Source organism: Callospermophilus lateralis, chromosome 7 (genome assembly GCF_048772815.1).
Source record: "Callospermophilus lateralis isolate mCalLat2 chromosome 7, mCalLat2.hap1, whole genome shotgun sequence".
Lineage (NCBI taxonomy): Eukaryota > Metazoa > Chordata > Mammalia > Rodentia > Sciuridae > Callospermophilus > Callospermophilus lateralis.
Genome location: NC_135311.1, coordinates 114,822,218 through 114,894,306, shown reverse-complemented (window position 1 = coordinate 114,894,306; position 72,089 = coordinate 114,822,218). Strand labels below are relative to the sequence as shown.

Below are 72,089 nucleotides of genomic sequence, written 5' to 3'. Positions count from 1 at the left end.
AGGGCCTAACATGCCCTGCTTCTGGGCAGCCTCTCGCTGCTGACTTAGCTCCTCTCCACATCTTTGCTTCCATCTCAAACTACTGATCTCTTCCAAAACCAACTCTTGTCCCTGTTCCCAGCCTGAGTCACCGGGGACTAGACTCCCTGTGAGCGGATTGGCCATGGCCTTTCTAGTATGCTAAGTCACAAACCTGACACTCTGCTTTCTCAGGGACACCTCTTTGGGTCCTCCAAATCCCTTCTCTCCACAAAGCCGTATTTATACTTGGATTTCAAGCTGAAAAACTGAACATAACTTTTTTGTTGTTGTTTTTGTATTCTTGCTATAAAAACGTCAGTTTTAAATTTTTCTTTTATCCTTTGTGTGTGTGTGTATGTGCGCACACACATGCTGGGGTAGGCAAGTGCTCTGCCACTGAGCCATGTCCCCAGCCTCATGAACACACTAGTCCGTCTGGCTGACTAGGGAGTAGATGACATACAAGGAAGTGTTGAAAATAAAAGGCACAAATATTAGTTTTTCAAGCTATTTTCTTCCTACCCATAATCAAATAATTATAAATACAAAGTGCTAGGGCTTCTAGTTGGGTTGGACACAGAATTCGCAGAGTTCAAGAGCTACAGAGAGGAAAACCACCAACTTAGAGGCAGGGACAACAGGGAGACCTTGCAGAGGAGGTGACATATAAGCTGGGTATGGAAAGGATAGGCAAAACTTTCCAGAGAAACAGGGATGTAGGGAGAGCATTCAAAGCAGCGTCCATGGCTGAAAGAACATGGATCAAAATAGGAAGTTAATTATGTACCAAGAACGGCGTTAATAAGTGCTTTTAAAATATTAATTTAATCATAAAAACCACTTTGACAGCCACATTTTTAACACAATGAAAAGGAGGTACAGAGGCCAGGCATGATTGTGTACACTTACAACCCCAGAGACTCAGGAGACTGAGGAAGGAGAACAGCAAGTTTGAGGCCAGCCTGGGCAATTTAGTGAGATCCTATCTCAAAATAAAATAAAGGGCTGGGGATGTAGCTTAGTGACAGAGTGTCCCTGGGTTCAATCCCCAGTACTTCTAAATACATACATATAGGGCTGGGTTCAATCCTTAGCACCACATAAAAATAAAACAAATGAAATAAAGACATAAAGACATGTTGTCCATTTACAACTAAAAATTTAAATATATATATATATATATATATATATATATATATATATATATACACACACACACACACACACACACACACATACATACATACATACACATACAGACATACATACACATACAGACAGACATAAATCCCATGCAGCCCTGTCTTGAGGTCCTGAGAGTAGCTTTGTATGGCTGGTGGGAGATTCTGCTGAAGAAAAGAGCAGGAGAAACACCTCAGAGGTGTGTATGACATCTAGAGAGGACAGGCAGGCTCCTGATAGCAGAAGAGAATTAGGAAAAACTCTTAATAGATAGAAGATGCAATTAAGAAGATTAGGGATGGGAGAGGCAGGGTCAGAGGCAGAAACCAATCATCAGGAGGCTGTTGAAACAGCCTAAATGAGAAGTGACCGGGCCTGAAGCATAATGGCAGTTGGAACAGATGGGTTCCAGGAGGTTATGTGGGTAGGATGTTATGAAAGATGTCCTCAAAGATGTCCACACTGTAATCCCCAGAACCTGTGCATGCCACTTTACATGATAAAAGGAACCTTGCAAATGTGACTAAGAATCCTGAGATGAGGAGATTCTTTTAGGTTTTCTGAGTGAGCCCAATGTAATCCCAAGGGTCCTTAATAGAGAGGCAAGAAACCAGACCGAGTAGGAGAAGGAAGGGGCCAACAGAAGCGAAGACTGTAGAGAAGTGAAGAGATGTCGCTTCAAGCAGGGAGCGTAGGCAGCCTCCAGCAGTTGGAAGGGACAAGCTGTAGATTTTGCTCCGGACCTCCAGAAGGAACCAGCCCTCCTGACACCTTGATTTGAGCCCCATAAAATTCATTTCAGGTTTCTAGCCATCACAACTGTAAAATAATAAATAAATTCATGTTGTCCTAAGCCACAAAATAGTTGTTACATCATCAATAGGAAACTAATACAGGGCTGAGGTTGTGGCTCAGCAGTAGAGCACTCGCCTAGCACATGTAAGGCCTTGGGTTCGATCCTCAGCTCCACATAAAAATAAATAAATAAATATTGTGTTCAACTACAACTAAAAAATAAATATTAAAAGAGAGAGAAACTAATACAGGGGACTGGGGCTGTGGCTCAGTGGCAGAGTGTTTGCCTAGCGCATGTGAGGCACTGGGTTCAATCCTCAGCACCACATGAAAATAAGTAAATAAAAGGCATTGTGTCCATCTACAACCAAAATTAAAAAAAAAAAAAAAAAACTAATATAGATGATTAAAATTTTATGACCAGGTAGTTATAAAAGAAGGAAAAGAAGGGGTCACAAAAAGAATGGAGGATGATGGCCAGGATTTTGGCTTGGGTAATGGGGCCAGAGTGAGACTATTATCATCAGGACTGGGAATAGTGAGAAAGGGGAAGTCAATGTTGGACTTACCAAGTTTGAAATGTCCATGGAGCATCCAAGAGAAGAGTTGGGAACCCAGGATGGAGCCCAGATGCCACAGGAGTACACAGGCTCCAGTCTGAAAACTGTTGAGATGCCCTTATGGCCAGGGACACAGGTGGCCTTTGTGGGGCCCAAAGTCTCTCCTAAATGCAGTAGTAGAGCACTTAAGCCCCAGTACCAGCCCCTTCCTCACACATTTCCTTCTTTAGCCGTGGGTAGAAAACCAATTCCATATAGTAGAAGCCAAACTGACCCTTCCAAGGAGGAACCTCGTGTTTTACCAGCAGCCTCACGCCTGCCAGGGCCGACAGGGCAGCCTATACAGCTCTCTCAATTGCTCCTGAAGAGCCACCCTGGCCCACTGGTCCCTTTAAAGACACCTGTTAGTGTACAAGCCAATTTAACTCAATCCATACTGTGGACAGCACCAGGGTGCTTCTGACACAACAGATGCCTCAGCAGCATCTCTCATGGGTCAAACTAAGCATCCAAACACAGAATACAAAGTGCATGGGGTAAAAGCTACACATCATTTTTTTTAAAAAAAGAAGGGTCGGGGTGGGGGGAAGCCTGCTCATCATGCAGAATAGGTGGAAGCTAAGGCCTGAGAGGAGATGAGATCGTTCAGGAAGGGCCTGTGGCCTACAAGGAGAGGTGACCAGAGAAACTGATTTTGACAGGGTAGGCAAAGTAAGGGGAGGGGCACCCCTGACTTTCTCATCATTATATTTCAAGGGCTGACACACAGTAGAAACTCGTGGGATATTTGATGAGTGAATTAACATGTCATCTGTAAAATATTAAAAAGGAATGAGAATGTGGGAAATGTGTCAATTGCACATGTCAAAAACAAAAATTAAAAAAACAGATACATGTTTATTATCCAAATAATTCAGCATATGTGTGAAACTGGATTCTACTCAGGGCTCAAAATGTAAACAATGTGAGTGTAAGGCAGTCCCAGGAAAATGATGGTCAGACCAGTAAATGAAATAAATGCAAATTTAATTATCTTTAAGATACCTTTATTCTGGGCTGGGGATATAGCTCAGTTGGTACAGTGCTTGCCTCGCATGCACAAGACCCTGGGTTCAATCCCCAGCACCACAAAAAAAAAAAAAAAAAAAAAAAAAGAGATACCCTTATAGATCCATAAAACTAGAAACAAAAAAAATAACCAGCCCAAGTAGGCCAGGCTATGGAACGCGGGGGCAACACCAGTCCCAGGGGACAGCAACATGACGGTTGAGGACAGGAGTTGTACATGCAGCCCTGACTTTCTCATCATGTGTGTATACCTAAAATAAGGGTCCTGAGGTTGCCCATAAAAGAAATCTACTTAGGCAAATTTTTTTTTTTTTTTTTAAGGAAACAGAGGTATCCCAGAAGGCCAGGGAAGCACACTAGGCCTCAGGAGTGTCAGAAATGAGGAACTGGACGGTCAACAGGAAGCTCTTTATCTAGTTCTCTTTCTTTGTCTGGCCTTCACTCCTGCATCTGCTTTGTTTCTCCTTCCTTGCAGATCACTCTTCTCTGTTCTGCAGGGCACCCATTTATCCGACAAATATTCATTTGGTGTATGCCCAAACTTGGTTGTTATATTTCTGTATTCAAGTGTGCCCAGTTAAGGCTGAGTTGCACTTTGCAACTAGAAGTCTGTTGGTCCTCTGCTACTTTAAGATGCCAGGACCTGGGGGTCTGGGGCAGTTGATTCCTCTAAGGAGGGTTACACTAATTCTGATCCCTTTTTCCACAGGAAGACCCTTCATTTCTATGTAAATGCATGAAAGCAATAAGCAAAACTGGGGAGAGGGCACCCTAAGGTAGAGAAACAACATTCATCCCTCCGAAACTTCTAAGCCCCAGGCCCTGATTCCAGCCAGAACATCCTGTTAAGCTTTTTCTTGCTTCCAAGTTCCATCCACATCTTTATTACACCTTTTTAAATTTTTTCATTTGCATATTTGTTTTGGAGTGCTGAGGCCTTGTGCATGCTCTGCAAGTGTCCTACCATTGAGCTACACCCCCAGACCTCCTTATTACAGTTCATTTTTTTTCATTTTCCAAATAGAAGCCAGACTCATCTTTTAACATGTAAATCCCATCATATTCTCCTGCTAGGCAAACACACAAACCAAAAAATTCTTCAATTCCTTCCGTTGCAACTAGAATAAAATCCAAAATCCATCAAGGGCTACAGGATCTGTCCACTAGCTACTTCTTTGACTTTGGCTTTTACAAATGGCCCCTGCTCAGTCAAACTGGTGGAGCCACACGGGCCTCCCCTCTAGTCCTTGACTATGCCAAGGTCATTCCCACCTCAGTGCTGTCACACTTGCTGTTCCCTCTTTTCCTTACCATGGTATGGCTGATGCCACAATGCTTCAGGTGATGCCATCTCCTTAGAGGGTCTTCCCTGACCCTCCCATCTGAATTAGCAACACTGTCCCCTCCCAACAAATCTATCCTGTGCTGTTTTTTCCTTCGTTTGTTTATTTGCATGTTCTTCCTCTCTTCCTATCAGCACATCAGCTTCATTTAAGCATGGACCTGGCCTGTCTTCACTCTTTAATACTTTCCCAGCAACAGAACAGAGTCTGGTACTTAGGAGAGAGAGAGAGAGAGAGAGAGAGAGAGAGAGAGAGAACGAATGAACGAACGAACTAGAATGACTGCCTGAACAATTATGCTTCCATGTAACACAAGTTAGTACAGCTCAGCACTTCAGAGCAGGCTTCTAACTCCACCCGTGTGAACTTGCACACAGTGTTCAGCTTATCTCTCTCATTCTCGCCATATGCAAAACTGGGAGGATACGAGTACTCATCCATGGTATTGTTATGATCGAATGAGTTCACCCACAGAAAGAGCTTGGAAATGATTTGCCATAGAATAAGCACTTGACAGATGTCTTCACTTCTATTATTCATTATTAATCAAGAGTCCATTCATTTTTGAATTCTTAAAATTTTAATTGTCCTGCTCTCCACAACTCCTATCTTATTTTCACCTGTTTACCAGTTTCCTGTGTTCTGGGAGACCATCTGAAGTTCATTTTCTTTACTAAATTGATCTACTATGTCCAACCTGGCATTCATTGCTTCTATGCAGGTTTTAGTTCAGCAACCACATCTTTAATCTCCTCCTAATCCTTCATTATCTCAGATTATTCTGTTCACATGATTGGTGGTTCTAAATTTATTATGAGCCATTTTGGAACTCCATTGAAACATCAGTCATGTATCACCTACATTTTGATCTGTTCCTGTAGCAGGTCTTTTTTGGAGGTAGGCAGCCCCTCCAAATCTAGAGGTAAAGTATTCTCTTTGGATTTCTTACTTATCTAGGTTACACCTACAATGGTCAATCCTCTTGGTTTATCCCTTCTGAGGGTTTTGCCAGAACATGGACTTTCTGTGCTCAAACCAGAAAAGTCTCAGGCAAAATGTGACGAGTTGGTCTCCCAACCTTCACCTGTAGATAGCATCAAGAAAAGCTTGGTTACCAGGCATTGTGGTGCACACCTATAATCTCAGCTACTCAGGAGACTGAAGCAGAAGGATCAAAAGTTTAAAGCTAGCTTCAGCAGTTCAGCAAGGCCCCAAGCAACTTTATGAGACCCTGTCAAAATTAAACAAAAACAAAATGGCTGGGGATGTGGCCCAATGGTTAAGTCCCCCTGGGTTTAATCCCTGGTACCAAACATAGATAGATAGATAGATAGATAGATAGACAGACAGATAGATTAGATAGATAGATGATAGATAGATAGATAGATAGATAGATAGATAGATAGATAGATAGATAGATTAGATAGATAGATTGATAGATAGATTGATAGATAGATAGATAGATAGATAGATAGATAGATAGATAGATAGATAGATGGATAGGTAGATAAAAAGGGCTGAGGATGTAGCTCAGTAGTAGACCCCTGGGTTCAATGCCCTATATGGGGCAGGGGGCAGGGAATAGAACTGCTCTGTCATACTGAGACAAATCAAGTCCTCCAAATCTTTCCAAGGAAGAAACTATTTCTGGTAGTTAGAATACTAGCTCCTTCCAAAAAGCATTTAAACATGTGAAGAAGTTCTCTCAGAAGTAAAGGAAAAAAATCTTCCTTCAACCCTAAGCCTCCCTCTAGCAAACCACCCTCTGCTTCCTTCAAATAGACACTGTCACCACTTTCCTCCCTTTCACTCCTCAAACCATTTCCATTTTGTAACCCTCAACTGAATCTTCTCTAACCAAGACTACCCTTGTCCTCCCCACCAAAATCCAATGGATATTTCTCATTCCTTATCATAACATGGCCTCTCTCCAATTTCTTCCCTGTTGTCTACTCCCTTTTCAAAGCTTTTTGAGATGTTGTGTCTATGTTCCTCAAGGTTCTGCTCTGAACTATTTCTCTTCTCACTACACCCCCTGCTCAAGTGACCTCATCTTCCACAGATTCAAATACCTTCAATGCTGATGACTTAGAGATCCTATCTCCAACCCAGAATGCAATCTGGGCTCAACCCGAATATCCAGTTCCTTACTATATTTTCCATTAGGATTCTCTGAAGACACCTCAATCTCAGCAAGTTCCCAAATGAACTCATCTTTAGCTTAAACCCACTCTTCCTCCAGAGTTCTCATTTTTACCAAATGATGTGGCTCTGTCCCCTCAACTGCTCAAGTTAGAAACCTGAGCCTCATTTTTGACCCCTTCCTTTCTTTTACTACCATTTCATCAAATCCTGTAAATTTACCTGCTAAATATATTAACTATTCTTCTGTCTCTAGCCAATCCATTCTCCCCATTGCACAGAATGGTCATACCAGTAAACACATCTGATACTGTTATTTCATTAATAGTTTGCAGGGTGTTCTATGGCCTGGTCCCTGCACACCTTTCCAGTCTTTGTTTCCTAATGCTCTCCTACCTGGCTCACTCCCATTATTCCTGCTCATATTTTCTTAGATACATTTCCTTGAGAAAGCCTTCCCAGGCTCCTCTGGACACTCAGGTAAAAATCAAGTATGTTCCCTGAACACCTTGATGATAGCATTTATCATCACTACCAAAAGCATGGAAAGCTTGAACTCTTTAAGGACAGGACTTGTTCATTGATCTTCAGCACTTCAAATGGTGAAAAGCAAGCATTTATTAAGTCTGCAGAGTACATTAACAAACAGATGTTCCTAATTATAAAGCTCTTATCTGTTTATTAGATTAGGTTCCCCAAATCCTCTACTTGCCTTCATGTTATTCCAGTTCAAATTACCATGCACCTCAAGAAAAACACTACTTCAGTTGGTTGCTCATTCAAAACAGCTAGAAGCAGCCCAATACAGGAAAAAGAACACTCCTCCTAAACCAGGAGACCAAGTTCCAGTCACAGCTCTGCTACTATTTGTGCTGCTGCAAATCACTTAGCCTCTCTGGGACTCATTTTCTTCATGTGATATTATATAAAGTGGCTAATCTAGTTAGTGATTCTCAAAGTGTGTCCCACAGAGGAGGAGACTCAATCAGAGGGACCCAAGGACTGTGTAGCCCAAAGACCCCAAGCTGCTCTAATTTGATCTGTATTATATAGTAGTTTTATTTGGGGAAAGAAAAAGGGAATCCATACATAAAATAAGTTTGAAAACAGCTGAACCAGATAATCACTGAATTCTCCCTTTACACACTGACATTAAAAACATGGCGAGTCATGAATGTCATTAATAAGGTTGTTTCTGAAATGCACCTGAGGATTCTGATTGCAAGCCAGACCCAATGGCATGCACCCATAGTCCCAGCTACTCTGGAGGCTTAGGCAGGAGGATCACTTGAGCCCAGGAGTCCAAGACCAGCCACGGTATTATGGCAAGACCTCATCTCAATTAAAAAAAAAAAAAGATTCTGACAGCAGAAGTTTGAAGAGGGTGGGCTGGCTCTTTCATTTGCCATCATGAACTGACTGGTTCCCAGGCAACTCCAATCTCATTATGCAGATCTAGCAGGACAGAGACTTTCCCCCCACAGATAATACTTACATAAAACCTAGATCCCACAAACCCCTTAAAATTAACAAGGAAGCTCAAGCAGAAGACACAGGCCTAAAGGTTTTCCTTTAAGTCTTTTGTTAAGGCAGCCCATCACCCCAGATCTGGTAACTTCGTGTGACCCTTGCCTCACACCTGATCATGCACCATCTCAGGGACTTTGTGAAATTGGGTCCTTCCTTCAGAGGGCAAGTACTTAGGAGTTATCATGAGTTACTAAAGACTGTAGTCAGAATACCTGGCTCTCTTGAACTGCAGCTCACTCTGAGTGACTATGTTGGACATCAACATTTGGTTTACTGGGCATCCATCTCATCCCCACCTGTTTCTGTAAAGCTGTTTGTTCCCGACCCCATTCTGGTAATACAGGGAGTTGCCATGTTCTAGAAATTGGGCTTGCCTGCATCATCCAAGGGCAGATAATATAATTCATCTCTACCAGTCTTTCCCTGGGATTGTTTAATCTGGTCCTCAGGTCTGCCTCTTTGCAGTAGGGAAAAGCTGTGAGAAGCCAAGTGTAGAAGTTTCCAATGACCAGCTGAAGAAATCTGGTTTGCACGGAGTGAAAAATGAAGTCAGCATGCAGAGAAGAGAACCAGGGCAGAGACAGTGCTGGCAGTGTCAAGTCTTTGGTGGCAATTGTTCCCAAGGCCCAGCTGCACCCCCTGCCTTTTGGGGGGGCTCAAATGTTTGACTCTTCCTTGGATACCATGAGCCAATAAATCCTCCTTTATACCTAAATTAGTTCAAACTGCCTTCTTTCTGGTCCCTTACAACTGAAATAATATGAACCCTATGGTAAATCACTTAAATACTAGGAGTCTTGTTTCTTCATTTGTACAAATTACTTCAAAGGTTTTTGGCAAGGATTCATGAAATCTGTAACTTTGTAAAAACCCTGCTAAGCTACAAACCTGTGAGGGGTAATTATTGCAGATATCTGACAATGAAGATGATGGCAAGTGCTACCTAAATAGGGTTTGGAATTATCTCTTTTTTAAAACATTTTTTTAGTTGTAGATGGATCCCGACAGCTGGCTGGGCTGACTAGATGAGCTGGGTTTAAAGGAGCTGGCAACAGCAATAACTAAGAAAACAACGAAGAAACCACGCAACACACGAACATGAGTTTCAAGGGTGGGACTGCTCTGCAACCCCAAGGGTCAGCTCCATGCTGGACAGTGCTGGAAAAAAGCAAGAGAGAAAGCGCACCCAGTACTCCCCTATTTATTGGGAAAAAAGACATTCAATAGAATATTCAACCCCAATAAGGCAAGGGATAGGGTTTTGAAAGGTAGAGCCTAGCTTGATGATGTCTTGTGGTCAGCAGATTGATTGACATCTTGGCAAGTCACACCCATCTCAGGTGCTGTGTGGGATCACAGGCAGAGGGAGAGGAAAGGCACACAGAGGAAAGGCCAATCAGTGCACAACACCAGACCATTCCTCTCATATGCTCAATGCGCATAGCTCACACACCCAGCCCATGGATGGCTCGCGACAGATGGACACAATACTTTTATTTAAGAGGATTGATTCCAGGGCCTCACACTTGCTAGGCAAGTGCTCTACCACTGAGCCACCACCCCAGCCCCTGGAATTATCTTAAGCTCAACCCTGCTATAGAAAAACAAGTGACCTGCTACCTCACAGGCAGCAACTTCACAGATCTGCAATTTATCTATCTACTTGCCCACCCCTCTTGCCAATCCATACACCCTTCTTCTGAGAATCACTCCACCTCCACGCCATCCATTTGGTTTCCATGGACACTGTCCTGTCTTTTCAGGAATCCATCTCAGCTTGGTTGATAGGCCTCACAGTAAGCACTAGACCCAGGCTGAGCTAATGGATCCTTTTCCTGAGATTTTTTTTTTTTTTTTTTTTTCATGCGGTAAACCAGGCATGGTAGTACATGCCTGTAATCCCAGAGGTTTGGGAGGCTGAGGCAGAAGGATTATAATTTCAAATAAGCCTCAGAAACTTAGCAAGACCCTGTCTCTAAATAAAATATTAAAAAGGGCTGGGGGCTGGGGATGTAGCTCAAGCGGTAGCGCGCTCGCCTGGCATGCGGCGGCCTGGGTTCGATCCTCAGCACCACATACAAACAAAGATGTTGTGTCCGCCGAAAACTAAAAAGTAAATATTAAAATTCTCTCTCTCTCTAAAAAAAATAAAAAGAAAGAAAATAGAAAATTCAATATCTTAAAAAAGGGGGGGGGGGCTACAGATGTGGCTCAGTGGTTAAGTGCCCCTGGATTCAATTCCCAGGACTGCCCCTTCCCCTACCCTGCAAAGGAAAAATACATGGTAAATACACAAAAGAAAAAAATTACCATTCTTTAAAAACTGGTACTGGAGATTGAACCTAGGGGCACTCTACCACTGAGCTACATTCCCAGCCCTTTTAATTTTTTTTTACCTTCAGAAAGGGTCTCATTAGGTTGCCTAGGCTGGATTTGAACTTGCCATCCTCCTGCCTCAGCCTCTTGAGTTGCCAGGATTGCAGGTGTGCACCACTACACCTGGTCTTGGTAATCATCATACTATTTTCTGTTTCCATGAATTTGAAATTCTAGATACTTTATATAAGTGGAATCATACCATATTTGTCTGTGACTAGCTAATTTCATTTGACAGAATGTCCTCAAAGTGCATCCATGTTGCTGCATATGTCAGAATTTCTTTTCTTCCTAAGGCTGAATATTCCATCATATGTACATACTACATTTTATGTATCTATTCATCCCTTAAGGGCCACTTGGGCCACTTCTATTCCTTGGGTATTATGAATGCTGCTATAAAAACAGGTGTATAAATATCTCTGTGAGATCCTGCTTCCTGTTCTTTCAGCTATGCACCCAGAAAAGGGATTGCTAGATCATATAGCAATTATTATTTTAATTTTTTGAGGAACTGCCATACTGTTTTCCACAGCAGCTGCAGCATTTCACATTCTCATCAACAATGCACAGGGTTGTTCCATTTCTCCACCTCTTTGCCAACACTTGTTATTATTATTTTTTTTATAGTAGCCATTCTAATGGGTATTAAGGTGTACTGGGGCTGTGGGATTTGAACTAGAGAAAGCCTAGCACAACTTCTCTCCATCTGTCAAAGCTGTAAAAACTGAACTTTGGGTGCTACTGGCAACCCTGCATCTGCCTGGAAAGAGAGGCTGTTGGTAGTGAGAGGAAGGTGAGATGATTTGGAGATAAGAGAGAGGATATTTACACAGACAAGTTGTGTTCGGGAACTAGTTGCTTTTCTGTCCTTGAATTTGATGAGACACCTCAGTGACCTGATTATAAATTCCCTTTTTTTACTTAAACTAGTTTAAGTTGGGCTTGTTTAATTGTAATCATGAGTCTTTTTTAAACATAGTAGTAGAGCAGTTAGTTCTTTAGAAATCTTTTTTGATTTTTCTTTCTTTAATTCCTTCTTAGAAATAGATGGGGTGTGACTAATTCGTACATTTTTTAAAACCCTACAGGTATAACCCTTGGGCAAGAGGATCACAAGACTGAAGCCAGTTCTGGCAACTTAGTGAGACCCTGTCTCAAAATAAAAAGGACTAGGAAAGTAGCTCAGTGGCAAAGCACCCCGGGGTTCAATCCCTAGTACCAAAAACACATAAAACCCCTATAGGGATGTCCTTGGAGAAGCAGAGTGTAGTGGATAGAGCACTGGGTTTGAAGTCAGCCTACATTGGCTTCAAATTCTAGTTCAACAAATGTAACCGCATGTGAACTAACTCGATTGTAATAATAATTTCCAATCATCATATTATATGCCTTAAAATATATAAATTATTTGTCAACTATAACTAAATAGACCTGGAAAAAATGTAAAAACTGGCTTAAAGTGAAAAACAAAACACACACATGAAGTTCACTGAGTGCCTTTGAAACAGAAGGCACTGGCGAGTGCCAAGGATAAAGCAATGATCAAGAGACAAAAATCTCAGCCCTCCCTGAGCTGTCTGTCTAGAACAAAGGACTATTTGCATGTCTACTCTGTCCCTGCCAGGTTAAGCTCTCTATGTTTACACCTTTATAAGAGTTGCAATAATAAGTTGCCTGGTCTATTTAAGGAAACATCATAAGGTCTGCATTTGCTTAACATACAATGGTGAACACAAGCAAGCACTCCAGTGAAGAGCAACCATGTTTAGCAGGAGTGTAATGCAGGATGCAGCCTCAAGTAGCTACCTGGGTGTCCACAGTGTTTCACACTAGTCTTAAAGCAGAATTCACATCCTGGCAGAATTTACTATCCAATGGGAGCAAGAGACAGTTAAAGGTGATATGTGGGCAAAACAGAGAGGTGGAACACAAACTTTGGAGCCACCTAGTTTCCCACCCCAGTTTGCCCTTATCTACTCCACTCAATTTCCTCAGCTGTAAAGTAGAGCTATTAATAACAATGACAACACTATCAGAGGGCTGCTGAGAAGACTAAACAAGGCAGTATATATAAAAATACTTATGACAGTGCTTGGCATGAAGTGATATATAAGCACTTGCTAATATTAATATTGCTACAGATCACATAGGAAGGAAAAACTAAGCCTCCTGGGAGGAGCCAAGGAAGCTTTCTCTAAACAGAGGACATAAGACCCAGGACTTGAAGGATGTGGAGTTTACTACTCTTCAAGTAGGGAAAGGGGCATTTCAGGTAAAGAAAACAATTCAAGCTGGTAGGTTGACCCATGGAAGAAATCCTATGTATTCAAAAGAAGAAACAAACATAAGCATACAGTTGAAGACTAGCTGGGTGGCAGATACACACCAAGGCTCCAGTTTTAGCTATTACTAGTCAGTATAAGTCAGAGCTTGCAGATTTTTTTTTCCCCCTGAGGTGCTAGGGATTGAACCCAGGGCCTTGTGCATGCAAGGCAAGCACTCTACCAACTGAGCTATATCCCCAGCCCTGATAGTATGATTTTTAAGAATTGACAACAAACCATAAACCAACACTTCCACAGTATTGACAAATTTTCCCCAATGAAGCAAATAAATCCAATTTATACCAACTGACTACTGGGCACCATAGTGCCAATCCAATATACTATTTACAAAAGGAACTCAGCTGGGCATGGTGGCACACATCCTATAATCTCAGTAAGGTAGGAGGATTACAATTGGAGGCCAGCCTCAGCAATTTAGCAAGACTGTCACAAAATAAAAATTAAAAGGGAGTGGGGATGTAGTTCAGTGGTACAGCACCCCTGGATTTGAAAGAAAAAGGAAGGAAGGAAGGAAGGGAGGGAGGGAGGGAGGGGAACTTAATGATATGATATCCCCTGGAATGCAGATAACTCCATTTTACACATGAGAAAACTGAGGCTGCTTATATAATTTCCCAAAGGTTACACAGATAGTATGTTGAACAGGAAAGTATTCAGCTGCAATTACAAATTGTAGGGTTTTCCCCCTATAAAAAGTCTGGATGGGAGGCTGAAGGAGGAGGGTGGCAAATTCTGAAATAGCTTCAGCAACTTATTGAAACCCTGTATCAAAATGAAGGAGAAAAAAAAAGGCTGGGGATGTAGCTGAGTGGTAGTCTCCCTTGGCTCAATCCCTAGTACCAAAGGAGGAACAAAAATGTCTGGAAGTGGGCAGGTAGTCATTAGTTCAATTATTTCACAAGGTTACCAAAACACTTTCCATCATTCCTCCCCACCATCTTTTCTTTTTTAATTTTTTTGGGGATGGGGGTCTCAGCATATTGCTCAAGCTGCACTTGAACTTTGATTCTCCTGTCTCAGCCTCCCCAGTAGCTGTGATTAGAGGCATGAGTCACTGCACACTGCGTCCAACTCCTCCCCACCATCTTTAGCATATTTGCCACTGACTCTATATAGTCTCACATTCCTGGTAATGCTTCGGCGCCCCCCCGCCCCCATTCTTGCCTTAAAGTACCACCAGCTAGGATTTTGTCAAGCTTTACTTTCTGAAATATTTCAGAGGTCAGCGCATACGACTCACGAATTTCACAGATGGCAAAATAGAGATTTGCCCCTAGCAAATTAACAGAGCTAATTAGTAAAATGAGGTTGAAATTCAGTGTTCTTTCCACAATACCAATTTAGTTGTCCACCAAAATCTGTTCTCCCATTCTTTCTTGGCACATGGCTGGAGTCCATTTCTCAGCCTCCCTGGCATATAGGCGTGGCCATACGACTAAGCTCTTGCCAATAGAAAGTGAGCAGACCTGGGAGTGTTACTGCAGGGTCTGAACCTTCAGGTGAGGGTTGTGCCTCCAGCTCTTGCCCCCTCCCTGCTCCCTTTCCCCTTCCCACTTTCTGGGACAAATGATGCCAGCTTCAAGCACACAGATGAGGACAATGCTCCAGAGGATGGAGAAGCAACATGATACTGTGTCCCTGAATGACCATCTGGAGCAGAGCTGCCCCACTGACCTGGAGTGCTCTCTTCAGAAAGGCTAACTCCCCAGAGCTGTTATATGAGAAAGAATCAAACGCATTGTTCTTTAAGTTACCATATTGTTTGTTACAGCAGCTTAGTCTCTTACCTAACCAATACAACCTTGTACTTTTCTTTGTACACATGGAGAATAGCTTTACAAATGACCAGTTAGCCAACATTTTAGAAAATAGTTCTAACTGCCAAAGTAGGTGATAATCAAATAATGAAATTTCTGCATGTGGCTACTACACTAAGACTTCTTCCTGGGTAAATGGTATTTAATGACTGAATCAGAGCACTTAGAGACCCACTTAGCTTTTATGCTTTCAGGAAATTAATTCAACAAATATTTTAATTATTATCGGTGCTAAGGACATAGTCACTGGATTCATAAGCTTGTTTTCATGTCTCTGTGTTATTGCTGTTGGTTTTTAATGTTGTGTGGTTTGTTTTTGAGTTTTTACTTTGTTTTTGCAGTGCTAGGGATCAAACCCAAGGCATTACATATGCTAGGCAAGCACTCTACCACCGATCCATATCCCCACTGCTTTGGTGATTGTGTATGTGTGTGCATGCGTGCATGCACACGCACATGTTTTAAATAGAAAAATTATTTTTGTTGAATGTGAAACTGAGGTTAAGAGTATAAATAATTTTTTAAGAGTACAAATAATTGCTGAGAGCTACAAAGGATCAAACTATGTATCTAGGCTATCAGCAAACTCTTTTCTTACTCAAGCCTAAAAATTAAGCAAAGTGTTTTAACTAAGACTGCAATTGACTAGGGCTGGGGTTGTAGCTCAATGGTGGAGCACTTGCCTAGCATGTGTGAGGCACTAGGTTTGATCCTCAGCACCACATAAAAATAAATAAAGGTACCGTGTCCATCTACAACTAAAAAGAATATTAAAAAAAAAAAAAAAAAAAAAAAAAAAGAATACAACTGGCCAAGTAAGTAACAAATGCCTGTAATCCCAGCTACTTGGGAGGCTGAGGCAGGCGGATCACAAGTTTGAGGCTAGCTTCAGCTATTTAGCTTTAGCAAGACCCTGTTTCAAAATTGAGAATAAATAAATAAAAAGGGCTGGGGATGTAGCTCAGTGGCAAAGCACCACTATGTTTAATCCCCAGTATCAAAAAAAAAAAAAAAAGAACCCAACTCTTTCAAAGTACTTCTTAACTGCTTAAAACAACACTGCCTAAACTGTACAAAGCCTAAATCAAGATTTTTTTTTTTTACTGGTAGAAGCAGATGAACCTAAAAGCTCATTAAGTGTTGGAATTAATTACCAAAGCCATTTAAATAGCACTCCTGGTGGACTGAAGACTAGGTACCTAAACTTTAGAAATCTGTTCATCTGGGGATTAGCTGAGGCAGATAGCACAAATGGGTGTTCCTCATCCTCACTCCAGCTGAGCAAAGAACCCAACGTGAGATTTAATACTCCTTCCCAGATATCCAATGATATTTGGTAAGAGATTTTGTAGTTGAGTGAAAAGGTGAGTCAAGGTCTGTCCTGGTTTTACCACAACTTGCTTTGTGACTGTGGCACATCCATGTTTGGGGCCTCAATTTCCCCCTCTGTACAAGAAGAGGCTAAGGATTCTTTAACCTCTACATTGGCGATAATCACAAGACAGAAAAATGACTTTCCTTCCTACACTCATCAGCAAAGCTATTTAGAGGGCAGCGGGCAGAGGGGAAACCTATTTAAGGTAATGCCACACACTTGGGCACTAAGCAGATTTCTTGGTGTTCTGCCTACCCCAGGTTCTTTGCTACTGTTGAAGGAATTCCTTTTTGCCAAACTTAATAGTTGCTAAGAATATACACAGTAGGCTTAACCGCGATGCCTTGAACTTAGCAGACCAGAGAATAAACTTGTTCTTTGGGGTTTTTTGTTTGTTTGTTTGTTTTTTACCAGAGATTGAACTCAGGGGCACTCAACCACTGAGCCACATCCCTAGCCCTATTTTGAATTTTATTTAGAGACAGGGTCTCACTGAATTGTTTAGCAGATGCTTCATAAATATTAAGCATTTTGGTTTTTTGTCTTCTTCTTTGGGGGGTGGAGATAAAAACATTCCTGAATTCCAACTGTCAAAGAGACAGTGATGAAATTATTGCTCTAGGTATTTCAGATGGAAGGATTAAAGGCTTTTTGGGGCAAGATTATTAAAACTAGTTTTTCCTGCTTGTCCATCGAGTCTTTTTTTAAGCTTGAAAACATATTTAGCAACTTGAGAAGAGTATTTCAGAAACTAAGCTTCCTCCCTAGAAACAGCTAGATTAACACAAGACTTAACGGCTAGTGTCTTCAGTCTCACCTCAATTCCAGCTCTACGGCTTGCTGGCTGCGCTCCTTTGCTGTCCTTGGTCTCCAACTGGTTCATAGCAATGGACAGCCTCTCTCACCCAGGGCTCTGGTGGGAAGATAATGTATCTCAAGTGCTTGGCTCACAGGAAGCACTCATCTTAGCACCCAGTGAGATGTGGCTTCCTACCCTGCTAGCACCTTAACAAAGGAGAACAGGATGGGTTGGGGTATAAGGACAGTTTCTTCTTTGACCAGAGAATAAACTTGTTCTTTGGGGTTTTTTATTTGTTTGATTTTTTACCAGAGATTGAACTCAGGAGCACTCAACCACTGAGCCACATCCCTAGCCCTATTTTGAATTTTATTTAGAGACAGGGTCTCACTGGGTTGTTTAGCACCTCCAATTGCTGAGGCTGGCTTTGAACTCACAATCCTCCTGCCCCAGTCTGCTGAGCCGCTGGGATTATAGGTTTGTACCAACGCACCCGGAAAATAAATTTATTCTGGAGAATCAAATCAGTGAAAGGTACTGAGGCTCTGAAATTCAGCACTTACTGATAAAAGGTCCAAAAGGTCCATCAAGTTATATAGTTCTTTCACTCTACCTTCTCTTCTATGCACAGATAACACATTTACCAAAAATTTCTTAAGATCCAGCAGAAATGATCCTCCTTCTACAACTTCTTCATTTTCCCTCTAAACTAAAATTCTACTTTTTACAGCTTTTGATTACTCTTTCCTAGACTAGTGGCTTATGTGTATGTACAATATTTACAAGATTTCTGAAAGCAAGAACCACATCTCATCTCTATATTCCCTCGAGGCTAGTCCAGGGCCTCTTACATAGCAGATTCTGAACAAGTTATGAAGGAAAGAGTTATTGCTTATTGAATGCAGAGTTCCTGTCTGAAATGAAAAGGTTTTGGAATAGCAGTGGTGATTGCCAAAATAATGTGATGTATAATGCTGCTGACTTGTATGTCTAAAAATGCTTAATTTTCTGTTACAAATAAGTAAATATTTATATAATACTGTTGGCAGCTCAATAACTCCAGAAAGAGCACTTCAACTTGAAATAACAAATCTTCAATAAAAGACCTTCTCTGGATATCTTCCATGAGTAAGTGCTTAACAGATATCTGCTACATAAGTCTATGAATAATGTCAAATTTGAGAAAAAGTTTATCAAATTGATAACAGCATATTGTGTATGAAATGGATGCAGGCTTACATTTTTTTTTTAATATCAAAGAGGCTTTCGTAAACTTTATTTGGCTTTCAATTAAAACAGAGATTTCTAATTCAACAAGAACACAACAATTATAGCAATTATCACACAGTATTAGCTCAAAGAATTTCAAAGTCTTTAGTCTTCAAGTTGCAGGTAACAACAATTCAGTTTGATTCCCTCCTTCACTGTGGAATTCTAAGAACCTGTCTGGTTCACTTAATCATCTTACTGGGGATGGTCCTTTCCTGCCATCCACTCAAATCCAGAATTCCTGATTTGTGGCACACAATATCTCAGTCACCTACAGAAGCATCTGGAAATTAGAAATTTTATCCAGCATCAGGGATAAAAAAAAACTTCTTTTAAAAGATGTAATGAATCCTGGTGTTCACCACTAAAAAGATACTCAAGTATAAAAATGTGCAATCTGTGCTTCTTTTTAAAATAAAATCTTTTAAGGTTCAAAGAAAAAAATTCCTACCCTGACACAACAGCCACATAAGGAGCTGAAAGACCTGCTGTTTCCATTACAGACAACATGAGACTTTTAAACCACACCACTGAATGAAAGAAAATGGTGAGGCTTTCTAAACAGTACTCCTCAGCCCAGATGTGGAGACAGGCACAGCCCTCCATCCTCAACTGTATTCCCACCACCTTTGCAAAGGCCACTGAACATGTCTCTTAAATGCTGGATTTCAGCTCTTCATCATTCTGCTGTGAGAATCCCTTCTCTTTAAATTCTTTGTCACAGTCTGGGGAAATACTCTGGCCTTCTGTGGTATTGACAGCATCTGAGTCCAATCTTCTTCTTTTCTTCAGTTGGTGCAAATGGGATTTGGATTTTATATGTGCTAATAAGACAAAACCAAACGAACAAAAGCCTCATTAGGACATTTTAGAATTAATCCTAAAAGCAATTCAATTACATAATTTTTATTTTTAATAATAAATAACAGGATTGACAAACTAGTATACCTGCTTAGCATTTTTTAAAGGAAAAATAATTTATATGGCCAGCTAGCTTACCAAGTCAGAAAGAACTTCCATGTATCAAGTGCTAGGTGCATCATATCACTAACCCTCACAACAATATTGCTTTTTAAAATTTTATTTTATTATTTTTGGGGATACTAGAGATTGAACCCAGGAGCACTTTACCACTGAGCTACAACCCTGGTCCTTTTTATTTTGTCTCAATAAGTTGCCAAGAGTGACCTTGAACTTGGGAACCTCCTGCCTTAGCCTCCCAAGTCACCAGGATTACAGCAACCTTGCCCAGCTCTTGTGCTCATTTCACATAGAGGGAAACTGAAGTTCAGAGAGGTCTCACACTGTGTCCAAAGTCACACAGCAGGTAAACTCTTTTGCTAGACCTCATTTTCCAGAATCAGATCTCTATGGTATGGGGCTTCCTGTTACAAATACATTTCAACTCACAAGGCTAGAAATCCAAATCTTTGTCTATGCCTCACGCTGTATCACCAAACATATCAGGTGCCTCTCTCCCACTCCTGCCCAGCTCTCACACATTGTCCCTCTTGGTCTGATATCCCTAGTCCTGGATCAAATAAGCCATTTGAAGGACTAACCCACAAGGCTTCCATTCTGTGAGCATACAATGCTCCAGAGAGATAGTAAGGGGTGCTGTCTCTGACCACCTCTTCTTTGAGTCCAGCAGTGAAGCTGAGCACACACTGTGGTATGATTCTATTGCTGACCTCTCTGACTAAACTCATATAGTCTCATTTTTCCTATCCTGTTTTTCTTCAAGGAAATGTCTCCTGGAAATGCCTAAAGTGAGGGACGACTTGATAAATTTATTTTATGCATAAAACATTATCCTTAAGGGCTTAGAAGCATGCATAAGTAAGAAAGAGGTTAGAAGTCAAAGAACAGTTTTTTGGGGGAGAAAAGTCAGCTTTGTTCTCCAGCTAGAGCCTAAGGCTAAATCTGGGCTCTGGACTGGCTCTCCATGGCAGCAGGAGATGGGAGCAAGGACTTGACAGATGGCACTATAGAAGGGCTTACACAGCTAAGCTCACAAAGGCTCACAAATGTTGCTTCTCTGAGGCTCCCCCTGAATGACATTCGACAAATCGAACCACTAAGTTTCCTTTATGAAACAATCAGACACTCTCTTTCCCTTCCCCTTTCATCATTATAAACCAACGACAATCAAGGCTTCTTCTGCTGGCTAGGCAATCACAGCCATCCCCAGTCTCTGACAATGGAGTTCATTTTGCCAGTTACCAGTTAATAGACCTAATCATTCTATTGGTTGATATGAGGAGAAAAATCTACTTCTCTAAGAATCTAAGCAAAGCAGTATTCTGAACAGAAGGATTCCAGCCACTGGGTAAACTATAAGCCCCACTGTGCCTAAAAGAAGCTAGCCTTACATGTTTCTAGATTCAAAGCTTGGGGATGAACCCCTAAGCTTTGACTAGATGACTACAGAAATTCACAGGAGAGTGATATGGAGGTGGAAGGTGATTATGGTGGGGCAAATCTAAGTTCTAAAGCAGAGATGCAGAGCCTTAGGGCAGGTAGCCTGGGGGTGGTGGTGTGCACTACCTTCTTCCTTCTTTATACACACTGTTAGTTTCTGTTCCATCTTTCATCACAGTTGAGCCATTCCCACTAGCTCAACAAATTACCTTGAAAAGTACTGAAGAGATAACTATTTCTGAGGAATGTGCTCCAGAGAAGTAACTGCACTTCTGCTCCCTCCTAGCTATGCTTCTGCTTCTTCAGGTTCCTGGATGAGGTGACTTGATTCCCTTACAATCATGTCACCCCCACTGAGTTCTAAACATGAAAGGCCAAGAAATTTCTCTCAGGCAGGATTTTGAAGTCAAAGGAGCTCTAGAAAGTGAACTGCAGACCTCTGAGTAGAAATTACCTATTCCAGCTAGAGCTGGAGGGTGTAAAATATTCCTTTACATTTCAGAATGCAGAGACAACTCCCCAGATTGGGAAAGCTTCCAAGGAATTTTAAGCACAGGCTCTTAGAGGAATCTGGCTTTCCCTTTACAAATAAGCAGACTCCAGCATTCAACCTATCAAAGACCTTAAATTTTAAGGAAGGCAAGGTAACCCACCCTTACATATTTCTCCATGCCTTTCCCACACTCTACCTGCCCATTCACGGTCCCCAATGATGATTCGATCACAGAGATCACACATATGGTAACTTCTCTTGTTCTCAGTTTCATTGAATGGCATTTTCATTGGAGCAACTGCAGGCTTGTGACCCTAAAAACAAGGAGGCAGAGAAGGGGAGAACAATCAATTCAGAGATTTGGGTATAGTTCTCTGATATTAAGGGAATGGGATTTTCCCAAGTTTCCTTTTTTCACATCCAGTGGAGCAGATAGGCTGTGAACAAATTTTATCAACAGCCTTTCTATTTTTTGATACAGGGGATTGAACCCAGGGGTGCTTAACCATTGACTCACATCCCCAGCCCTTTTTATTTTTAATTTTGAGTCAGGGTCTTGCTAAATTTCTTAGGGCCTCACTAAGAGGGTGGCTTTGAACTTGCAATCTTCCTGCCTCAGCCTCCTGAGCTGCTGGGATTATGGGTGTGCGCCACCATGCCCACCTAGCAATAACCTTTCTAAATGTGAAAGTAGAAACACAATGACCAGGGATCTAAAAGCAGCCAACCCTATCTGCTTTATTCCCTGAAAAAAGAGGTGTGTTCCCCAACATAGTAACAAAAATATCCGTGAAGGAAAATTATAATAAACTGTTCCATGATTAATAATCACCTGAATAAAACTTTGCACTATATCAAGAGCAGGTTCCAGAACAGATTCCTTCCACTTTGAGATATCAGACACCTCTAGGCCATATACTGGAGGGACACTGGGACCAGGTCCTAAAGATGACAAAGAAAAGTTGTGAGAGGTCATCCTCCAAGACCCAATCCATTCTGTTCTAGGACTCTACAACCCTCAAGAGTAACACACATTCTGTCCATACTACTCATCCTTATAAATATTAACCACAATCCAAGAAAGACCTATAAGGTTGGTGTTTTTATTTTGTTTTATTGTTTTATGTACTGGAGATTGAACCCAGGAGTGCTTTACCACTAAGCTACATCCCCAACACTTTTTATTTTTATTTTTTTAATTTTGAGACAGGGTCTCATTAAGTTTTTGAAACTGGTCTCAAACTTGTAATCCCCTGCCTCAGCCTCCCAAGTCACTAGGATTACAGGTGTGCCATACCTGGCAAGATCTTGAAAGTTAACTAGTCTGCAGCTAGTAAGACTGGTTACACATCCAGAGACTCAGGTGCAGAATCTAGCTAATCAGTAAAGAAATCAAAATGGAGTAACAGCTCTAGTGAACACTGTATGGGCTACAACATAAAGACAGCACACAATAGAAGGAAATAAAGAGCTTTACATGTCTGAGTTCCATGTCATCTTACAATTATGGCACTCTGTGGCAAGGGAGTTCTCAGCTTTCTTTGGGAGCAGACATTAGTCTCAGGGAAGACATATCCCTCTAGTAGCCTAGCATTCATGAAAATCCTTGATAGCATGCTGATGACCATGGACTGGGAACAATAGTATGAGCCAGGAAGCTGCAGAATCTGGGAACTACAAACATGTCCTGGAATTAATCTAGATTACTCCCTTCTTTTAAGAGCCTATTCTAGAGGAGTATTCAAGAAATTCCCACTGGTAAATACTTCTGAATGGAGATGTGGCTGAAGATAGCAAGGAGTACAGATGCAGGCATTTCACCCAAGACCCATCCATGTAGCAGGACTTTAGTCTCTGTTTGCTGGTAGCTTCCTCAGTCTACAGACAAACTAAATTGCTTTCTGCAGGTAGGTGAAGTCAGTTGACTAAAGGCAAAGAGCATCACCCCAAGGACAAAAAACATCAAAGGCATCAGAATGCCAACGTCTGGCAGGTGCTGGCCTTTTGATTGTGCCAACCACAAATAAGATTCTTTACAAACTAGACTGGGCTGCACCTGCCACCACACGGAAAGGTGAGACTGGGAGGGTGCAGGCGGCACCCACAGTACACCTGGCCTTGGCTAAGCTTTGCACCTGTTTCCAGGCCACTCTACATTTTCCTTTCTCCTCTAAGTCCTTTGTTGGGCTTCTGTGCCCTGTCTAAGCACCTTTCAACAAGTTCTCGGCTCCCAGCTGCTATTTCTGGCTTGGGTCCAAGGCCAAGCTGGGGTGGGGAAGTCCCTCTGGCTCCTTGCCAGAACCATATCCCAGCAGACCAACCCTGACCAATCACACGTGGGTCCTGACTTACAGAGCAGCTGTGCCTTTCACTCTAGCACCAGGACTGTGCTGGCACATACACGAATGAGGAACAGGCATATGACACACTGGGCTATCAACCCCTCCCCTCAGGGATAGGGGAGTGACTCTGGCTTTACCACAGGAGGAAGTTCCAAATTATTACAAACAAGCCTTTTGTTACTCTTATTGTCAGACTTGGGAAGAGAAACTGCACTTGAAATTTGCAGTACTAAACTTAAACTTTAAATGACACAAAGACTTCCCCTCTATCATGACATGCAGGTAAAGAAGGATATGTAGAAGACTGCAATCCAGTGGTCTACAACATGGATCAAGGTGTTTTATGTGTTCACAGAATACACACTAAGGAGTAGGGGTGAAGGTTTCAGTGGGCCTTTCCTGTAACTGAAAGCAAAAGTCTACTGGCAAACAGTAAATAAAGGATGAATCAATAGTATATTTAAAAAGTATCCACAGATAAAAATGGAGTTTCACTTAAATTAATCTCCTTTTAGCTCAAAAGTACACAATTTCTTACCAAGGTCCAATACTAATATTGTCTAGCTAACAGTATAACTAAAAGAAACAAGAGTGTAGATTTTAAAGTCAGTCCTGCATTCAATATCTACTACTAGAGGATTTGAGGCAAATTATTTAACTTCTTCAGGACTTCATTTTCTCATCTGTAAAAACCCCTACCTTTGAAAGTTCAATAATACATGTACATCACCAAGTTCAGTGCCAAAGACACAGTATAGAGTCAATGAATGAGAATTTTCTCCCTCTTAATTTAAGAGTTCTGCTCTACTAAAGTTTCAATTGAAACATCTTAAGCACCATGTCTGACTATAAAGAAGAGGCTGGAATAAGTGCTGAAGGTTTTGTCCCCACCCCATACTAGAGATTGAATCCAAGAAGACTTCACCATTGAACTATATCCTCAGCCCTTTTAAAAACAGTTTTTTTGGGTTTGTTTTTTTTTTTTTTTTTTTGAGACAGGTCTTGCTAAGCTGCCAAGGCTGCTTCAAACTTGCAATCCTCTTGCATCAGTCTCCTGAGTAGCTGGATCATTGGTGAGCATCACCACACCCAGCAAGGTTTATCATAATCATCTGGCCCAAGAACCATTTTAATTAGGAAAGCTCTTAACAGAATTCTGATTGCTCTTCAGGTGCAAAACTAAAGCTAAAATCAGCACCAAACACCAACTCTGCCAAAGAAGTTGCTGTCTTATACCTATTTGCAGCCAGTACCATATGGTGAAGGGATAAAGAATACTCCTCAATGGAAACATATTATTTTTTTCCTGAGGTGTCACAAAAAAATATCCCTGAACAGTCATTTATGTAATACATACTCTCCTAGGTCAGGTCCCAAATCTTAGAACAGATCTGACACTAAATTTCACTTTCTGGGTGCTCAAAGTATACATATATTCTATTAAAAATGTGGGCCCAGAGAATAAAGTTAAACATGAGACTTACTGCTCAAAAACCGGTTTTTAACCCATCGGTTTTGCTTCCGGGCATATCTCTTAGTTACTTGTTTCAGAGCCTCAATACCTGAAAGATATGGTAGGTACAGAAACGTTTAGGTAAGTATATCTTTCCCCACCAAAAGGCAGGCCCTCCCAGCCCAGCAGCAGAGAAAATCAGCACAAAGTTAGCTTTGAAGTATGATAATCTCAATTCTGAGCTGAAGGTAATTTGGGACTCTTCTAGCCTCAGCTCTTGCTCAGACCATACCAGCAGGGTATTCTGTCACCCAAGGATGTCCAAGACTAGTTAGATGGAGGAATTCACACCTTTCTTTAGAAGCTGGTTACTAGTCTCTGGTGTGCATTTTCCCTCAGTGATCAGGTACTCGTGAAATTCCTTGAAGCCAATTGATTGGAAGATACCATGTTGATAGTCCTGGCTGGGAACAGGAGAGCATCAGCAGATGAGCCATTGCCTCTGAAAGCTAGCAGGGGCCTTGGAGATGATCTAATTGAGCCATTTCATTTCAGACAGCCATTTCATTTCATTTCATAGGAAATTGAGATCCTGAATAGTTCCTGACACTGAAATTCTCCCTTCCCCTCCCCACTATCTCCCAAATTACTTCCTTGTATAGTAACTCCTTTGAATGTCTGAAAGATGAGAAAATTGCAATTGTAACAAGTACACCAAACCTCCTTTCAAAAAAACTTGCCAATGCCAAGGACAAAGGCTAAGAAACAAGTAGATCCAAAACCAGTATTACATCTATGGTCTTTCAACCATAGACAAGGGATGGAGAGTAAATCAGAGTAATAGCTAAATCCTCACCAATTTTCTGAAATGTTCTTCTGATTATAGCGTCTGTGAAAATCTCTTAGTTCCTCCACGAGCCCAGCAGTAAGCATGTCATCCACTCTCTTATCCAAGCGCTCATCTAGAACTTGAATCAAATTAGCCCATGAACCAGCAACACATTGCAGGTACCTACTGTACGCTTACATGATGAATGAATAGGCTGTTATGAAGAAGAAAATGTGTTCAAATGGAAGAAAGAATTCAGACTTCAAAGATTTTATAATAATTCATGTAATATTTACTCATACTTCAACAACTAAAATAGCCAGAATGAATCACATATCTTCTCATTATATAAACCCAAAGTATAAAATTATAGATATTATGAAGGATAAATATTATTGTATGAAATTTATATTCATTTTTTTAGAGGCAGGCAGCTGAGGGTCCCCTGGTTTATCTTTATTAATTTTGGTCATTGTATTTGCTCATCTAACTTCATATTACTTTCCATTAAGAACCTCCCAGATGACTAGAGAATATCATCCTAAGTAAATAAACCAATCCCAAATAAACAAAGGCTGAATGTTTTCTCTGACATGCAAATGCTAATTTCACAATAAGAGGAGTGAGGGGAGAATAAAAGTACTTTGGATTAGTAAGGGGAGATGAAGGGAAGGGAAGCAGAATGGAAACAGAAAAGACAATAGACTGAATCAGACATTACTATCCTATGTGCATATATGATTACATGATGAATATAATTCTACAACATGTATAAGCAGAAGAATGAGAAGTCAAAATACAAAATATATTCCACTATCATGTATAACTAATTAGAACAAATTTTTAAAATATTTTTTAAAAATTAAAAAAAAATTAAAAAAAGGAATCCCCCAGATAACACTCTGGATAAGAATGCAGAACTTTAATACAAAATCATCCTAGGTATATCTTGAACTGAGACAGATAAAGGAGCAAGGAGTGAGAGGTCATAATCATTCAGATATGGTAGCCAATAACAGGTTTATTATGAATCAAATACTATTATTTTATGATGAATTATAGCATAGGCTTTTATTTACAAAAATGTCATTATTAAAAATTATCTTTTTCTATCAAAACTGAGAATAATTTAACAACAAATTTTCACCATTTCAGTTATGCTCTTCTAAATCTCTATCATTGCTAGATCTTGGCTTGTAATAATAATAACCTTTCTTCTTCCTAAAAAGTTTTCATTTATTGAGGACTTACCATGTGTACCAAGGCACATTCTGGGAACTTTGTATGTACTTTACTTATATACTCACTTATTTTGCAGTGTTGGGGACCAAACAAGCACCCTACCACTGAGCTATGCCCTCCCACAACTTTATATGTATTAATTCATATAATCCTCAATGGTGCTATAAGATATAAATATCTCCATTTTATAAGAGAACTGGGGCTCAGAAAGGTAAACCAACTTGTCTTAAAAACTCACATAGGTAGAAGGTGACAGAGCAAGAATCTGAAATGAGACAGTGTGCCTCACAGCCTGTGCTATTAATTACTATGTAACACTACCTATCCACATAATAATCTCATCTTCTGAGTCCTAGCTCATCAGCTACCTTTACAAATTGATCCCTGACTTCCCCTAGAAGAATGCTCATCATCCCTCCTCTGTGGTTCCACAGCACTCTTGAGTGTCTCTCTTATTCATCTCTGAAACCCAAGTACTATACAGAATATTTGGGTACACGGCACTTCACTGATGCTTACTGAATGTTTGCTGGATGAATAAGCTACTACAATCACAGGGCATTATTATACTTTAGCAAGAAAAACACATCAGGCAAGCTAACTATCATATTATCCATTTTTTTAGGCCTACTACTTCTAGAATAATTAGAATTCCAGTCTCCAGTCAACCCTGAGGTCAGACCTTCTTCCAGAGGAAGCCTTCCTTCTCTTTCTCCTTTGGACCTTCCCTGGTTGGCAGTTTATTTCCTCCTCCACCCATCCCCTCCTTTCTCACACTGGCATCTTATCCTAGTACCAATGCTGCCCTTTCCTGCCTTTGTAAACAAACAATTAAAAGAAGGGCATTGCATCTAAGTCAATGAGTTCAATCCCAGCACACATTAATAATGATAATAAACTTAATGGCTAACACTAGTTTAGTGCTTATTATGAGCCATTCGTAGTTCCAAGCATTTTACATACAATACAGTAACTTAGTTCTACTTCAGATAGTCTCTAGGACAAAGGGTTTTACCTGTTTGGTCAGCATAAAGCCAAAGGATGCAAGGGTTAGGAAACTTCAGAGGACCTCCAAGAGGACCACCACCTTCCTCTGCATGTTGCCGATGAAGAAATTCACTATGAGAGATTCCTGTTTCTTCAAACACTTGCAAGCTCCTAAAGTTGTTTCAAAGGAGATGAGGGAACCCATAAGAACAATTAGGAAATATTCATTCTCAAGTGAAACAAGGAGAAAACCTGTTTCATTTGCACTGCATAAGTCCCCCAAAACAAGGTCCAAAGTTACTCTATTCCTATAGCTATGTGGAAAGAATTCTAAAGAAAATTCTAGGTAAATGAGAAATAATACTATTCTTCTACACATGCATTCTAAAATCAGTAAATAGGTTCAGAAACTACAGGTTTCTTCTACATAAATAGAATAGGACTCACTCACTTTCATGTGAGCAGTAAAAGAGCTTATTTGGGACAGTTTGAACAAGCTAACAAGTCTGGTCTCGCTGGAGTGCCTTTCCCACAGTATTATAAAAGTATGCTGTATATCCAGCTCATCAACTTTCTTCTTAAATATGTCTAAAATTAATGAGGAATGCTTCTGGCTAATCCAGTACTCTATTAGCACAAAGATCATTGAAGAAATCCACTTCAGTCTGGATCTACTATATTATGCAGCACAGGTAACTGAACTCCCAAATCTAGACTCCACCACTCTGGGTGATTGCAATTTATCAGCTTGAAAGTGATCCTTCCCTTCCTGACCCAATTCCACTTCCTGAAACCCAAACACAAGAGTAAAGACCCCTTGTCTTTCAGTATTAATGGTCAAAGAGGATCTATAAGAGAAAAAAAAAAATGTAACAGAGGGCTGGAGAGGAGCTCAGTGGTAGAGCCTTTGTCTGGCATGCACAAGGCCCTGAGTTTAATCCCAGAACACATAAAAAAAGCAAAATGTAAAGAATACCAAAATTATCTAGAGTTTAGATTATAAACTCAACCCTAAAGAAAAATAAAAAGTCCTTCAGACAAGTGTAATGGAGCATGCCTATAATCCCAGCTACTCGGAGACTAAGGCAGAAGTACTGCAGATTCAAGTCCAGCCTGGGCAACTTAAACCATCTCAAAAAATTTTTAAAAAGGGTTAAGTGTGAAGCTAGCCCAGTGATAAAGCACTTTCTAGCATGTATGAGGGCTTGGGTCCAATCCCTTATTACTGCCAAAAAAACAACCAAACAAAAAAATCTGTCCTCCAATCCTCTCTAGAGGATAGACACTTATCTGGGCACAGTGGCACATACCTATAACTCTGGCAATCAGGAAGCTGAAGCAGGAAAATAGCAAGTCTGAGGCCAGCCTAGGCAACTCAGCAAAGCCCTATCTCAAAATAAAAAAAATTAAAAGGGCTTAGGGTGTAAGTCAGTGGCCAAGCACCCTGGGGTTAATCCCTTGTACCACAAAAAAATAAAAACAAAAATAAACAAAGGAGAGATTCTAGAACTCTTCTTGGAAATTAGTAACCCCTAATATGGCACAACTCTCATTTCATTACTTGTTTACAGGCAGCAAATATAGAGAGGTGATAAGAAAGAAAAAACTGATTAGCCAAGGAGAGAATAATAAAAATCAAACTCATGTCATAAAAGAATAAAAAAAGAATATAAAAATGAATGTTTACCTTTGTGTTACTGAATTTTATAAAAATTGAAAGATTTCTACTAAAATGCTTAAAATACAAATGTTTGGATACTGCAAAGTATAAACTTGATTAATCTAGAACATGGCATTCTTATCAGGGTGATACTGCTTTCAAAGGGGTAAATAAAGCCAAGAGCGGTGGCCCACACCTGTAATCCCAGCAGTTTGGGAGGCTGAGACAGGAGGATCACGAATTCAAAGCCAGCCCCAGCAAAGCGAGGTTCTAAGCAACTCAGTGAGACCCTATCTCTAAATAAAATACAAAATAGAGCTGGGAATGTGGATCAATGGTTGAATGCCCCCGAGTTGAATCCCTGGTACCAATTTTAAAAGGCAGTGGGGGAGGTAAATAAAACTTACAATGGTATGTGCCCCTCCGAAGGACAACCCTACCTGAAAAGACCTTATTATTTGTGCGTGTATGGTGTTGGGGTACTCTCAATTGAACCCAGGGATACTCTACCACCAAGGTATATCCCTAGTCCTTTTTAAAGTTGCCCTGGGATTGTAGGCATGCACCATCACACCCAGCTTCAAGACCTTATTCTTAGTATAAAGTTTCTTTCAGGTGGGAGGGGAGGAGTTTACAATTAGGAAAAAAAGTTCTAAAAAGGTTTCTGGGGGGGCAGAATAATGAAAAAGGGATTAAAAAACACTGATCTAGAAAAATCATTTGAGTGGAAAACTTTATAACCCCCATCATCACCAATACAATATTTAATCTGTATAACTACCCATATAGTATAGTAAGTCCTTCACTAGATGTTTCACTCTGTCAGATGTGGTAATCACTACCAACACTGCAGAAAAACAAAGCTAACAGATGAGGCTGCAATTCCAAATAACCTAAGAAAACATGACCTTATGAGTTCATTCACTACCTCTGTTCCCTGCAAAAGAAAGTCTCCATGTACAAAGGTGAGCTGAGCTATGAGACAGTTTATAAAATCCACCTCCCACTGGGAAAGCTGCTGGGGCAGAATTCAGCATTGCACAATCAATTATGAAACCCAAATCACAATGTAAACGGACTGCATGCCAGAAAAAATTTATATGAAAACTCTTATACAAGCAAAGATCAAATAGAAAATGAAGCAAGATTACATAGGCCCTAGGGGGAAATGATACTGTACTATGCATTTAAAATGTAACAACAAAGCAGGGTGCAAGTATTTATTGAGGGAGTTGGGCTGAGGCAAGAACTCAGGGCCTCCTAAACTGCTGAGCTGGAACAACACATCAATCTTCCCTAACTGCTATTACCAAGCCTCTCTGTCACCTAGGCAAACTGAATATCTTACTACCCTTCAACTCTAAAAGAATTCCAGGGCAGCAGGCCCAGTCTTTCTTACCTGGCCACTTTGCGCTTGTCATGTGGGTGTAACTTGGCAGCCATTTCTGGGTCTACCTGGCTTAGGCGTTTGTGGAGTACATAACCATCCTCCTTTTCAAGCTCCACTTTTCGGTCAACTACTTTCTCAGTGCCCATCTCTTGGGACTATTAAATGAAGGTTTAGAGTAAATTTAATCAACAATTCAATAAACATTGAGATAGCATAATGCCAGGCACTTTACTCAGTGTTAGGAATACAGAATAGAGATGAGTCAGATCTTACCTATGGTGAGAGAGATAGAGCATAAACCCAAAATTCCAATACGCTATGGTAAGTGCTGTGAGACCACAGCAAACAAAGAGGAAGGAGGGCTTACTGTGTAGGAAAATACTCATCTACCCTTGCTTTCTTGTCATAAGCACAAACAGGTACCAGAGCTACCACATCTATTTTAATATCCAGGAATCTAGCCCAAACAGCATACTAGAATTGCCATCACATTACCATATGTAAACTCTCACCCTACACAGTAGCATCTCCACAAGAAAGGTCAGTGTTAGACATCTCTCAGTCACAGATACTGTGTTGCCAGCCAGGAAATGCTGAAACAGACTAATGGACTGTTAACTTACATGGAGATGCTAATTAATCCACAGAAGAACATTTTTTCCCACCCACAGTCCTTGCCCTTAGGTCAGCCTTGAGGAGCACACTTCCAATATAAAGGTAGCATTTGCTTCAGAATATTAAGTAGGAAAATTACAGTTGTTGAGTACAAGAAATAAGCAAGAGTCAACTTTCTTCCCACTAAAACTAGCTGAGGAACTCATTTCCTCAGTGAGTTACAAGTGAACTAAACATACCTTGGTATTAACAAGAACTTTCCAGAGCAGAGACTCAATGTAATAATTGGTTCCTCCCACGACAATAGGAATTTTGTCTCGAGCAAATATATCTTCAATGTGAACATTAAGAAAGACATCACGATATTTAATATTAAGAAGAGAATCCTGCCAGGTGCAGTGCACACCTGTAATTCTAGTTACTGGGAGGCTGAGGCAGAAGGATTGTAAGTTCAAGACCAGCCTTGGCAACTTAGCAAAGACCTGTCTCAACACGAAAAATAAAAAGGACTGGGGATGTAGCTCAGTGGTTGAGTATACCTGAGTTCAATCCCCAGTACTGTTTGAAAAAAGAGAGAAGAGAGAGAGAGAGAGAGAGAGAAGTCTGACTCACTTGGTAAAGGGAGTATTAGCAAGAAAGCATATTTGTCTACAGAGGTAGAAACCAAAATGAATTGATACCAGCCTGGAACATTTCCTGTAAGTTCAGAATAATTTCCAATTAGCTCTGGAGGTACCTGCATAAACCAGATACAAATGTATGATGGTAATTCCTTCCAGTTCTCTTTCCTTCCACTTTATAGTGGAAGCTGCTCAGGAAGCCACCAAGGTGACATTCAGTGTGAGACTTTTGCCTTCTAAGAAAAAATATAACCTGGTTTCTGGTTTCTCTAAGCCATAGTTCTTAGCATGTTTTTACTATTATGTGGTAGCAATGAACATTTTAGCCACTCGAGACCTCACCAGATAAACTGAAACAAATAGACAGACATCAACCTTCAGATTCCAGTTCTTGGGGCAAGTTCTCAACACTGAACTTCAGGTTTCCCCTCTCTAAAATCCCCATGAGTTCTTATGAACATATATAATAATATACGTATATAAAGCTGCTACAATGCCTGAAAAATAGTAAGCAGTCAAATTATATTAGTCACTATTGTTTTTATATCCCTGCTACTTTGGATTCTTTTAAAAATTTCTGTTGAATAGATAATTATCTGCTTTAACAGATTCTGAGAATTATTATTATGAGAATAAATTATTCTGAAAATAATATAATAAAAAATAGACTTTTAGTATCCAGATAAGGAATCACGTACACATTGCTTCCCTTTGCCAGGCAATTGTGGGCACAGAAATAGATGATCTCTCTTTACAGAAGCCAACTAATTCTTAAAATGTTGGGGAGGCAAGGCACAGTAGCACACACCTAAAATCCCAGCAATTTGGGAGGATGAAGCAAAAGGACTGCAAGTTCAATACCAGCCTCAGCAACTTGGCAAGATCCCATCTCAAAAATAAAAAGGGCTGGGGGCATAGCTCAGTGGAAGAGGACACCTGGGTTCAATTTCTAGTAAAGGAAAAAAAGAGGGATGGGGAGAGGGAAAGAGAGGGGGAGGTGGGGAAAGAGAGAGACAGAGATAGACTGACAGGAAGACAAACAGATATTGGGGTGAGCTGGGATGGAGCGGGAAGAAAGATGTTATCAATCAAGGATCACAAAGAAAAAAACACTATTTATTTATTTTATTTATTTTTTTTTGCAGTGCTGGAGATCAAGTCCAGGGCCTCACACATGTTAGGAAAGCACTCTACCATCAAGCTATACCCCAACCCTTTATTTTTCTAAAAAGAAAAACAAATTCTCTATTCTCCCTTTAAATATAGGAAACATATAATTACAGAGTAAAGCCAGTGGCAGCAGTCCACACCTGTAATTCCAGCTACTCAAAAGGCTGAGGCAGGAGGATTAAAAGTTCAAGGCCAGCCTCAGCAACTTAGTGAGACCATGTCTCAAAAAATAAAAAGAGCTGGCGATATACCTCAATGGTAAAGCACCCCTGGGTTCAATCCCTAGTACTACTACTACTAACAACAACAACAACAACAAAAATAACGGAGTAAAATAAAACTTCAATTATATAATATATAAGGGAAAGGGAACAAAGAAAAGAAAGGGAGAAACTGATGAGACTCCAGAAGGGGAGAGAACAGAAAAGGAGGAAGGAGATGTAATTGAAAGTATTAGATAGGAAAAGGGCTAACTTGTCTGCCTAAGTCATGAAACTACTGTAATTTGGGCAAAACTCTTCTTTCAGGGCCTGGGAACATTCACCTGTCAAATTAAGAAGGCTGACTGAAGATAGAGGTAGAATACCTGCCTAGGACCTGTCTGGATCCCCAGCACATCAAAAAAGAAGATTGACCGAATGGAATATTACTCAGCAATAAAAGAGAATAAAATTATGGCATTTGCAGGTAAATGAATGGAGCTGGAGAAGATAATGCTAAGTGAAGTTAGCCAATCCCCCCTCTCAAAAAAAAAAACAAATGCCGAATGTTTTCTCTGGTATAAAGTGACTGACTCATAGTAGGGTAGGGAGGGGGAGCTTGGGAGGAATAGATAAACTCTAGATAGGGCAGAGGGGTGGGAGGGGCCGGGAGGGGGCAGGGGGTTAGCAATGATGGTGGAAGATGATGAACATCATTATCCAAAGTACATGTATGAAGACATGAATTGGTGTGAACATACTTTATATACAGAGATATGAAAAATTGTGCTCTGTATGTGTAATAAGAATTGTAATGCATTCCACTGTCATGTATTTAAAAAAGAAAATCAATTAAAAAAAAAAAAAAGACTGACTGAGCCAGAGGGTTGTAGGTTGGGGTAGCTTCCAGCTATTCAGGAGGCTGAGGCCAAAAGGATCACTTGAGCCCAAGAGTTGAGGCTAGTCTGGGCAACACAATGAGACCCTATCACAAACAAAACCAAAAGACTGACTTTTTTTTAAGGTACTTTCAGTCTGATGTTCTGAATTGAGGCATTTACCAAAATTCATAAATCTAGCCTAAAAGTGATCTAATGAAGTCTTCACCTGTTGGTTCTAAGTCCTTTAAAAATCTTAATTAGCTCTTTATTTTGTATCAGTTCTTTCTGAAAAAACCAAACTTTCTTATAGCAAAAACTTACATTTGGTATGTATTAATTTGTAACCAGCTTTCATATACATTATCTCATCTGATATAATAGCCTTGTGAAGTAGGTAGAGCAGGAATTATTATCTGCATTCTAATCTCTGCCCATTTGATTGGCAAAAAAAAAAAATTGCCTCATTATTTGATTTGCATGCCCCTGGTTAACAGCAAGGGTAAACCTTTTTCATGTTTATCACTATTTGTATTTCTTCCTTTGATGGGAATTAAAATATGTATATTATAACCTTTTCTGTGTTACAATTATTTTCCCCTAGGTTTACAGTCTATTCTTTTTTTCTTTTTTGGTACCAGGGATTGAACCCAGGGGCACTTTACTGCTGAGCCACATCCCCAGCCCTTTTTATTTTGAGACAAGATCTCACTAAGTTGCTTAGGGCATTGCTAAATTGCTAAGGCTGGCTTTGAACTTATAGTCCTCCTGCCTCAATCTCCCAAAATGCTGGGATTACAGGCATGCACCACCATGCCTGGCGTGATCTGTTTTTAAATTATGTTTGTAGTGAGCTATTTTCCTTCTTTTTGAACTATAAAATATTCCATACATACAAAAGAATATATGTAACACATATAAATTTTGAAGCCTAGTAATAAAACACTGACAAACCCAATGTAAGAAATGGAGTACTCCCAATTCCTTTGAAGTCTCCTATATATTCATTCCCATCCCAACCTCTACTTCTCTCAAAGGGAATCAACATTTTGAATTGCTCTGTTTTTTTAGTTTGTTTTTCATCATCCCTCACTTTTCTTATATTAGTACTGGTATGTATGTATCCCTGATATGTATGTATTGGTTAATTTGCTTATTTTGTAACCATTATAGTATTATGCAATGACAGAAAGAGACATGTGTCCTTCTGTGATTTCCACTTTTATATTGTTTCTGAGATTCTTTCATGTTGATTGATACATGTAGCTGCAATTTATTAAATTTTACTCTTTTAAAAGTACATAGCTCATATGAGTAAAGCAAATTTTATACATTCTTCTATAAATGGGAATTTGGGTATTTATTGCTTTTGCTATTAAGTGCAATACTGATATAATAAAATTTACCAAATACCTCCTGATATACTTATGTCAAGAGTTTTTCGAGGGCATACACCTACATGTCTTGTTGATATACATTCTCATTAATACAATGGTTTAATTCACATGTTTAAACTAGCTATTTTCTTTTTAATGTATCAACGAAGCCTTTCCCTACTTTTAAATCATTTAACTACTCAAATCAATCGTATATATTCCCATATGTTTCAAAGTTTCATTATAAATACCTACATTTAACTTTAAAATTTATCTGGAACTTATTATATCACATGTAAAGCACTACATGCAATGAGGACCTGACTTGTTTTGTGGTACTGGGGATTGAATTCAGGGGTGCCCTAGCACTGAACTATGTCCCAAGTCTTATTTGTTTATCTATTTATTCATATATTTATGTATTTTCCAGTACTGGGGATTGAACCCAAGGTATCTTAACACTGAACTACATCTCCAACTCTTCCTTTTGAGACAAGGTCTGGCTAAGTTGCCCATACTAGCCTTGAACTTGCAATCCTCCTGCCTCAGCTTCCTGAGTAGCTGGGATTACAAGTGTGAGTCACCATGCCCAGCTAGGATATGACTTTATTTTTTTCCAAAACAATTAATTTCCAGGAACAATTATTAACTACCTCATTATTTCATTATTGTTCTGAAATGACACCTTGATTGTAAGATAAATATAAACATTCATTTGAATCTGCAAATGGATTTTCTATTCTGTGGCATAAATTTATCTAGTATTATATAAATTCCATGCTATTATAATTATTATGCTTTTCTAATATGATTTAATATCTGACCGTTTTTAAATGTTAAAAGCAGTCTTATTTTAAAACATAGTCTTCTCATATTTTTTTCAAGATTTTCTGTTTTATCCAGAACTATTTTTTTCCAGTCCTCCCCTATTCCATAATTCCTTTGAAATTTTAACTTTCACCTCATTATATTTATAAATTAATTTTGTATCCCCACTTAAAGGGTATACAAAAACTAAAGCTCATGGGAGTTAAGTAAACTTCATCCAATAAAGTTCAGGCAGTCAAAAGAGGTAGTTTTAGAACTAGAACATACATTTTCTGATTCCTAAATCAGTGTTCTTGTCATTAAAACAATTTTTCTCAAATTTTAATGTACTAATTCTTATTAAGAGTTACCTGGACCTCTTTATAATGCAAATACTGATATAGTAAGTATAGAATAAAACCAAAGATTCTGCATTTCTAACCATTTCCAAATGGATGCTGATGCTACAGTCTAAGGATAAGACTCTGAGGAGCAATAGCACTTTCCATACAGATCTGTGACATTAACTACTGATAGTGAGGTCTTGGGTGTGCCTGCTTGGAAGAAAAAGAAAAGAAAAGCTACCATAAGAAAAGCTCTTTCTTGGCTTAGACTTCTTTGCACCCTCCAAGCCTAGCAGATGTCTTTCCTTAAGGATATCAGAGCAGTCGCTTTGTTCCTGAAGTCCACCACTGTGTAATTGGTCACAAGAGGATCCACGAAGCTGATCATATGGTGCTGGCAGATTCTCTGCTCTTGGGCAGAAACCTTGTTGGTGATGATATCTAGCCCTTCATAGACCTGAAGGAAAGAAAAAATTAATGTGAGAAAGTCATCTACCTTCATAAAACGCATGTTTGATGGGTGGGAATGGTTATCTATTCCTCCCTCCAGATGAACAGCTGACTGACCCAAAGTACCAGGTCTACCCTGTATCTAAGAGCACAGTCATATCCACAAAGCCTAAGTCAATGAAAGAAGAAAACAGAGCATTAGTTTTCTTATCAAATAGTAGTTGATGGCTCAGACTTAAAGATAAAAAAGGATATGTAAATTAGTGACCAAGTAAGAACTGATTCTGCAAGACTGAAAAAAAAAAGGTTCTCCTTAGGTATAAGAGCTGAGATTTACTGAGAGGCTGACAGGTATCCAAGAACATAATATAAATTGTAATGTGTCTCCATAGGACTTAAGTATCCCATTTTTGAACATAAGTTTAAAAGACACTAAAATTTTCAACCATTAAAAAAAAAAAAAAGAAAAAAGAGATTCTCTGCTGGGTGTGGTGGCACACGCCTGTAAGCCCAGCAACTTGGGAGGCTGAGGCAGTTGGAACATGAGTTCAAATCTAGCCTCAGCAACTTAGCGAGACCCAAAGCAACTTAGTATGACACTATCTCAAAATAAAATATAAAAGGGCTGGGAATAGGACTCAAATATTAAGCACCCCTGGATTCAATCCCTGTTACAAAAAAAGAAATAGGTTTTCTAGGCCTAAACTTTATACATTTAAAAATGAGTGGGTTGCCAGGCATATGGCTCATGCCTATAATCCCACTAGCTCAGGAAGCTGAGGCAGAAGGATCATCAAGTTCAAAGCTAGCCTCAGCAATTTAGCAAGGCCCTGAGCTAGGAATGTGGCTCAGGGGATAAGTGCCCCTGGGGGTTCAATCCTGGTACCAAAAGAAAAAGAAGGAGGGAACGGAAGAAGAGGGAAGGAAAGGGAGAAAGAAGGAAGAGAGAAAGAAAGAAAACAGAATCGAAAAGGTTATTTTATTTATTCTATTTACCACGAGCCTCCAGAAAAGTAACATTTTCATTGTTCATAATTCTAACTTCAGGATGCTCAGATATTTTTTGGATTTATTAAATGGCTCTAAAAGGTTTTTGGAATTTGGTTTCATTTTGTAGAGAAGTGGTATATCTACAAAGATACATAATAAAATATACACATATAGGGGCTAGAGTTGTAGCTCAGCAGTAGAGTGCTTGCCTAGCACATGTGAGGCATTGGATTCAATTCTCAGCAACACATATAAATAAGTAAATAAAATAAAAGTCTACCAACAACTAAAAAACATTTAAAACATATATATGTACATGTATATACTTTAAAGTCAGAACCCCTAAGACTACTGTACTCTTGTGGAAACATTGTGATCTATCCAAATTACTGCTTCAGGGGGTCAGCGCATACAGTCTAAATACTCAAAGGCAATATCCTGTTTGTAAGCTCTTGATCTGCCAATTCAACTAAAAAGTTCAAGTGTACTTTGTCTAAATGCAAGGTCTCTGATGGAGAACAGATCTGAAAATACTAGTTTGAAAACAGGAATGAATGCTTAGGGATTAAATGTTCTCTCTGTAATCACTGATTCTATGTGGAGCACTGAATGAACAAATAATAAGTTCCACAGAGCCCACAAAGATGTTAAAAGCATTTTTTATCTCACGTTTCCCTTTACTTACATGGGTGTCAAATAAGTATAGTACAGTGTTATGGTTAGGAGGAAGAACCCTGGCGCCAGGCTGCCTCAGATCAATTTCTAGCTCTGCCACTTACTAGTTATTTGTTCCTGGAGTACTCAGTTACTACCATCTTTGAACCTCAATCCCTCATCAGTAAAATGGAGATAATAATATCTATATCATAGGATTGCAGTGAGGATTAAATAAATTAATTCATGTAAAATGCACTTAGTTTTTGCCTGGTACACTGTAAGTACTATGAGAGGGTCATTATATTAACTACCTGTATTACTATCACTCACTCCATTACTACTATCACAATAATACCAGGAGAAAGGGAGATACTTTTAGTGTCATTATTTAACACTATGAAGCCTGTGCACTCTTAGTTACTAAGGTTACTTAACCAGCCATGATATAAGCTATCTTCAAGGTAGTAAAACTGTGAAATAGTAAAATGGCACACAGAAAAACAAACAAAAGGGCTGGGGATGTGGCTCAAGCGGTAGCGCGCTCGCCTGGCATGCGTACGGCCCAGGTTCGACCCTCAGCACCACATACAAACAAAGACGTTGTGTCCGCCGAAAACTAAAAAAATAAATATTAAAAAATTCTAAAAAAAAAAAAAAAAAGAAGAAAGAAAAACAAAAACAAACAAAAGGGCTGGGGTTGTGGCTCAGTGGTAGAGTACTCGTCTGGCTTGTTTGAGGCCCTGGTTCAATCCTCAGCACCACATAAATAAATAAGTAAAGGCATTGTGTCCAACTACATCTAAAAAATATATATTAAAAAAAAAAGAAAAACAACCAGTCCTAGAAGAAGTATCAGCTGACTTTTTCTCTCATTCAACCTATGCCTGATAATAGAACTGCATTCTTATATGTGACTGACGGACTCTTAAATCATAGGGTATTGTTTTCTGCCTATTTGAACAAGAAAGATGTCCTTCTGTCACTATAAAGTGTTGTAGGGTGTATTACACACCAGTGTCTTCCACTGTACAAATTTAAAAAAAAACAAAGGGGGAAAAAGTTAATAATTGTGTTCTCCCTCTCTCTTCTCCCACAGCCTTGGCTCTGCTGTAGCTCAGACTTCCACATGATCCAATGTTAAAGAGCTTACACAGCAACAATTCGATTTTGCCAGCAGAGGATTTCAAATGCTGGTAAGAATGTCACAGTTAAAAAGACTCTCATTTTCCACACTAAGATTAATGTTAAGGAAATATATAGTTACAAATGTTCAATTACCCATCCCTCCAAAATGGTAAACTAACTATAAACATCTCTATAGCACATTCTACCAGAGACCCAAGATAACTAGCTAAACTGTCATCTTGTGATCTGCCTTTAGGTATATTTTTTAAAGGCTCTTAAAATGGTGAGTCTAGCCAGGCACAGTGGAGCATGCCTTTCATCCCAGTGATATAAGAGGCTGAGGTAGGAGGATTACAAATTCAAGGCCAGCCTAAGCAATTCAGCAAGACACTGCCTCAGCTAGATGTGGTGGCGCGCACCTGTAATCCCACCCTGTAATCAGGAGGCAGAAGGATTGCAAGTTCAAAGCCAGCCTCAACCTAGCAAGGCCCTGAGCAACTCAGCAAGACCCTGTCTCTAAATAAAATATTAAAAGGGCAGAGGATGTGCTCAGTGGTTGAATGCCCCTGGGTTCAATCCCCAGTTCCAAAAAAAATTTTTAAAAAGACCCCATCTCAAAATAAAAAACTAAAAATGCTGGGGATTTACCTCAGTGGTAAAGTACCCCTGGGTTAAATCCCCAGCAAAAACAAAAAAAGACACTGAGTTTAAACATACACACACATACAAGTAATTCTAATAGAAGGCGGTCCCAGAATTAGGCTTTTTTTGTTACTAATTGAAGTGGCCTGTTACACTGTTTAGAGTACATAGAAATGCCAACAAATAACAGGGGGAAAAAAGAGAGTACTAAGGATTTAAAGAAAGAAGAGTACAAGCTCTTCTTTTTTTAATTTTTTTTTTTTTTTAGTTTTTGATGAAAACTTTATTTTTATTCCTTTATTTATATGTGGTGCTGAGAATTGAACCCAGTGCCTCACACATATAAGCTTTCTACCACCAAGCCACAACCCCAGCCCTTACTCTTAAAAGTTAAAAATTTTTAAACTGTAACTAATATAATAAAAAAAAACTTTTTTACTAAAGTAAATTGCCATCATTAAGTGATGTTTAACTCTTTGTTTCCTCAACACCAGATTAAAAGGGATAGGACATAAAGGTATGCGTAATACTGATGAGATACCTGATGATGAAGAATTATTGTTGCCAGGCACAGCGATGAACACTATAATACCAGCTACTTGGGAGGCTAAGGCAGAAGGATCACAAGTTCAAGGCCAGCCTCAGCAATTTGGCCAGACCCTTTCTCAAAGTAAGAAATTAACAGGGTTAAGGGTTATAACTCAGTGGTAGAGTGCTTGTCTAACATAAGCAGTAACTCCCAGTAAAATAGCATACAGGGGGAAAAAAAGAAAAGAAAAAGAATTATTATTAATTTTTAGGTATAATATGGTCCTATGGTTATATATATCCTTAACTTTAAAGGACTCATGCATGATGAGTGTAGAGCTCCCCAGAACTGCAAAATGTAAATAGAGTCCTTAACTTTTAGAGGTATATAGCATATTAAAGAATATATAAAGCCAAGCTCAGTGGCACATGCCTATGACACCAGCTACTCATTCAGGGGCTGAGTCAGGAGAATCGCAATTTCAAGCAAGCCTACATAATTTAGCAAGATCCTGACTCAAAACAAAATTTAAAAGGCTGAGGATACAGCTCAGTGGTAGAGCACTTCTTTAACATGTTTGAAGCCTTGGGTCCAATACCCAATACCACTTTTAAAAAAATGAGAATGTATCAAATGAAAATACAGTCATGGGCTGGAGCTGTAGCTCAGTGGCAGAACACTTGCCTAGTACATGTGAGATATTGGGTTTGATCCTTAGCACTGCATAAAAATAAATAAATAAAATAAAAGCATGCTGTCCCTCTACAATAAAAAAATAAAATAAAAATACAATCACATACCACTTAAACTCTGAGAAATGTATTGTCAGGAGATTTCATCTTTGTGGAAACATTAGAGAATATACTTGCACAACTATGATGGCTACAGTGTCACTGGGCAATATAATCTTGTACCAATACTGTCAAAAACCTAAACATAATTATGTGACTAGGGATGTGCACTGCAAGAATGGGGAGAGGAAAGCAACTAAAACTGAATAAGATTAGCCAAATGTTCCTAATTACTGAAGCTAGGTAATGGCTATGTAGAAGTTCAACCTAATATTTGCTCTATTTTTTTTTTTAATGTGTTGGGAAATTTTCACAACAAAAAGTTTCTTTAAAAAGTCTTGACCCAAGGGCTGGGGCTGTAGCTCAGTGGTAGAGCACTTGCCTTGCATGTGTGAGGCATCTGGGTTCGATCCTCAGCACCACTTAAAAGTGAATAAATAAAAGATATTATGTCCATCTACAATTTAAAAAAAGTCTTGAGCCAGGTGTGATAGCACATGACTGTAATCCCAGCAGCTAAGGAGGCTGAGGCAGGAGGATCACGAGTTCAAAGTTAGCCTCAACAACTTAGAAGCCCTAAGCAACTTAGTGAAGCCCTAAGCAACTTAGGGAAACCCTGTCTCAAAATAAAATAAAAAACCAGCTGGGGATGTGGCTCAGTAGTTAAGCACCTTTGGATTTAATCCCCAGTACACACCCCCCCCCAAAAAAATCTTAGATGTATTCATCATGATGTCTATCTGATAAAATCAATGGGGTTGGGGGTATAGCTCAGTGGTAGAGCGCTTGTCTAAAATGAACAAAGCTTGGTTTAATCTCCAGCACCACAAGATATAAAAAGTGGGTGGGGAAGAAAAAAATAGAAATAACAAATGTTGACAAGAATGCAGAGAAATCAGAATCCTTGTATATTGATGCTGGGAATTTAAAATGGTGCAGCTCTCAGAATGGGGTAGAAGCCTCCTGAGCTTCCAAGCTCTGGGCTAGCTCCCTATGGGCAGGCTCCAATGCTGGCTGGCTCTGCAGGTTGTAGCCGACATCAATGCCCAGATGGCCTCTAGGCTGATCCTGCTGATCCTCCTGCTGTAGCTGCTGGCTAGAAATAAAGCCACCTCAAATCCAAACACCACCAGAACTCTAGGGATCCAGAGAGCATGCAAGAAGAAAGGAAAAATTATTTTGAAGGAAGATATCAACACATCATGAAGTCTCCTATCTGGCTAACAACCCATTTGACAACCAATTCAACAACCAAAGTAATAGCTAGTACCACTGATGAATCTACCACTTTCACTCAATAACACATTTTTCACTCAATAACACATTCAACCAACTACCCAGCTCCCACAGAACCTACTCGACCCACTACAGGGATTCTGCCCCAGGCCCAGCACACTCACTGTTCTGATTTGGACAGTCATTAAGCAGAACCCATATTGAGGGAAGCTTTGATAAATTCACCCTTAAACTCTACCATGCCTTCTCAGAGATGATAAAGGTTGAAAACAACACAGCCTTTTCCCCATTCAACATCATGAGCCTCCTTTCCCAGGTGCTCCTTGAGGCTGGGGACAGCATCAAGAGAAGCCTGGAGAGTATCCTCTCCTACAAGTAGTTCACCTGTGTCCACCAGGCCCTGAAGGCCTTCATATCCAAAGGTATCACACCTCAGCCTCTCAGTACTATAGGCCAGACCAGGCCATAGGAGATACCTCTGTGAACACCTCTCAGGGTTTGTATGGCAGCAGCTGGAGATTCCTCAACAAAGAAAGCAATGCCATCCCCCCTGGGTGGCTGAGAACACCAACCACAAGATCAGTCAGCTGCTAGGCGTCTGGCCTACAGACACCAGCCTTGTCCTTCTCAATGCTGCCTACCTGAGAGCTAAGTAGAAGGAAAAACAAATAAACAAAAAAAAAGATCAAAAAGACAGAAGGAGTCCTTTCACTTAAAAACCTGTGATTAAAGTGCCCAGGAAGAGTAGCAAGAAGTATCCTGTGGTCCATTTCACTGACGTGAAATCAAAGGAGGCTCATGATGTTGAATGGGTTAGAAAGCAGCTCTCCCACAACCTGAGTTTTGTGATCCTGCTGCCCCACCTCCAAGAAAGAGAACAATCTCTCAGCCCCACTGTCTTCGAACTCATCATGAAGAAGCAGGAGTTATCTAAGTTCCTCCGACTTTCTTTAAGATCTTCATAAAAGTGAACAGCAGCTCGAACATGCTGTCAATCATGAAGAAAACTACAATCCTTTGACTTGACTTATGAACTTGACCAGTGCAAGCTGACAGAGGACTGAGATCTTCAGATGTCTGTGCTGGAGCTGACAAAGACATGTATAGAGGCAGCTATGGTCTCTGTCATCTGTGCCCTACAACTGGCTGATCTCTGAGGTTCAACAGCCCTTCCTCTTCCTGCTGTAGGAATCAGCAACACAAGTTCCCTGCAGTATGGAGCTGGTCCATGACCCCAGGGCTTAAGACCTGCAGGGGTCTATGTTAAGGCAAGTCCTACCACCCAACCCTTAGCTCTCCCAGTTACAGTTCTGCTACTTTCTTCCTGGACTTGCCCCCATCCACTTTCTACCTCAAGTATCCTCTCATCCACCTAAAGGGCTCCCACAGGGTCTGGCAAAGGGACCTGCACCCATCTGACCTTCCCCCTGGCTCTGTCATGTTCTCCAACCCCCCCACCCCCCACCCTTTTTTTTTTTTTTTTTGCAATTTTCTCTAGTTCAAATTCATCAGTCTACAAATAAAACCTAGGGGAGCAGGGCATGATGGCACATGCCTATAATCCCAGAGACTCATGACGCTGAGACCAGAGGATTGCAATTGAGGCCAGCCTCAGCAACTTAGTGAGGTCCAAAACAACTTACTGAGACCCTGTGTAAAATTAACAATAATAAATAAAAAGGACCAGGCATGTAGCTCAGTAGTTAAGCACCCCTGCATTCAGTCCCTAGTACCAAAACAAAAAACAAAAAGCCTAGCAGACCACAAAAAATAAAATAGTGTAGTCACTATGAAAAATATGGCAGTTCCTCAAAACACAAAAAAATAAAATTACCATGACACAGAATATGGTAATTCTTTTGGCATAAACCTAAAAGAACTGAAAGCAGGATGTTGAACAGATATTTATACATCTCTCCCCCGCTGTCCTGCCCTTCATGAGGATTGAACCCAGGATCTCGAGCTTGCTAGGGAAGCATTCTACCACAGAGCTACACTCCCCAACCCACACATCCATTTTTATAACAGCATATTCACAACAGCCAAAAGGTGGAAGTAATCCAAGTATCATCAACAGATAAATGAACAAAGAAAGGTGTGGTATATATCCATATAATGGAATATTATTCAGCCTTAAAAAGGACAGGAAATTATGATGCATGCTACAACACAATTGAACCTCAAAGTCATTATTGCTATGTGAAATAAGCCAGTCACGAAAAGACAGTGAATATGAGGTACCAAGAATATGTTTCCATTTATATGAAGTACATACGGTGGTCAAATTCATTGAGACAGAAAGTGATGATTAGGTGGGCAAGGTGGTGCAGGCTGTAATCACACCAGCTTGGGAAGCTGAGGTGGTGCAGGCTATAATCCCAGCAGCTTGGGAAGCTGAGGCAGGTAGATCGTGAGTTCAAAGCCAGCCTCAGCAACGGCAAGGCACTATGCAACTCAGTGAGACCTGTCTCTAAATAAAATACAAAAAAGGGCTAGGGATGTGGCTCAGTAGTTCAGTGCTCCTGAGTTCAATCCCTGGTACCCTCCCCCACCACCACCAAAAAAAAAAAAGAAAGTGATGGTTAGTGGGGACTTGAGGGAGGGCGAAATGGAGATTATTGTTTAACAGATACAGAGTTTCAGTTTGGGAAGATGAAAAAATACTGGAGATGGAAGGTAGTAATGGTCATACATAGATGTGAATGTACTTGATGGTTAAAATGATAAAATTTAGTTTATGTATACATTTTTACCTTTTTTTTTTTTTTTTTTTTTTGTGTGTGTGTGTGTGATGGTAAATGAACCCTGGGCCTTACACATGCTAAGCACACACACTACCACCAAGCTACACTATACCTCCAACCCTATATATATTTGATCACAATAAAAAAGAGTTGGATGAGGGCTGGGGATGTGGCTCAAGTGGTAACGCGCTCACCTGGCATGCGCGGGGTGCTGGGTTCAATCCTCGGCACCACAGAAAAATAAAATAAAGATGTTGTGTCCACCAAAAACTAAAAAAATAAATATTAAAAAATTCTCTCTCTCTCTCTCTCTTAAAAAAAAGAGTTGGATGATACCTTTTAGGCACAAGGCAAAAACTGTGCATATTAACTATAAAATAAAATTTTCAAAATTACTGGGAGCTGATAATGCTCTATTTCTTAAAGTGGGTGTTCTTACACAGGTATTTTCTCTTTTTGATAATTATTGCACTATAGTTATAAATTATGCATTTTAATAGGTATACATTATTTATCAACTCACACCATACTGCATAGTTAAAAATCAAAACACAGAAATATGATACACATTTACATCAAAGATAAATATCTAAACAAAGCTAGAAACCAATTAATATTGCAAATGTCTCATTTTGTTCAGGTTTAGATAATACTCATATTGTAAATATCATACTCATGCTTGGAATTTTATTACCTGACTAGAATACTGTTCTACCCAGTCAGCCTAGTTTGCAGCTGAATGCCTCATATGTCCCCTTTTATACAACTTCAATCATAGTTTCAGTGTTCTGCCTGTGAAATAGCCTGGTGCCGGGAAAAGCTAAAATGATCTGTACTATTTTTCAAAGGTAGCATACTACTATTCCATATCCCCCTCTTCCAGAGGACATCTATGACTGTGTACACAGAAATGATTGTGAATAAACTGGGTGTGGTGGTGCACACCTATAATCCCAGTGACTCAGGAGGCTGAGGCAGAAGGATTGCATGTTCAAAGGAGGCCTTAAAAAAAAAAAAAAAAAAAGGGCAGCCTTAGCAATTGAGGGAGGCCTAAATAAATAAATAAATCAATAAAAGAAATTACTATGAATAAATGCTTCACTCTGCACAATATATTTTGATAATATTAAGGGACCTCTGGTTTCTTTCTGAGGCCTGACAGCTGAAATATTCTGAAAAATTAGTGGTTTAACTCACCTAGCCAACTATCTAACACAGTTGACTTATCTCAGCAAACATTTACTAAGAGTCTATGATGTGCAAGGTACTCCTTAGGATGCAAGGCATGAGCCAGGTGCGGTGGTACACGCATGTAATCCCAGCAGCTCGGAAGGCTAAGACAGGAGGATCACAAGTTCGAAGCCAGCCTCAGCAACAGCGAGGTGCTAAGCAACTCAAAGACCCTATTTCTTTTTTTTTTTTTTTTTAATTTTTATTTATTTGTTTTAGTCATACATGACAGTAGAATGCATTTTGATATATAATAAATACATGGAATGTACATATATCAATCATATTGCAAAGACCCCATTTCTAAATAAAATACAAAATAGGGCTAGGGATGTGGCTCGGTGGTTGAGTACCCCTGAGTTCAATTTCCGGCTCCCCCCAAAAAAAGATGTAAGGCATACAAAAATGATTAAAAAAGAGCTCTTGTCTTCAAGGAATCCAAGCTGGCAAAAGACACAGATAACTGAAATAAAGGGAGGTGATAAAAGTTTATAAGTGAGAGAGATCAAAGTTTGTGTAGTCTTCTCAAAATATCATAACCATTAAACATTTAATGTTCTAGGTATCAAACAGGGAAATAAACCCTGTGCTGAGAGTTTATTTCAAGACTAAAAAAATTGTGGGAAAAGAACACAAGGCTGAAATAATGTTAACTGTCCAAATCAACAGAGCTAAAGCACCCAGAGGAGCTAATGAAGGCTAGAGAAACCTATAAACAGAGACCAGGAAAACCAGCAGAATCTAGGAGTGGTGGCTCTCAACTGGAAGTGATTTTATCTACCAACACACATTTGGTAATGTATGGAAACATTTTTGGTTTGGGTCCCACAATTATGGGAGTGGGAGTACTACCAGCATCTAACAGGTAAAGGTCAAGGATGCTGCTAAACATCCTACAATGTAACAACCCCCACCTCTTCAACAAAGAATTATCTGGGCCCAAAATGTCAATACTCCTGAAACTGAGAAGTCCTGTCTAATGAAATTCCACTTGGAGAGACTCCCCATAATCTTTAGGTGTATAGCCAAAGACGTCACCTATTTAAAGCTCCAACCCTTTAAGGCTGCCATGCTATAAAGTGGCCCTAATGAGTGTGCTAATCAGCAGTGTCTTGGACTCAGGGCAGAACTAGCAGTGATGCCTCAATAGCAGCTGTCCACAAGCAAGAAAAAAGACTGCCCCTAACTGGGTTCCTTCACTCCAAGTTATTTTCCCCTTTTTTACTTCATTTCCTCCCCATTCCAAATTAGATCCTAAAGTCCTTCAATCACTTTCTTATCTCTACAGATTACACCCCTTGAAAACCACATCCTTGGATTTATGGATCAGTATAATCATCTATCTTCTCTGCTTGTTGCCCCCTATCATTCCATGGATATCTCACTCAATGAAATCAGTAATGAACCATGACTGCCAAATGTAACACTTGTCAACCAAGTTCTGAAAAACAAGTAATAGAAAAAAGATAACAACTTGATAACTTTGTCTTCATAAATCAATCTCCTGGGCTTCAGTGGCACCATTCTCTGGAGGATTTCTTCTTATTTCACTAGACCTTCCTCAGTCTCTTCTACCGAAGCCAACCACTAATCTATTAGTAATGTCTGTCATGGCAACAATACTGAGAAATGGTAGTCTTTATGGCATCCACCTGCCATTTTTTATATAAACTTACTCTACAACCATTTTTGTGCTGATAACTAGGTTGTGGATGTGGATTTCAGGAGTTATCTCTTGTGATACCTAACCTGGACATTCTTATAATCAATGAAAGCTGTATAGTATGATGAAGAAGTTAACAGTAAGGACTCTGGAGCTGGACTGCCCAGATTTAGGTCGTGGCTCCACCACTTAATAGCTATGTAACCTTTGGCAAGTTACTTAACTTCTCTGTGCCCAGATTGCAACAGTCAAGCTCACAATAGATATACCAGCAAATCGGGAGTTTAAAAGAACAGTCTTCAAGGCTATAAAATTGAGATAATACACCAGGAAGTGGGAGGTTGAAAAGTTAGCTCAACCTTCTGAGATCATACAATCAGCTGAAATACCAATGACAGGATCCCTCATTTATATAGTGAGATAATCTTAACTCTAGCCTCGAAGTATTATTGTGATGATTAAATGTTTAATATATACAAAGCATATGGAATAAGGCCTTCCCCTAGAGGCAGCCAATAATGTTATCTAATTAGCTAGCTATCATTATCATCTTCACCACCATGTCATATAATCATTACCTCAAACAGGCACCTGAAACCTAAAGTAAATTTATTATCTTCTCATCCATACTTAGATAAATCACCTAGATAACCAAAAATTTTGAAGCACTCTTAATATCTCTTTCTTCCCATATTTTCCATCTATCTCCACTTCTGTCCACACTAGTTCCTAAAACCATGTATTATCTCAAAAGTCCACCACCATCACATTTCCCACTGCCATTATATCAACTAGAGTCTTCAAAATTTCTCAAACAGATTAGTCTATCAGTTTCCTTACTGATCTTCCTTCCTTTAGGATAGGATAACCTCTCCAACTTATTATATCCAAACTGCATCTTTCTAAAATGAAAATCGGATCCCATCCAGCCCCAAATGCTTTAGCATCACTTGTCTTTTTTTTTTTTAACTAATTTTTTAGTTGTCAATTGACCTTTATTTTTTACTTATTTATATACGGTGCTAAGAATCAAACCCAGTGCCTCACATATGCTAAGCAAGCGCTCCACTACCGAGCTACAACCCCAGTCCCTAGCATCACTTCTTTTTGAAAGCTGTCCCTAAGATTTCTTCCCATCTTCTCCCTATCTTTGCTATCCTCTGTTCCTACAGCACCCTGCAGTTTCTTTTTTGACGGAACTTTCTGTATGTGACTTTACAAAAGTTCTATCTTCCTCATTAGACTACAAATTCTAAGGGAAGAAATTATACATGTACCTCTAGCCCCAGCATCTAGAACATCTAAGAAAAATATTCAATGACTACTCAATGTGTGAAGTATAGACTGCTAGGTTCTATCCTTTCACATCCTTATTGAAACTCAGGTACATTAGGAAATCTACCCAAAGTCACACAGGTAGTTAGTGACAAACTGTGAATCCATGTCTTCTGACCTCACAGTGTTCTTTTCCCACCTTGTTGCTAGTTCCTGTTCCAAATGAATCAGCTTTATGACTTTGGGAAATCACTTTCTATCCTGGAACCTCAAGTTTTTCATATTCAACATTACTTCTAGCTCTAATAGTCCAAGCTTCAGGGGGAAAAACAGAAAAGTCTGGGCATAGATGGGTGAAAGGGAAAAAACTTCCTTTAAAGAAATTTAGTCAAATTCAATTAAAGAAATGTTGAAGAGTAGGGAAAAGGTTGATCTCCTAGCTAACTTTGCTTTCTTAAAAGAAAAACATTTTTTAAAAAAATTACAACTTTATTTAGTTAGAAAGAATGAATCAGCTGCAGGAACTTCATGGGCAATTATGCCTTTTAATTTTGCTCAGCAAAAATTCAACTGCAAACCTGCTGAATAAACTTGACAGATTAAGATGCTTAGAAAGCAGGAGAACTTCTCAACCTGCCCTGCTAAGTTCGTGTGATGAGAGGAATGGTTTGGAATGTATAGTGTAGATCATGGCTTTTAGTCTTCCTCTCAGTATATCTCTTTAAGAGAAAAGAGGCTAGAATCATATAAGGTCATACTTTTCAAACTGAGAAGTGCATAATATACATGATGCACTCTTCTAGACCACTTTACTAAGTGATAAAAAATATTTTGAGTCATTTTTACATCTAAATATAAAGAGATTAAGGCAGAGAATACAACATTGGCACATACTTTTAAGATAAAACATGAGAAACTTTGCAATACCAAGCCTCTGCAGTGGCTGCTTAGAAATCTGCATGCAAAGACTAGAGAAGTATGGCTTTAAGGAAATTCAGAGGTCACCCATTCAATTCAGTCACTTGTCACTTTATACTTGAGAAAGCTGTGGTTCAGAGAGTGCCCTAGCCATATATAATTGGCCAGTAGTAAAGAACACACTCAATCCTGGATGCTCTGCCTATACCCCAAATTGTTTCTGCTGCCTCTTCCCAGAAGAATTTTTACCCCTCTTTGAGGCTGGTCTGTTTCTTTGCTTGAAGTAATGAATTCATACTAAAGTGAAACAAAATTTCAGAAATCAAAGAGAAAACAAGCTGAACCCTTTCCAGGTTCTCAAGAGCAATTATGAGAGAAGGTGAAAAATATATTCACAGACAATGCCACCGTGACTGATACAGATACAGAAACAAAGGACTCAGTTTGAGAAAATAAAGCTCATAATAAAGTTGCCATTCTGTGGCCATCTTTAGGGCCTTAAAATGGGCCCATTTTTGATAATTTTGGCGATATATTACCTTAAGATACCTATGATAAAGTATGTTATCTGACGTGCTTCATTATTTGCATGTGTATATCTAAGTTGAGAATGCAGTCTAGTATAAAGGTACCACACTGTCTGGTTTCAAATTTTGGACCTACTACCCAGCTAAATAAATATCCAGGTTAAATATCTAGTTTGCTTTGCCTCAAGTTTCCTTATCTGTAAAATGGGGATAATAAGAGCATCTACACTGCTTATTAGTTATTATGAGGATCAGAGTTAATACATGTAAAATGTTTAGAGCAGTGCCAAGCAGATAAGCTTAATCCTTGGCTCCTGGAAGTGAGACCTCTGGCTAAGTCGGGTTTAAAGAAAAGAACCATAAAATACTAAACTGGGTATGGTGGCAGTTACTTGGGACTGTAATCCCAGTGGCTCAAGAGGCTAAAATTAGAGGATTGTAAATTCAAAGCCAGCCTCAGCAACAGCGAGGTGCTAAGTAACTCAGTGAGACCCTGTCTCTAAATAAAATACAAAATAGGGCTGGGGATGGGGCTCAGTGGTTGAGTGCCCTTGAGTTTTTTTGGCCCAGGTACCAAAAAATAAATAAATAAAGTGTCTACCAGGCTGAATGAAGACCTTAAAGACTAAATTTGGAGAGATACTAACATCTGAAGATAGACATTAACTAGCATTTAATGTTAATCAATAGATATTTAATGACTGCTGTAAGCCTATGTATCAGTATTTTTAATACTCTCTGGGTAATTCTAATGGGCAGCAAGGGTTCAGAACCACTGTTAGAAATACTGTGCTAGGCAGTGAGATGTAAATGAGACAACAGAAAAAAGGGGTGGGGAGGTGTGCATGGAAGTGAGCACATGCAAGACAAGGAAACTGAGTAGCTAACAAAAGGAATACAGACCTAAACCTGGACAATGAAGGACCTCAAACTTATCTCCAAGTATGTACAGGGCACTCCAAGAAAGAGCAACAGGCACAGAAGTCAAGGAAAACCTAAGTATATGTTCACTAACACTAGAGAAATCATGACTTCATTATTCAATCTGTAAATTCCAAAAGTTCAAAGGATTATAGATTTCAGACATGATTCTTTATAAAAGAATGGTAAACTGGGCACTGTGACACACACCTATAATCCCAGGTACTCCAGAGAGTGAGGCAAGAGAATGACAAGTTCAAGGGTAGCCTGGACAATTTAGTGAAATCCTGTCTCAAAATAAAAGTAACTAGGAATATAGCTCAGCAGTAGAGTGCCCTGGGTTCAATCCCCAGTATCATAAAAATCAATCAACACTAAAACTAAAAAAGCATGCAAGGATATAGAAATTTAAGCCAGGCACAGTGGTGGATGCCTATAATCTCAGCAATTTGAGAGGTTGTGGCAGGATCACAAGTTCAAAGCCAGTAATTTAGAAAGACCCTTAGCAACTTAGTGAGACCCTGTCTCAAAATAAAAATTTAAAAAGGAATGACGATGTGGCTCAAGGGTAAAACTTTCCAGGGTTCAATCCCTAGTACAGAAAAAAAAGAGAGAGAAAGAAACCTAATTGTTTACCAGAATGAAAAAGATGGGTAACATACAAAATTTTAAGAGTGAAGGGAACAAACTTTCTTGAAAGCAGTATGTCAATATGTATCAAAATGTAAAGATAAACAACCCAATTCAAAAACAGAGCAAAGGACCTGAATAGATATTTTTCCAAAGACACAAATGGCCAACAAACACACCATTCATCATCATGGAAATAAAAATCAAAACCACAATTAGATACCACCTTCATACCCACTAGGCTGGCTATAATTAAAAAAAAAAAAAGTATTGGAGAAGATGTGGAGATATTGATACCTTAATACACTACTGGTGGGAATGTAAAATGGGATAACCACTGTGGAAAACAGGCAGTTCCTCGAAAGTAAACACAGAATTACATGATCCAGCAATTCCATTCCTAGGTAGATATCCAAAATAATTAAAGGAAATAACACTGAAAATAAGTAATCAAACAAATTCAGACTTATGTATGCTCACAGCAGCCCTTTTTTGCTTTTTTTTTTTTTTTTTTGTGCTGAGGATTGAAACCAGGGCCTTGCATACCTGAGACAAGTACTCTGCCATTCAGCTACATCCCCATCCCAGCAGCACATTTACAACAGTTTAAAAGTGCTAATGTCCATCAAGAGACAAACCAATTGTGGTCTACACATATATTATTCAACCATAAAAAGGAATAAAGTATTGACTATATACTACAACTAATGTAAGTGAAAGAAGTCAGATACAAAAGGTTACATATTGTATGATCCTATTAACATATAAACTCAGATTAGATTATAGAGAAAAAAGCAGATTGGTGGTTGCTGGGAATTGAGGGAAATCTGAAATGAGAATAACTGCTTAATGGGTATGGAATTTTCTTTTCAGGATGAGGAAAATGTTTTGCAACCCGACACAAGTATTGACTATAAAATGTTGTGATTATGCCACTGCATTGTTCATTTTAAAGGGATCAATGTTATATGGAATTTAACCTCAATAAGCAAAATAACAAAATAAATATATCCTCTGGGGCTGGGACATGCTCAGAGATAAGAGAGCTTTCCTGGCAAACATGAAGCACTGGGTTCAATCCCCAACATTTACCAAAATAAGAAACACACACACACACACACACACACACACACACACCCCATAGAACTGTATAAAACTGGTTGTGGTGGTGCTCACCTGCAATCTCAGCTACTTGGAAGGATGAGACAGGAGGATCATAAATTTGAGGCCAATTTGGACAATATAGTGAGACTCTGACTCAAAACAAAATTTAAAAAGGATTAGGACTATAGCTTAGTGGTATAGCACTACTGGATTCAAATCCCAGTGTTGGGGAGAGGGGGCTTACACAACAAAGAGTAACTTTCCCTGAATGCAAATTTCAAAATAATAGGAATGTCTGGGAAACCAAGGATAGACTACAGACTGAAATAAATGAATCTAACTGTATTAAAAATGTCAGACATAACTTCACTGATGGGGGTGAGGGGGCAAAAAAAAAAAAAAAAGGAGCTGACCTAAGTAACTTTGTAAAACAATGTTATTACTTGATACTATAATGCTAAAAAAAAAAAAATGTACACACTGTACTCTAGTTGGTGAATCCCTTTCTCACAGAAGTAACCACTGAAACTACTTTTCAGGTTATATAAATAAGTAAATATATAAAACAAAAGCCAGATTCTTATTCTCAAAGAAAGAAATCATAAATAAGCAGAGAAGCCTAGAATGAACCCTGTTGTTCTGGATTAGTGTGATTTAATTAATATATACAGATAGATACAGAAATATAAGTATATACAAGTATGTATACATGCATTAGTGTACACACATATATTTCTTAATTCTTCCAACTGAGGGACAAGAAATATCTTATAGTGCCAGAGAGCAAGCAAGATGGAACAATTTCAGGAGAGAGAGAGAGAGAGAGAGAGAGAGAGAGAGAGAGAGAAATAAATAAATAACAGGCTGGGGGTAGGAGTGTAGTTGCTAGTGGAGTGCTTGCCTAGCATGCCAAGGGCCTGGGTCTGATTCTCAGCACCACCAAATAATTTATCATCTATGTATTTTACATATAGCAATCACATGCATATATAAACACAGTACTAGATTATAAATCAAATAATAAATAAATATCCATAATGATATGTTAAGTAAATGGTATAAATAGAAGAGAAAGGACAAGTCTTTTTTTTTTGGGGGGGGGAATTGAACCCAGAGGCACTTTACAACTGAGCCATAACTGCACCCCTTTTTATTTTGAGACTGAGTCTTGCTAAATTGCTGAGGCTGGCCTCAAACTTGAAATCCTCCTGCCTCAGCCTCTAGAGTATTATTATTTATGCATTACAGGCATAAACCACTACACCCAGCAGGACAAGTCTTCTTTAAAGAATTTCAATTACTAATGAGAAGGAATAAGGAAAATTACTATAGCAATTGCGACAGGAAAGATTTGCTGATGAATGCTAAAATCAGTGTGAGCAACTTAAGGAGAAATGGGATATTTGCATAACCTTTAAGTACCTCCTCTGAAATACATATTAATTACTGTGGTGTTTTTAATGTGTCCACAAATTCTTTATATTCCTCCCTTCAGAAAGTCAGGCTTAATTCTCCCATTCAGTGTAGAACATACTTGGCAATTCATTTCTAGTAAATGAATACTATCATATTATGAAAATGGAAAGGCAAAATAGCATGCAAAAGGAAAAAAAAAAAAAAAAACATGAGTTTACAGTGGAGAAATCTGGCAGCCACACACAACCTTAACTAAATGATCAACGTTAGCATCACCAGTAATGATACCATGCAGTGAGATATGTTGCAATGACAAAGGTACTTCATTTCTTTGTTTTCCCCAAATCTATAATGCCTATCTAATCCTGAGAAACAAAACCCCAAATTAAAGGACATTCTAAAAAAGAGCTGGCCATTACCTTTCAAAAGTATCCAGGAAAGTCAGGCAGATCTGCAATTCAATCACACCTGCAATTCCAGCTACTCAGGAGGCTGAAGCAGGAAGATTACAAGTTTAAGACCAGCCTGGACAAGTTAGTGAGAACCTGCCTCAAAAAATAAAAAGGGGCCGGGCTTGGTGGTGCACACCTGTAAACCCAGCACTCCGGAGGCTGAAGTAGGAGGATCCAAGTTCAAAGCCAGCCTCAGCAAAAGCAAGGCACTAAGCAACTCAGTGAGACCCCTTCTCTAAATAAAATACAAAATAGGGCTGGGGATGTGGCTCAGTGGTCAAGTGCCCTTGAGTTCAATCCCCAGTACTGGGGGGGGAAAAAGTATCAAGGACGTGAAAGACAAGGAAAGACTAAAATACTACCCAAGATTGGAGATAAGGACACATGATGACTAGATGCAATATGGGATCCCAAGTTGGATCCATAACAGAAAAGGGACATTGGTGGAAAACTGGTAAAATCCAAGTCTACAGTTTAGTTAACAGTATCATATCTATGTCAATTTCCTAGTTTTAATAAACATACCATGATAATGTAAGATGTTAATGTTAGAACAAGCTAGATAAAGAGTATAGAAGAACTTTGTGTACCATCTTTAAAACTCTTGTGTAAATCTACAGTTATTTCAAAATTTTAAAACTAGTAATAATGTAGAACGTTGTTTCTCAACCTCGGTACTATTGCTATTTTGAGACAGATAATTCTTTGTTGTGGGGGGCTGTCTTATGCCCAGCAGGATGTTTAGCAATGTCTTTTGCCTTTACCCACTGGAGGTCAGGAATCCACCTGGTCTCAGTTATTACAACCAAAAATGTTTCCAGCAATTGCCAAATGTTCCTTGGAAGGCAAAACTGCTCCAGATTGAGACCTCTAATATAGAGTTATATACATTAACAAAAAATCTATAACATTATTAAAAAAAAAAAAAGCAGTGTGTAAACTAGGAGTGGTGGTGGCATACTTGTAATCCTAGCAACTCAGGAGGCTGAGGCAGAAGGATCAGAAGTTCAAGGCCAGCCTCAGCAACTTAGCTAAGACCCTATCTCAAAATAAAAAATACAAAGGTCTTGTAATATGACTCAGCAATTAAGTGCCCCTGGGTTCCATCCCAGTACAAAAAAAAAAAAAGATAAAATACTTTTTTAAAAGGGGGCTAGTAAAGGGCTCCTGGGGTCAATCCTAGCATGGGAGGGGGAGTAGATAGTTACCCCTGGATGCAGAGACTATATTTTCTTTGTACTTTTCTCATTTGGAAATTTTTTTCAATAAGCATGTCTCATTTTTTTTTCCAAACACAAAAAAGGCTTTGTTCTTATCTTTTGTTTTCCCCCAAATGCTTCCAATTCAATAACTATTGGTTTGTTTTGAAAATGTCAAAATGGTTACCTCTTCTCTCCAGCCACAGCCTAACTCCAGTCCCTCTGATCTAGGCTAATGTTAACAGAATGCTAAACTGTTTTTCTTTCTTTAACCCATCTCTACCCAGCCACTGGAGTTACTTTGTAAAATAGATTTACAACTGCTTCCCTGTTTAAAATCCCAGTCTTCATGGCATAGCTTTTAGGGACCTCAACAATCTGTGACCAGGACCTGTATTTTTAGTTTCATCTCCTATGACTATCTCTCAAGTATTCCGAATAGTTGTTGGCCATTCCTTGAAAACATATAAAAGAACCCTTTCCTCCACTTTGTTGCTGTTATTTTTGTCAGGAATATTCTTCCTTCTTCTGTGCCTGATAAAATGTACAAAGTGCTATGGAGAAAAAGAATGGGGTGGGAGACAAATGTGTAAACAAACAGGAGGAGCTGAAGGGACAATATAGAAAAGCACAAGGTAAGAATTCAAGAAAGTAATTTTTGGTAGGATAAAATAATAATAGTGCCTATCTCAAAAGGTTGTGGTAAGGATATTAAAACACGTAACATACGTAACATATATCAAACTTTCAGAACAGTGCCTAATATATATATGTTATTTTTTTCATCCTTATTCTTTTCTTTCTTTTTTCTTTTTTTGGAATAGCGATTGAACCCAGGGGGGTGCTTTACCACTGAGATACATGTCCTTTTTTTTTCTTTTTTTTTTTTTTTAATTTTTAGTTTGAGACAAGGTCTCGCCAAGTTGCTGAGATCTCAGTAAATTGGTTAGGCTGGCCTCAAACTTTCAATCTTCCTGCCTTAGTTTCCTGAAAGGCCAGGATTACAGACATACGCCACATACCCACCTTCAGTATTATTATTTTCATCACTCATTGTGCAGTAGTGGAGGCTTCCCCTCTAGCTGCCACAATGGGATGGAGCAGTAAGGCATCTACTCAGAAGGAGGGCCCCAAAGGTAAGAATAGTGGCAAACAGAATCCTGTTCTGGGGCTGGGGATGTGGCTCAAGCGGTAGCGCGCTCACCTGGCATGTGTGCGGCCCAGGGTTCGATCCTCAGCACCACATACAAACAAAGATGTTGTGTCCGCCGAAAACTAAAGAATAAATATTAAAATTCTCTCTCTTTCTCTCTCTCTCTCTCTCTCTCTCTTAGAAAAAAAAAAAAGAATCCTGTTCTGACTTAAATCTATCTCAAGAATTGAACAGATGACATGAGAACCCAATTCATTTATATCACATTAGAGCACATACATGAATTCTATATACATCCCAAGTAACTTTAACCTTTCAAATATATATTTCTTTTGGAAGGGAAGTTGCTTCAATACCCCACCCCAGGCACTGCAACATTCATTCGGGCAGCACCTCATCAAAGGAATCTGAATTTGCAAGCCTTGTTTGTGCTCTCCTGTGGTTTCCCATTTGGCCAGTAGTCACTTCCCTTTCCTTATATAACATGGAAAGTTTGACTTCAGAGTTCTCCCATTAGCTGCAAAAAAAGTGATCATATATGTACAGCCTACCCAGTTTAACACTGTAGCCAAAAAAACTAAATTTACTTACAATGGAGGTGAATCAAGGAAGCTAGAAAATCATCATTCACACATATATTGTACAAGAGACAAAAGCCTTCAGATTTCCCTCTCAGCCTCTTGTCAGTCTCAGTCCTTTTTAAAACACTGCTCTGCCAATTGTGGCAAAAGCCTCTGGATAGGCCCCATCTCTCCTGGTCAATAGGTCTCTGCACCTTTTATTTCATGTCCTATTAAACTACTATGATCCACCATCCCATCTCCCCTTTCACATCCCTCCCCCATGCATCCCAAATCGCCCTTGAGTACTATCAGACAGACAGTCCTTTAGTACAAAACACTATTCCTAAACTATGTCCCAAAGCAGACAAAAAAGAACACAGAGTTCCACATCTGTTAGATGACACATACCCTGCTTACTAGTCAGACTGCCAAAAATCATTTGCTTCTCCTCTTGTAAGTTTAGGCAAACACAAAGGGAACTGTGCTCCTATGTCTGACTACTGCTTCTCCACAGGGTTTGAAGAATTAAAGCATCAGAAATACTTCCTCTCTATAAACCCAAACGGAACACTTTGTTTATTTTCTCTCAGCATATAGTCGGTAGTCTGTATTTCCAGGCAGTCACTGTACATGTTTGGCAAGTGCCTTCAAGTTTCTCAGTACAATGTTTCATCCAGTCACTGAAGGCAAAGCATTGTACCTTGAATTTACATGCCAAGGAGATGACTCAGACTGAAAAGAAGACCTTCAGTATCATCTTTCTGCAATATATCAGACTCTACAAATGAGTTAGAAGACCCAGATCCAATTCCCAGGTGTGCGAGTCTTTTACAGTATGATCTCTAGTCAGCTCTTTAATCTTTCTGTACCTCAGTTTTTCCATCCTGGAAAACAGGGATTATATTACCAGTCTCTACTTGAATTCAAACTCTCACTACTGAATGAGAATAGTCATGTTCCTATAATTTGCAAAACAACCAGGGTTTGGAAAAAACAGAAAATTAAGCACAAAGGTTTCTCACTTGTCAGTTTGGCTGTGCAGAAATCCACAGTAGAACCCAACAGGAGTCCCTAATTGTGTAATTCCTCAGAAAGCAATTCTGACACTCCATTCCACAAATACATGCAGAATAGTGAGAAGCCAGAGGCAAGGCAGGACCTTCAGACACTAGGTAGCTATAGATTCAAGTCACTGTATTTCTGGCTCCAAGACAAAATTACTGCTCTAGACCCTTAACTACTGTATTATGGTTTTACCTCATAGAGCTACTTCAATACCTAAAGCACCTACTTATTCAGTGTTTACAAAAGCAAGTACTTTTCACTGCATTCATAGAATATTTGTCCTCTTGTGATTGGTGTATTTCATGTAGAATATTTTCATGGTATATCCACATTGTACCATTAATCCAATTTCTGTAATTTTCAAAGTTCAATAAAATTTTCTGAAGTTTTTCCCTCCAGACCACCTTTCCTGGTGGAGTCCTATACACATGCACACTGTCCACTTTCCTCTTGCCTTTTGCTTAATGTGAAAAGTAGATCTTTCTGTGTTTTGATTTTAGTTTTGCTCAGGTTTTTTTTTGTGTGTGTGTTTGTTTGTTCATTTGTTTATCTTTTTTTGTGGTGCTGCAGATTAAGTTCAACTAAGCTGCTGAGGTTGGCCTTGAATTTGTGATCCTCCTGCCTCAGCCTCCCACATTGCTGGAATTACAGGCCTGTGGCACCAAGCCCCATTGACCTTTTTTTTTTTTTTTTTTTAAAGAGAGAGAGAGAATTTTTTTTAATATTTATTTTCAGTCATCAGCGGACACAACATCTTTGCCTGTATGTGGTGCTGAGGATCGAACCCGGGCCGCATGCATGCCAGGCGAGCGCGCTACCGCTTGAGCCACATCCCCAGCCCCCCCATCAGACCTTTTTAACTGTTGCGTTAATCTTAATTAGGCAGAAGGCCATAAGATTATTGTTTGATTTTCTGTAGCATCTCCTATGTAAAAATAATTTCACTTCTAATTTTTTAAATCCCTGATCTTGATGCTGGGAAAATAGCTCAGTGATAGAGCAGTTGCCTATCATGCCTAAGACCCAGGGTTCAATCCCCTGAGCAGAAAAAATAAAAAATAAATTCCCATTCTTGGCTTTGTAAGTGGATAATTATAATAGTCTTCTTTTCCTCCCCTTGAGTTTTTCTAAATTGTTTTTGAGAGCCAAAACTTAAACTATTGCCTACTATAATTCTAAATGTATATAGAAGAAATATTTAAGGCAATCATCTTATAAACAAGGGTAGCTAAGAACCATATATGGAAGTAAAGTTTCCACACTTCACTCAAACTAGTAAAAAAAAACATGATACCAAACTGTGACAGTTATACTACCTAGAGGGGTCATTAAAAGGCTTTATAAAGAGCCAGGTGTAGTGGCAAATCCCTGTAACCCCATTGTTTCAGGAGGCTGAGACAGGAGTTCAAAGCCAGCCTCAGCAGAAGCAAGGCACTAAGCAACTCAGTGAGACCCTGTCTCTAAATAAAATACAAAATAGGGCTGGGGATGTGGTTCAGTGGTCAAGTGCCTCTGAGTTCAATCCCTAGTAACCTACCCTCAAAATCAAGATGAATTAATATAAACTATAAAAATATGTTTAATTTTCAGGGATGTAAAAAATACAGAAATAAAAAGAGAACAGAAAAATGAATAAAATGGCAGACCTAAGCCCAAACACAATATAATTACATTACTATGAATGTTCTTAATATACCAATTAAAAGACAACAATGGGTAGAACATGACCTAACCATTACCGTCTACAAGAAACTCACTTGAAACATTATGCTTAAGCACACTGAAAATAAAATGGGAAAATAATATTTTCTTAAATGTATGCACCCCATTTTATTTATACATCTTTGGTAGAAGCATGAATTGCCTCCATCTTTTGGCTACTGTGAATAATGCTGCCATGAACATGAATGTACAAATAAATATCTGTTCTGGACATACATATGCCAAGCACTCTCCCTGGAAAGAAAATGAGCTGTAGAGGGTTGCCTCGGAATGACCCTACAGTCAAGGTAGGACAAAGGGATGAAGGTATGAGATGCAAGAATTGCATTGAAAATTTAGGGCAGCGTTTTACAACTTTTTTTGTGTTTCCTCACTGAGACACTTCTGAATATAAAAGTCTGGGCAGCATATTGAAAGGGATATTAAAATGTAAATATTAGCCAGTCATTGCAGCACTGGCCTATAATCCCAGCTACCTGGGATGCTAAGGTAGGAGGATGGTAAATTTAAGGCTAGCCTTAGCAATTCAGCCAAACCCTGTCTCAAAATAAAAAATAAAAAGGACTGGAGATGTGGCTCAATGGTAAAGCACTTGCCTATCATGGGCAAGGCCTTGGAAAAAAAGAAGAAGAAGAAAAAAAAAGAATGTCATTTTTCAGACTGGGTTATATAGCTCTGTGGTAGAGCACTTGTCTAGCATTAGCTGTATATCATCAAGGAAAAGTTGCTAGAGGCCTTGCTCACTGAACAGTAGTCCACGTAATTTAGACACTTTATGTCTCATATGGCTTGCCCTTGGAACACACACACACACACACACACACACAGAATGGCATTTTGTTCACATTTGCCAAATATATTCCAAATGAACTTCAAGTCACTGAAAAGCAGCATATAATTTCATTGGCTAAAAAACAAGCAGAGCAGTACTACTCTGACAGGGGCAGGATGGTGAGCAAAGACAGAAAGGAAGAATTGTGAATTGTGCATACCCACAAAGAATGGCACATGGATAATTTATTTCATTATTTCAACTTAAAAGTAAAAATAAAGGCAAAAATTTTTAGTAGGGATCAAGAGAAAATATTATGAATATCCAAGGTATAATCAAAATTAAACACAATCTATAAACAGTTCAGAAAGTTCAATAGTCTTCATTGTTTTTCATATATTAATTAATGCTCATAGCATCCGAAGGATGAAAGAAATTTAACTCTCATATTCCAGTTACAACCACAGAAAGAACTTGAATGTATTAAAATTATAAAATGTACCCTTTTAATAAATATTTCACCAAATATTAAAGATCTACCATTTCATCAGCACTACGTGAGGCATAAAGTATTCCACCAACCAGCCTATTCTACTGTGAGCAAGGCCTCTGCAACTTTACCCTTAGGCACACAGCTTTGAGTAAAGAAACATTCTGAGTATGCAATAGCTATTACAGAGTTATACGCAACCCTCATTACCAGAACCCAATAAATTACTTAAAAATAGTTGTAAAGCTGGCCACAATAGCACATGCCTATAGCCCTAACTACTCAGGAGTCTGAGGCATGAGGATCACAAGCTTGAGGTCAGTCTCAACAACTTAGCAAGATCCTGTCTCAAAATAAAAAACAGGGGGTTAAGGACATATATAGATAGAGATATATAAATACATAGATATCTCAATGGTAGCATACCCCTGGGTTCAATTCCTAGTACTGCAAAAATAAATAAATAAAATACAAAGGGCTAGGGATACTACTCAAAGGTAGAAAGTCCCTTGGTTCAATCCCCAGTACCAAAATAAAATAAAATAAAATAGATGTAAAATTAAGCTGATTTATTAAGAACACTTTTTCCCCCCTTTTTGGTACTGGGGATTGAACCATTTGACTACTGAACCACAGCCCTAGTCCTTTTCATTTTCCTGTTTTGAGCCAGGGTCTTGCTAAGTTGCTTAGGGCCTTACTAAATTGCTGAGGCTGGTCTCAAACTTGCAGTCCTCCTATCTCAGCCTCCTAAATTGCTGGAATTACAGGCAAGTGCCACAGCACCTGGTGAGAATACTTTTGACTGGGAATTCTGGTGGTATAGGAAGGGTGACATCTAAGAAAAGACCAGAAAAGTAGGTACAAGCCACACTGTTATGTAAGAACAGAGGTTCCATCAGGCAGAGATAACAAGTGCAAGAGTCCTGAAGTGGGTTTTTGTCTAGAGCATTCTCCAAATATCCAATAACTAGACTTTCCCTTAGATGCAAAATCTTCCTGATCTCCAAGTTCACCATTCTCCCAAGCGTCCAAATCTGATCCTGAACTATACTGTACCCATTTTTCTCGTCCTTCCTCAATCAATGACCAACTGATATCAGTAAAATAATAACAAGATATTACCTTCAAAACATTACATCTTTCTTTTCTCCTCCATCCCTATTAACACCATACCAACTCAGAATATAGAAATTATAGAATGGAAGAATTGGAATGGACCTTAGATATCATTTGTGTAACTCCATCTTACTAAAGTCCATATTAATCAAGTCTCCAAAGTATCAGGTCATAGAGCCAGGCCTGGTGGCACATACATGTAATCCCAGCAGCTCAGAAGGCTCAGACAGGAGAATCTCGAGTTCAAAGCCAGCCTTAGCAACAGCGAGGTGCTAAGCAACTCAGTGAGACTCTGTCCTTAAATAAAATACAAGATAGGACAGGGGATGTGGTTCAGTGGTTGAGAACCCCTGAGTTCAAACCCCAGTACAAAAAAAAAAAAAAAGTATTAGGTCTTAGATCTATTATTAATACCATTCTTCGATTTTTTTGTATCCCCAAGTCCAATTCAATACATATTTTGCTCACAAATGCATGCTTCTTACATACTGCCTTCATCATGTTACTCATCTCACACCATAATATCTATGATACCAAGCTATTTAACAGTCTCTTTACTATATATTCTTTGACCATTTCATCTTTTAACTTTTTTCTTTCTTTCTTTCTTTTTTTTTTTTTTTTTTTAGTGGTAGATGACACCACACCTTCATTTTATTTATTTATTTTTATGCAGTGTTGAATATTGAGCCTAGTGCCTCACATGTGCACGGCAAGCACTCTACCCCCAGTCCTCATCTTTTTTTTTTTTTTTTTTGGGGGGGGGGGGTGCTGGGGATTGAACCAAGGGTCTTGTGCATGTGAGGCAAAAGCACTCTACCAACTGAGCTATATCCCTAGCGCCAGCCCTCACCTTTTAACTCTTGTGTTCCTTCCTTTGATATGCCTTTCTTTTTCTTACCTATCCAAACCTGACCTATTTCTCAAGCACATTTTTAGAGAGCATTCCATGACTATGCCAACCTTCAATGATTTCACCCTTCTCCTTCTCATGAGTTTGATAATATTTAATAGTTTATCATCAAATCTAGTACTTTCAGTCTCACTTCCCCCAATCCTGTCCACCTTGCAAAGCACCATAAATGTCTCTGTTCAAACACTTACTAGCTCTAACCATATTTCATATATATACAGATGTCTAATCTGTATATACATGACTCCTTAAGTACAGAGATTATGGCTTTGTCTCTGATCTTGCAGAAAGCAGTAGCTACTCTTACTTCATACCATATAGTGTATTAAGTGCTTCACATACTTTATCTCATTTAATCATCACAATAATGTTGTTACTATTTTCCTACTTTATAGAAGAAACAAAGGCACACAGAAGTTGGGTTAAAGTTGCATATCTTGGAAAAGACAGAGCTGGAATTTTAGCTAAATTCTGTCTCCCAAAGCCAAATGCAAAGGTTTTGAATTATCCTTTCATTTCGTGTGTGCTGATGGTCTTGAAACCCCAAATGAGCTAATAAGGTAGAATTCATGCTAAAGGGCTTATAGAGTGAAGTGGGGAAAAGAATTGCCCTTCCTGTTAAGTACTCATTGGAGGCTACATTCAGTGACAGGCACTTCATGTTCAACATCTCAGTTACTGTGAATATGCAGAACTGTAAATTCTCCTGAACAAACAATTGTTGTAATTCCTCCACTGGATTCACCCAAGTGTCACCCACTTTCAATCAAGCACAAATGCTCCCACCTGAGATGAATAAGATACCCCTCCCAGCTGAAAGAAGAGGGAAAGACCCCTCAAGTCGCTCAGCCAACAGGGTTGAGAACTTCAGCTTTACCACATATGTGGCTTTCTTCTGGGCAGACCATCCTGTTCTTCATTCAAACATTCATGATCTCATTTACTAAACATTTCCCCACTGTGAAGTGGATGACATTTCCTCTACACTATAAGGTCCAAATAAAGGGCATTGATAATCAGAAGTCACATGGCCAATGCAGATTCTATACTCGAATCCAGGTCTCCTGCTTGCTGTATTCCATCATGCCAGAAGAAGCTCACAGGTGGCATCTAATTTTTCCTGGTCTCACTAGGTTAAAGTTAGAATTACAGCAAAAGCTCTTCAATAATTTTAATTTAAAAAGATATTCATCGCACGCCTATGTGTCAACCTTGTAGGTTCAAATACCATCTCCTCCATTTATTTGCTGTGTGTCACGGAGCAAGTTGTTTCACCTCCCCGCAACACCCTCATCTGGAGAGATGATCATAGTCTGTACCAAACTGCAGTGTCGTAATTGTGTCGGCATACGGTTGACACTTAGTAAGTATGGTTTCCCTTCACCTAGCCCCTATGGCACACAAGCCTCAAGTTCACCCATTACCGCCACGCGACAGGACGTCCACTCCTCCAAAGGCCTGCGCGCGGCCCTCAGCGTTCCCAGACCCGGGGCCAGACGCACTGCCATACCTGCATGGAGTCAGCGCTGACGATCTCTCCACCAAGCCGCTGGCCTAGCTGCAATGCCAGAGTGGACTTGCCAGTGCCGGTAGCCCCGAGAATCACTACCAGAGGTAGTGTCCGTTGCAAGCCCCGAAGCCCAGGGCCCACAGGAACCGCTCGTGCAGCCGCCATCGCCGCCATCTTGGAGACATTTGCGCATGCGCCGGACATTATCTCCATAGCAACAGTCAATGCGCCGGCGCGTATCTCAGGCTCTAAAGGAAGGATGCTGAGACAGAAGGGCGCTACAGGACAAAGGTCTCAATTTAGGAGGCTCGCGCGTGACTGCCATAAGCTAGCTGGCATCAGAACCTCACCTGCCTGCTCTCTTAAAAGGGGGAAGACAGCCCCATCTAAAATAGAGGCATCCCTATCATTCCTTATTTCACGGCACCCAATTTTTTTCTTCATAGCACTAATTAGAATATATAACTGTATATTGGTCTCTTGGTTATTTTCTGACTTATACTTCCGGCTGTAAATTCCACAATGGCAAAAGAAAGTCCTGCCTAGGCTATTGCTGTATCTCCAGGGCCTGGAAGCAGGACTTGGTAGCGAATGAACACCCAATAATTGTTAAATGGACAGAAAAAAATGACTTTCCTATTTAGTACTGGCGCTAGTGAGCTTAAAGGTGTGCCATTCTCCAGAATCAGGTCTGCCCAGTTCTCAGACAAGGGCGGCTGCTCTACTGTTTTCATTCTGCAGTACAACTTCAGATGCAATCAGAAACCAGGACAAAACTTTCCACCCCTTGGCCAAAGGATGCAAGAGATAAGATGAGAACAGAAAAGCAAACTAATGAACAACAACCCACAATATTAGAAGAGGAAATGGAAGGACAGCAGAAAGGATAAAATAGTAACAACCCTCAGATTAAAGTGTGGGTGGGAAAAAATAGAACCAAACAGGACCAAAAATCAGGAGATTCCACACACCCTTTTATGAAATTACTTTGGAATCAGATGAACCTGTGACCTCCATACACTTCACTCCGTGCCCCCCTTCTGAGTATTGAGCCTCCCAGATGCTCTACCACTGAGCTACACACCCAGCCCCTAACTTCACCTCTTAACCTCAGTATTCTTCCAGAAGTGCCATAAGGAGAAAATTAAATAATGTCTGAAAAGTCTCTGCTACAATGCCCCAGGGCATAACAACCACCATTTGTTGAACACTTAGTAGTATTATAATTTTTATATCCCATCTGCCTCCCTAAAGAGAAGAGCAATCTAAGGGCAGAGAAATTTTTGGTAATGTATAAAAGTGCCTAAAAAACCTATTGTGATAATCCCTCTTTAGCCAAGTTAAGAGTTTAGGGGATGGAGATTTCTATCAGTGTTAAATCAGTGCTGGGGATGTCCTGCATATGCAAGGCCCTGAGTTTTATCCCCAACACTACCAAAAAATAGTTACAATTTGTTTTTCCCAATTATTGGTTCTGCCTACCTCTCAGGTCAAACCTTGTACCAAAGGAGTGACCCCTGGAAATTTAGAGCATATCATGGGCCTGCCTCAAATGACTGTCAATATATTTCTCAATCACTTGAAATTCTTTTGGCATAATGGCCACTCTTGCAGTCCCTGCCTGAACCTTGTAGCCTCCTATGTTTTGAGGAGGAATACCAGTTTCCAGTTCTGGGTCCCCAGTACTTCTTTTTCTCAATCCAGACTGCTTTATCAAAAGCCATGTTCTCTCCAATTTGTGATACTCGCCTGGGGCTGGATTTAAAATGGAGATGTGTGGCCACATATTGGCAGACACTCTCACATGATGGTTGTTAACTGTAGAGTCTTTGCTTGGATACTTTCAGAGGGTATGGTTACCATGACAACCACCAGAAAGATGGCAGACCAGAGCTTGATGGACATAAGGAAAAGGGAGGTTGATTTCCTGATGACAATCTGATGATGACAGAATATGCTCATTCACAGATGGAATAACACTGTCCAAGTCATGACCAGGTGACTGTTACTAGAGAGGGGGGAAAAAAGAGGGGGGGGTGGAATTTACCACCAAGAGACCAGAAAAAGAAGAGGCTGGTTACCAAGGCAACTAGAGAGAAAGGAATGAAAAAAAAATAGGGCTTCACCACAGCAGTAGAAAATTACTTCTAGCCAAGCAACACAGGACTGTTGCTATAGAAACAAGGAGAACAGGGATCCTGTAGACCATGGGGAGAATTATCACTGAAATGCTGAGCAGGAAAGACTCCTAAATCAGAATGAAGTCTGTGATCCAAAACAAACGAGGAGAAGTGAGAAAAACATAGTACCATTTCCATTCATTGCGTTTCTACAAGTCAAGCTAAAAGGAAATAGGAACGTATTTTTATAAATACGTTATGCTGTTTTATTTGTACCTTTACTTGTCTCCTAAATGATCTTCTGAACTCTAAATTACACTAAAAACAGATTCTGAAAGATAATCTGTAACTTGAAATTCTAATCAGAGACATTAAGTTTAAGGAAAAATTAGGAAATTAAAGGCTATGACCAGAAGTTTATAAGTATTTCTAAAACAACAACATAAAAACCCTGGAGTGGGAAGCTTTACAAGGTAATAAGAAGACAAAAGAAGGCAAAAGGAGTACCATGTCTAGGTACTGGTCTTGACTATTCTCCTTCTTATATGAGGCCAGATGGGACGTAGATCACTCGCTTCTGAAAGGAGTCTCAGGAGGAAAGAGAATCAGTCACTTAAAATATAGGTATGTATCTAAAAGAAAGCTATATAAGCCCATCTCCAACATATTTCATACATTACCGATTATTGTGGGCAAAGAAATCTTAGTTTGTTGGTGCTGTTGTGTTTTGCAGTGCTGGGTATCAAGCCCAGGGCCTCACATATGCTAGACAGGTGCTCTACTACTGAGCTAAACCCCCAGCCCCAAAAATCTGGTTTTAAAGGCAAAAATGCCAAGATTATAAGAGCGTATTTAAAAGGCAGGAAAGAGAGGTGTTGGGAATACTCAAATTAGTTGGAGGGTAATTGAACCCAGGGGCACTTAACCACTGAGCCACATTCCCAGTCCTTTTTAATTCTTTGTATTTCAATGCAGGGTCTCATTAAGTTGCTTAGAACCTCACTGAGTTGCTGAGACTGACTTCAGACTTGGGATCCTCCTGCTTCGGCCTCCCAAGCCACTGGAATTACAGGCATGTACCACTGCGCCCAGTGTCAGCCACCTAATTTTCATCCCCTGTGTGTGTGTATTATATCCTCAGAGCAGGCGTATACTCAGACTGGGTCCTTCTGCACCTTCCTCACCTTCCTTGAGAAATTGAGAGCAGTATGTGGGGTGGAATAGACATAAGAATATGGTAGAAAAGGAGAAAGAAAGTGGGAGCAGAGGTAGGGAGAAAAGTCTGGGTGATGAATTCATAAGTGTTTATTATATTTTCTTTTCTCTGCATACTTTAAATAAATTTATTTTTAGCCAAGTGTGGTGATGCACACCTGTAACCTCAGTGATTCAGGAGGCTGAGGCAAGAGGATCACAAGTTAGAGGTGAGCATAAACAACTTAGTGAGATACTGTCTCAAAATAAAATAAAAAAAAAAAAAGAAGAAGAAGAAGAAGAAAGGCAGATATGTAACTCAGAGGTAGAATGCCCTTGGGTTCAATCCCCAGTACCATAAATAAATAAATAAATAGATGTTATTATTTTATTTTTAGAAAAAGAAGCGTGTAGGGGGAAGGCAAAAGGTGAAGCCATTAGAATAGAAAGTTGATTTATAGCAGATCACCTGGGAAGTTTGAACATTTAAGATGGAATTATAGAGGATGCATTCAAAACAGAAAGAAAAATATGCCGTGAGAGGCCTGAAGCATCTATCTCCATGGTAAGAAAGAAAAGATGGGTCAAGATAAACCCTAACTTTTAAATTTTTTTTAATATTTATTTTTTAGTTTTAGATGGACACAATATCTTCATTTTTATTTTTATGTGGTGCTGAGGATCGAACCCAATGCCTCATGCATGCTAGGTGAGCGTGCTACTACTTGAGCCATATCCCCAGCCCACTTTTTTATTTTTTAACACAGCTTTTTGATACAACTCAAGATGCCCTTATAGCCCAGACTTTATGATAGTTAGGTACCCCAAAGAAAAAAAAATTCCTGTGGGAGATAGTTCACAATGAACTTGATGCCTATATATTTGACTCACAGGGCTTCCATAACAAATTATCATGCACAAAGTGACTTAAAACAGAAACTTATTTTCTTGTCGTTCTGGAGGCTAGACGTCTGAAATCAAGCTGTCTGCAGGGCTCTGTTCCCAGTGTTCCCTCTAGGGAAGAATCCTTTGCATCTTTCTGCTCTTGGTAGCTACCAGCAATTCTTGATGTTCCTTGGTTTGGTTTGTGACCCTCCCCATTTCTATCCTCTCTTCACGTGGCCATTTTCCCTCTGTGTGTATTTTCTATTTAATGTAATATAGATATAGGGGTTTTAAATATTTTATATAGATGTTGATGGGCCTTTTTATTATTCATTTATTTGTATGCAGTGCTGAGACTCAAACCCAGTGCCTCTCACATGATAGGCAAGTGCCGTACCACTCAGCCACAACTCCAGCCCCTCTATATGTATTTTTTTCTGAACTACTTCTCCTTGGGACAATAGTCATTGGATTAGGGTTTACTTCACCCTTATATATACATTATGTCCTCATTTTAACTTGATTACACCTGCAAAGACCCTATTTACACATAAGGTCCCATTAACAGGTTCTGACAGTACACAAATTCTGGCCAGAGTATGGTGGGCATTATTCCCCCCAGTACAGTGCCTGTG

The 72,089-nt window shown here is 39.5% G+C and overlaps 1 protein-coding gene and 1 pseudogene across 2 annotated transcripts; one reads left to right on the top strand and one right to left on the bottom strand.

The window, feature by feature from the left end:
• Positions 1–18,623: 18,623 nt before the first annotated feature.
• On the bottom strand, positions 18,624–67,429 carry Trit1 (tRNA isopentenyltransferase 1). Of its 2 annotated transcripts, none has more exons than XM_076860670.2 (11): positions 67,256–67,429; positions 37,769–37,909; positions 32,297–32,395; positions 31,452–31,597; positions 28,421–28,563; positions 26,191–26,302; positions 25,686–25,798; positions 25,366–25,443; positions 22,372–22,481; positions 21,736–21,853; positions 18,624–19,449 (listed from the first exon to the last, which is right to left on the bottom strand). In XM_076860670.2, the coding sequence occupies exons 1-11, from the start codon at positions 67,427–67,429 to the stop codon at positions 19,280–19,282; spliced, it is 1,404 nt and encodes a 467-aa protein (XP_076716785.2). In that variant the 3' UTR covers positions 18,624–19,279. The 2 variants fall into 2 exon arrangements, with proteins under 2 accessions (XP_076716785.2, XP_076716786.2); XM_076860671.2 differs by lacking the exon at positions 67,256–67,429 and adding an exon at positions 59,696–59,761.
• Positions 43,630–45,060, top strand: LOC143403450 (plasma protease C1 inhibitor pseudogene; annotated as a pseudogene).
• Positions 67,430–72,089: the final 4,660 nt, after the last annotated feature.

Bases quoted from the DNA above. Each gene is read 5' to 3' on its own strand.
- Trit1 (XM_076860670.2), bottom strand. From the start codon at position 67,429: ATGGCGGCGATGGCGGCTGCACGAGCGGTTCCTGTGGGCCCTGGGCTT. The intron at 32,396-37,768 runs ATATCCTTAAGG...CTTAATGTTCAC, and splicing joins GGAACAAAGCGACTGCTCTG to ATTGAAGATATATTTGCTCG. The intron at 21,854-22,371 runs GTGATTATTAAT...CCTTGTTTTTAG, and splicing joins TAGTGCAAAGTTTTATTCAG to GGTCACAAGCCTGCAGTTGC.